General features: G+C 43.5%; 5 protein-coding genes across 5 annotated transcripts; all 5 read left to right on the top strand.

The window, feature by feature from the left end:
• Positions 1-3962: 3962 nt before the first annotated feature.
• Positions 3963-6679, top strand: LOC116944031 (chymotrypsinogen B-like). The gene is made up of 7 exons (XM_032957425.2): positions 3963-4067; positions 4389-4492; positions 4665-4744; positions 4862-4943; positions 5258-5438; positions 5653-5792; positions 6375-6679. Exons 1-7 carry the CDS (start codon positions 4016-4018, stop codon positions 6534-6536), a joined length of 801 nt encoding a protein of 266 aa, XP_032813316.1. The 5' UTR covers positions 3963-4015; the 3' UTR covers positions 6537-6679.
• Positions 6680-18632: 11953 nt separating this feature from the next.
• LOC142925391 (chymotrypsinogen B-like) lies at positions 18633-21653 on the top strand. The gene is made up of 7 exons (XM_076068333.1): positions 18633-18726; positions 19048-19151; positions 19324-19403; positions 19854-19935; positions 20374-20554; positions 20768-20907; positions 21349-21653. Exons 1-7 carry the CDS (start codon positions 18675-18677, stop codon positions 21508-21510), a joined length of 801 nt encoding a protein of 266 aa, XP_075924448.1. The 5' UTR covers positions 18633-18674; the 3' UTR covers positions 21511-21653.
• An 11825-nt stretch (positions 21654-33478) lies between these two features.
• On the top strand, positions 33479-36150 carry LOC116944032 (chymotrypsinogen B-like). The gene is made up of 7 exons (XM_032957426.2): positions 33479-33556; positions 33877-33980; positions 34153-34232; positions 34350-34431; positions 34870-35050; positions 35264-35403; positions 35846-36150. Exons 1-7 carry the CDS (start codon positions 33505-33507, stop codon positions 36005-36007), a joined length of 801 nt encoding a protein of 266 aa, XP_032813317.2. The 5' UTR covers positions 33479-33504; the 3' UTR covers positions 36008-36150.
• Positions 36151-44077: 7927 nt separating this feature from the next.
• On the top strand, positions 44078-46623 carry LOC142925390 (chymotrypsinogen B-like). Its single transcript, XM_076068332.1, has 7 exons — positions 44078-44184; positions 44503-44606; positions 44779-44858; positions 44976-45057; positions 45372-45552; positions 45738-45877; positions 46319-46623. The coding sequence occupies exons 1-7, from the start codon at positions 44133-44135 to the stop codon at positions 46478-46480; spliced, it is 801 nt and encodes a 266-aa protein (XP_075924447.1). The 5' UTR covers positions 44078-44132; the 3' UTR covers positions 46481-46623.
• Positions 46624-56415: 9792 nt separating this feature from the next.
• Positions 56416-59112, top strand: LOC116944033 (chymotrypsinogen B-like). The gene is made up of 7 exons (XM_032957427.2): positions 56416-56521; positions 56844-56947; positions 57120-57199; positions 57317-57398; positions 57714-57894; positions 58109-58248; positions 58830-59112. The coding sequence occupies exons 1-7, from the start codon at positions 56470-56472 to the stop codon at positions 58989-58991; spliced, it is 801 nt and encodes a 266-aa protein (XP_032813318.2). The 5' UTR covers positions 56416-56469; the 3' UTR covers positions 58992-59112.
• Positions 59113-63774: the final 4662 nt, after the last annotated feature.

Raw genomic sequence — 63774 nt, 5'->3', positions numbered from 1 at the left:
GTTGCAGTGAAAACAGACAAGCCCAGGTCTCGTCCTTTAAGCTATGTGGGAGGAAGCAAAACGCTTGACAAAGGAATTAGCATAAAAATGAGCATGATGTACGTAGGAGGTGCATGGGCCATGATGGACCAGGAGCGGGTCGGGATCATGACGGACCAGCAGCGGGGGGGGGGGGGGGGGGAGTAGAGTGAGTGAGTGGAGTGAGTGAGTGGAGTGAGTGAGTGGAGTGAGTGAGTGGAGTGAGTGAGTGGAGTGAGTGGAGTGAGTGAGTGGAGTGAGTGAGTGAGTGGAGTGAGTGGAGTGAGTGAGTGGAGAGAAATAAGCAGCTGTGAAAGTTTGGAATACCACTACTTGAACATTTTTTTACTGTACCATGGAAAATTTGTTCAATGTTTGGTTTGATTTAGAACATCTTTCCAATGATTGCTTAATTTGAAACCATCCTCTCGGTTGAAATTGTGTCTGTGTTTGTAAATCTGAATTGCCTCGTGGACAAATCTCTGATAAAAACCCGTGGGTTTGCAGAGAACCTTGGTATCGGAGAAAACTATATCATGATTACCCACAGCGTTGTAACAGTGGTCAGCTACAGCAGAAGAATTCGTTCTGCTGTGTTTCAAATCTGATTTGTGCTCGCGAATTCGGTCAGAGACATGTCGCATCGTCTCCCCGATATAGCAATCACTACAAGTGCAGCTCAATTTGTAAACCCAGGGATACTGTAAGTCAGGAACGACATCCTTCACGGATGGGATCAGGTCACGGATTTTGTGTACTGTATTGAACCGGACCAGGATCTTGTGTTTGTTTAGAATTTTGGAGATCTTTTTAGTAACGCCTGCTATATATGGTAGTGTGATGGTTTTGACCGGAGAATCAAGTGGTTGTTTCTGTATGGAGGGAGAAACAGCTTGGCGGATGGTACGGTCAGAGTATCCGTTTCTCTTGAGGGCCAGGTGTGGGTGGGCTTCCTGTAGACAATCTGAAAACAGTACTAGCTAGAGGGCTACATTTTGCTGTCACCCCGAAACATATTCCTGTAAATGATATCATCTCTCAGGTCGATGTGGCCCTAAAAGGTATAGGACACATCCAAGCAGACGTTACGAGAACTGAAATAGCCACTATTCTTAAGAATGCTAAGAAACCCCTTAGCAACATCAGCAAAAATGAACGCTCTGAACTCGCGAATTAAAAAAACAGAAGTGATATAGTCATTCTCTCAGCCGACAAAGGCAACGTGACTGTAATTATGGATAAAGATTCGTACAACAACAAAATCCAGAACCTACTCAACGATGGACGTTACTCAAAAATTAAAAATTACCCTACTAATAGCCTAACCATAAAAACTAACAAGATCATCACAAGTTCGACCTCCCTAATCGAGCCAACTAAACGTCCCTCCTTAAAACCTTCTGCTGAAAGACCCCCTAGATGCTATGGTATCCCCAAGATTCATAAAGAAGGCACTCCACTACGACCCATCGTATCCACGATCAACTCCCCAACCTATAAGCTAGCACCTTTTCTGTCAGATACCTTGCTACCTTTCACTGGCAAGACCTCCTCAGCAGAACTTAACTCAGCTCATTTGGTCTCTATGGTCAAAGACGTTGTATTGTCCCCTGACGATATCCTTGTCAGCTTCGATGTGGTCTCCCTGTTCACCAAGGTCCCGGTACCTGATACCATTGAAATTATTGAAAATTTGATACAACATGGACTAGACCCCGATACACCTGCGTTGATTAGACACTGCCTCACCAATACCTGCTTTACTTGGAATGGCACCTTCTACAAACAAAATGAGGGTACCCCCATGGGTTCTCCCTTATCACCAGTGATAGCCAATGTTTTCATGGAGAAATTTGAATCAGACGCCATCCAGACTTCCACCCTCAGACCTTCCCTGTGGAAGAGATATGTGGATGATACTTTCGTCATTTGGCCACATGGCCTCCCAGTTTTGAACCTTTTCCTACACCACATCAATTCTAGACATCCCGCCATCAAATTCACCATGGAAGTGGAGAAAGATGGCAAGCTATCATTCTTGGATGTTCTGTTTAAGAGGAGACCTGATGGCTCACTGGGGCATTCTGTCTACAGGAAACCCACCCACACAGATTCCTACTTGAAACCTGATTCCCACCACCACCCCGCTCAAAATAATTATCTCATCAAAACGTTATACCACAGGGGACATTGCACTTCGGACCAACACCACCTGACCAGTGAATTAAAACATGTACACCTGGCCCTCAAGAGAAACGGATACTCTGACCGTACCATCCGCCAAGCTGTTTCTCCCTCCATACAGAAACAACCACTTGATACTCCGGTCAAAACCATCACACTACCATATATAGCAGGCGTTACTAAAAAGATCTCCAAAATTCTAAACAAACACAAGATGCTGGTCCGGTTCACTACAGTACACAAAATCCGTGACCTGATCCCATCCGTGAAGGATGTCGTTCCTGACTTACAGTACCCCGGGGTTTACAAATTAAGCTGCACTTGTGGTGATTGCTATATCGGGGAGACGAAGTGACATGTCTCTGACCGAATTCGCGAGCACAAATCAGATTTGAAACACGGCAGAACGAATTCTTCTGCCGTAGCTGACCACTGTTACAACGCTGTGGGTGATCACGATATAGTTTTCTCTGATACCAAGGTTCTCTGCAAACCCACGGGTTTTTATCAAAGATTTGTCCACGAGGCAATTCAGATTTACAAACACAGAAACAATTTCAACCGAGAGAATGGTTTCAAATTAAGCAATCATTGGAAAGATGTTCTAAATCAAACCAAACATTAAACTTATTTTCTATGGTACAGTAAATTTTCTTTTCAAGTAGTGGTATCCCTAACTTTCACAGATGCTTATTTCTCTCCACTCACTCACTCACTCTACTCACTCCACTCACTCCACTCACTCCACTCACTCACTCCACTCACTCCACTCACTTATTCACTCCACTCACTTACTCCACTCACTCACTCCACTCACTCACTCACTCCACCGACTCACTCCACTCACTCACTCCACTCACTCCACTCACTCACTCCACTCACTCCACTCACTCACTCACTCCACTCACTCCACTCACTCACTCACTCCACTCACTCACTCACTCCACTCACTCATTCCACTCACTCACTCACTCCACTCACTCCACTCACTCACTCCACTCACTGCACTCACTCACTCACTCCACTCACTCACTCCACTCACTCACTCCACTCACTCCACTCACTCACACCACTTACTCACTCCACTCACTCACTCTACTTCCCCCCCCCCCCCCCCGCTGCTGGTCCGTCATGGTCCCTACCCGCTCCTGGTCCATCATGGCCCATGCACCTGCTACGTACATCGTGCTCATTTTTATGCTAATTCCTTTGTCAAGCGTTTTGCTTCTGCCCACACAGCTTAAAAGACGCGATCTGAGCTTGGCTGTCTTCACTCCAACGCTGTCCTCATGACAGCATGGTCCCTTCACCTGATGAAGGTCACTTGTGTTGTGGCCGAAACGTCGTGATTTTTGTTTTTTTTATTTTTTACCTACGTGACTTTACCGAATAAGCTTCAAAGCTAGAATAACAACTTCAGTTTGTTAGATCTTAATATGTTTGTTTTCAGGGCCCTCAATATAATACTTTTGCGACATTTGCACTTTATTTTATTGCAATGAAAGTAATAATTTTGTTCGAAAATCATGAGAATATTCATTCAAAAAAATGGCCAAGCTTTGTATTTCAAACGTTATAGTCAACGTCACCTCAATATATTACTCAAAACTTAAAATGTTAAAACTTGAGCTTACGTCACCTCTCTGCATGAGAACGTATCGACTCACCTCATATGGCACAAGACATGTACCAGCCATCTAAGGGCAAAGGCTGCAATCGATTTTTTAGTTGAAACTCGCTGCTACGCAGCAGATTTTCTGTATAAAAGGGGCTGCCCAACGGCAGGAAGCCAGCACCGTCTACCACAGTCGCAATGTCTCTCTTCTGGCTCGTCTCCTGCTTCGCCTTCATCGGCGCTACCTTCGGTGAGTGTCTATTATAGTCATTGGTGTTTCAGATGCAGCATTTTAGTTTTTATAAAAGATGTTCACAGGGTTATTGGCCAAAACGTATTAGCCCCTTCAGCCGTGCATCTATTTAAGTTGATATAAATGTGCGATTTTTTATGGAATTTTAAGTGACCTATTCCTCCCAGGTCACTTCAATGAGGAAACCACTTTGTGGGAATTCAAGAGATGCCATATGGAGAATTTTCAACAATGGCTCATGACCACCTACATTGATAAGCAAGGTCCACAATTCATTGAGAACAGAGATGCTTTAACTTGGTGTTTGATGTATTATAGGGTGCGGTGTCCCAGCCATCAAGCCGGTCATCACCGGCTACTCCCGCATCGTCAACGGCGAGGATGCAGTGTCGGGCTCCTGGCCCTGGCAGGTGTCCCTGCAGGTGAGTCCTCAATGTTAGCGTATCGTGAGTCCACATCAACATGAACCATATCGCGGTGTTCCCAACAGACATGACAGTCAGCCCATACGAAGTGCTGTTTGGTATGTGAGGTGTGCTGCGCGTGTCCCAGAGTGCGACACAACACCAATTCTGTCGTGTCTTGCCACTACAGGATTCCACCACGTGGCACTATTGCGGTGGCTCCCTCATCGACCCCTCATGGGTGGTGACCGCTGCCCACTGCGAGTTCAAGTAAGCGCATGCAAGAGTCACTGCGCCAGCGTAGCACCGCTCATTGTTAACGATTTAAAAGGAGCCAGAACATCTTTCTCAATTAGTAAATGTTCGGTTTCTTAAATGCGTTCGCAGCCCGTCCATTGACCGCGTCGTCCTGGGCGAGCACGACAGGAACTCCAACGCCGAGAACATCCAGTCTCTTGTCGTCTCTAAGGTAAACTTACGAGCTATGAAATTATCTCATGAACAATCCCCTCAACTTGTTAGACATTGAAATGGATGAAGTTCAACAGAGACCAAGTGTTTTTGATTTAAAGCTTTCGTGACTGTAGGGATTCATATTCTTGGTTCTTTCGGTTTTATAAAGCAATTTTGTTAATATTTTTAATATTTTATTATTTCTCTTCTACGTGACTTTACCGAAAGAACCAAGAATATAGAGACCAAGTGTATTGATCAAGTACCCTGAATTAAACAAACATAGATCGTTTAAGGTATTCTAACATCTCGTTCTGTTTGCACACACAGGCCATCACTCACCAGCAGTGGGACTCCTACAACATCAACAACGACATCATGTTGCTGAAGCTGGCTCAGCCCGCTCAGATCGTGGACCGTGTCTCTCCCGTCTGCCTGCCTGCCGCCTCGGATGTCTTTGCTGATAACATGATGTGTGTCACCTCCGGCTGGGGCAAGGTCCGCTCTTCCGGTGAGCATCGATGACCAATAATTAACACAATTTACTTTGTGCATGGTATTCATGTGGACTTCCTAAAGCTAGATGGACTTGAAAACTTTGAGATTAATTCGTGCCAAATAGAGTTATTAATAAACATGATCAACGATATAATCTGTTACCTCAAAAGAGATGATCTAACCATTATTCTATGTTATTTGGCATTCTTCTATGTGTGCGTTCACAGCCTTCAACACGCCTCCCATCCTGCAGCAGACCGCTCTGCCCATTGTGCCTACCGCCACCTGCCAGCAGAAGTGGGGCACCGTGAACGTCATCACCAGCGTCATGATCTGCGCTGGTGGTGCTGGAGCTAGCTCCTGCATGGTAAACGTTAACGGTATTTCTTTACGTAGCTAAAGTTACATTTTGATTTAAAGCTTTCGTGACTACAGTAATTCATATTCTTAGCTCTCTCGGTAAAGTCACGTTTTATATTTTATTATTTTATTGTTTCCCTTCAATGTGACTTAACCGAAAGAGCTAAGATTATGTAGCTAAAGTTGTTATATCTGAAGTAAGTGTTTCATATCTACATCTGAAGGTTTAAGGATGGTGGGGTTTATGGGCCTATCTTGTAAAATGTAACGTATTTGAAAATAAACCCTTGATGAAAGTATTTGCCACGATAATAGGGTTGACATGCTTAATTTTTAGTGGGAATATCATTTTTTTTAAATCAACAAATATAAATTAGTGACAGCTCATTATTACCATGCACAATGCACATACAATACTTTAAAAAATGTGGAATGATTGCAGACTTTCACCACCATCTACGTGAAGTGTATCTCAACACAACTCAGTTGTCATCAAAGATGGGTAGGCAGATTTTAGTTTATTCTGTCTCGACATCGAAGGTCGTTTTCATACTCTTGTCGCTATGCACCTTGCGTGTCTTCTCCATAGGGTGACTCCGGCGGCCCCCTGGTGTGCGAGAAGAACGGCGTGTGGAACCTCGTGGGGATCGTGTCGTGGGGCAGCAGCTCGTGCTCCACCAGCATGCCGGCCGTGTACGCGCGCGTCACTGCCCTGCGCAGCTGGATTGACCAGACCATGGCTGCCAACTAGACACACCGATGGGCAACGATTCAGTAATTGCTTTCAATTGGTCGCATTGGATTCGTGATTGTGAACACCTTGGATTAGATATGATTCCATTGCTTGTGTTGATGATATGTTGTATCGTTAATAAACAAAGTGCTGACGAATAATTTTTCTCAATAATCTTTGGTTCTTTCGGCAAAGTCAGGTAGGTAGAAAAATAAATAATAAATCACGACGTTTTGTTTGCAACACAAGCAATCGTCATCAGGTGGAAAGTTACAGCAGTAGAACTGCTGAACAGGAAAGGGCTGCTGCAACAAGAGGTTATATATAGTTTTGAGGAGGGTGTCACTCAAGGGTAAGTAGGCGGGGTCAGAGATAGAAAGGAGTCCCGTCGCCGCATGCACGCACAACAGCTGCGTTAAAGGGAGAGATTGGCGTGTTAATGTAAACGAGTATGATGGAAAATGAGCCCCGTCGTCGCACACGAGCGCCGTCGCCGCACACACGCACAGCAGCTGCATTAAACGGAGAGATTGCCATGTTAATGTAAACGAATATAATGGAAAAATTCAGCCCCGTCTTCGCACACGAGCACCGTCGCCGCACTCACGCACAGCAGCTGTGTTAATGAGGGAGATTGGCATGTCAATGTAAACGATTTTAATGGGAAGATGGCATGTCTGTGTCAGAGGACCGGGCATAGCGCCACCTCATGGGCAACACAAGCTGCGGCATTGGTTGCTGCACAGTGAGAGGACAGCGCATCAACGCAAGAGAACCACCGTAACGGTGGCCGTGCCAGTGAGACATACAGCCTATTAAACAGCGAGAGCTACCGTTACATCGAGGTGGTTATGTTAGTGAGACCTTAGTCTGTTACTGTAAAGACATTTAAAAAGGTGATGTAATTCAGAGAGTCGGAAATAACTGCTAAACGGCAGGAAGGATTGAAATATCACAGCAAGTTATGAGTTTACCTGGTTAATAACATCCTTCCAATGTAAAGTTTTTGGGTTAGATTACGTTATTTATAAATGTGCCGTAACCCTCCACCACCCGACACGGACAATCAGTAAAAAAAGTGTCACGTTGACAAAAGACAAATAGTTCACTACTTTAGCCCACCTGTGTGTTGAAGAGTGAATCCACAACATTTACATTTTTTTTAGTACAACGTTTTGCTGGTAATTACATCCAGCATCATCGGGCAATTTGCCAGAATGGTGAAGCCCTCACTTGCTCCGGGTCTTAAATAGAGCAGCAAAAGCCTTAAAAAGAGCTCCAATTAAATAAAGATATTCAAATCCTGGTAGCTAATAAAGGCCGCACTACTGTGGTGATGTCACGAGCCGATTGTGATAATAAAATTAAAGATTTACTAGAGGCAAAGTACGTACATTAAAATCTAACGAGATCCAACTCATACTTGAGAACGTAAGACTATTGCAATCATTCAAAATTCATTAATCCCTATGAATGAGCAATACCAAATTAAGCCAAGGCCTCAAAACCACCTAGACTATATCGGCTACCAAATATTCGTAAAATTGGAATCCCATTACGACCCATAGTCAGTACAATTGGCTCTGCCACATTTAAATAAGCAAAATATATAACTAAACAAATACAGCCCTACATCGACAGTACATCTTAATTCATAAGAAATTCAGAACATCTTGTGAATGTGATTAAAGATATTAAACTTAACTCTAATGATATTCTGGTGAGTTTTTACGTGATTCTCTATCCACTAAGGTTCCAATTCTTTACACTAGTAAAGAATACAGGTTTACCAAAATATATTCTGAAACTCGCTGACCATTGTTTGAATAACACCTACTTCTTATGGAGAGGTGATTTCCTTAAACAAAAGGAAGGAGCAGCAATGGGCTCTCCTTTATCTCCTGCTATAGCAAATCTGTACGTGGAATACTTTGAAAGAAGAGCAATTGCCTCGAGTACATTAAACCCATGATTTTGGTTTAGATATGTGGATGAGACTTTTGTTGTCTGGCCACATTGTAAAGATACACTTAATGATTTTCTAAATCATCTCAATGCACAAAACCCGGCCATCCAGTTCACCATGGAAATGGAGGTAAATAATACTCCCGTTCCTAGATATTTTGCTTGGACATGGCATAAATGGTAAAATAACACAGCGTTTACAGAAAGCGAACGCACACTGATGCCTATCTGAATGCAAATTCACATTATCACCCAGCTCAGAAATCCTCTCTTATCAAGACGCTCATACATCGGGCTAAAACAGTGTCAGAAGGTGAAAGTCTAGTGAGAGAGATGAAATATGTTAAAGAAGCACTACGACAGAATGGCTACAATAATGCTCAAATTAACAAGAGAATGCAAGCAAATCACGATCGCAAAGCAACACTGCTGAAATCGATCAGATTGTTAAAACATTAAAATACCATATATTTCAGGAGTAACTGACAAATTAGCCTATGTTTTGCAAAAGCAAAACATTAAAGTAAGATTTGGTACAGTACACAAAATTCAAAAACTAGTATCTTGCACGAAAGACGAATTACCTAAATTATCAACAGAAGGGTGTATATCGGATTAATTGTTTATGTGGCAGATGCTACATTGGACAGACGGAATATAACATCAGCGTTAGACTAAAAGAACACCAAAGAAATATTAAATTATCTCAAACACAACTGTCGGCAGTGACAGAACATGCTTGCCAACAAGGACACGTATTATTACTGGCAAAGACTAATTAGAGAATCCATTGAAATTGAGAGAAATAGAAATAACTTTAATTGCTCTGACAGTTACAGACTTAGTGCAGCCTTGAAGCATATTTTTAAATAATACGTATTTCATTTCCTTATAGGGGAAACACATGATAATTAACGGATTACATACGTAGCATATAGTTACAATAACACACATTACAACTAATTACCAATCTACAACTTATTACTAATTATAATAATTTACTGATACTAATCTATTATATAATTACAATACCCCCCCCCTCGCCTCAAATCACTGCCACCTGAATGAGTTAAATGATGACGTCACCCTGCTGCTCTATTTAAGACCGGGAGCAAGTGAGGGCTTCACCATACTGGCAAATTGCCCGATGATGTGGATGTAATTACCAGCGAAAACGTCGTACAATTTTTTTAAAATGCTGTGGATTCACTCTTCAACACACAGTGGGCTAAAGTAGTGAACTATTTGTCCTTTGTCAACGTGACACTTTTTTACTGATTGTCCGTGTCGGGTGGTGGAGGGTTTCGGCACATTTATAAATAACACGATCTAACCCAAATACTTGTATTATGAATAATATTTGTCGCGACAGCCTATGTGTTAAACTGATCCTTCCAATGATTGCTCAGTTTGTAACCATCTTCTCGGTTGAAATTGTGTTTAAATATCTGGATGGCTTCATGGACAAAGCTGGTGGTTCTCTTGCGTTGATACGCTGCGACGGTTACTTCTGCGACCTATTGTCTATCCATCCGTACACATTAATTTCTGACTCATCATGGCTAATCTGGACGGATGTATAGGCTGGCGAATACACACCCAGCTTGTGTGTATTTGGTCTGGGGACGGGGGAGGTCGTGGCACTGCGATCCCCTGACCTCATGTCGTGCATGACTCATTGCGGCTGGCCTGATGAACCTTGTTTTGCGCCCAACTCATCAGGGGCACCGCGATGTGACCTGTCCTGCGAGGGTCGGTCAATCTTCTTGCACCGGGAAACTGTGGGACTTTCCTCCAAGGGACCCCTCAGATTAAAACCCGTTGTGCCAGGCAATCCCCCGCCAGGACACTACGTTTGTGCGCTGCGTGTGTGTGATTAGTTTGGGGGCCAGGGGGGAGTTACGGCACTTGCGGAGTTGCTCCATGGCGCCACAGAACACTTGAAATAAAGTTTTGCCGTTTCACAAACCTCTAGTGCTCAGCTTTGTGGAGTCGCCCACTTCTCCAGAGGACAGAGCACAACACGGAGTATCTGCTCATCGTTTCTGAACTTTGTTATTTTATTGTATATTTGACCTCGTTAGGATCCACAGGAGGAGAAGGACAGGGCGGACCGACAACTCGGTGCCGTGACTCGGATTTTTAAAATGCTAGTTCTCAATGCACAGATCAACTTAAATATCAGTCCCAAAGCCAATATATCTACGATGCAAATTCAAAGTATGGCACAAAATCATAATTACTTAATGAAAAAATAACAACTTCATACTCTTTGGTTCTATTCGGTAAAGTCACGTCGAAAAAAAATAAAAAAAACAAAAATCACGACATTTCGGCCACAACACAAGTGGCCTTCATCAGGTGAAGGGAGCGTGCTGTCATGAGGACAGCGTTGGAGTGAAAACAGTCAAGCCCAGGTCGCGTCCTTTAAGCTGTGTGGGAGGAAGCAAAACGCTTGACAAAGGAATTTGCATGAAAATGAGCACGATGTACGTAGGAGGTCAATGGGCCACGATGGACCAGGAGCGGGTGGGGACCATGACGGACCAGCAGCGGCGGGGGGGGACACTAGAGGGAGTGAGTGGAGTGAGTGAGTGGAGTGAGTGGGAGTGAGTGAGTGAATAGATGAGTGAGTGAGTGTGAGTGAGTGAGTGAGTGGAGTGAGTGAGTGAGTGGAGTAAGTGAGTGGAGTGAGTGAATAGGAGTGGAGTGAGTGAGTGGAGTGAGTGAGTGGAGTGAGTGAGTGGATGTGAGTGAGTGAGTGAGTGGAGTGAGTGAGTGAGTGAGTGGAGTGAGTGGAGTTGGAGTGATGAGTGAGTGGAGTGAGTGAGTGGAGTGAGTGTGGAGTGAGTGAGTGAGTGAGTGAGTGGAGTGAGTGGAGTGGTGAGTGAGTGGAGTAAGTGGAGTGAGTGAGTGTAGTGAGTGGAGTGAGTGAGTGGAGTGAGTGGAGTGAGTGAGTGAGTGGAGTGAGTGAGTGGCGTGAGTGAGTGGAGTGAGTGAGTGGAGTGAATGAGTGAATGGAGTGATTGAGTGGAGTAAGTGGAGTGAGTGGGTGGATTCAGTGAGGTGGAGTGAGTGAAGTGAGTGAGTGGTGTGAGTGAGTGGAGTGAGTGGAGTGAGTGAGTGGAGAGAAATATGGCGCTGTGAAAGTTTGGGATACCACTACTTGAATTTTTTTTTACTGTACCATAGAAATTAGTTAATGTTTGGTTTGATTTAGAACATCTTTCCAGTGATTGCTTAATTTGAAACATCCTTCTCGGTTGAAATTGTGTCTGTGTTTTGTAAATCTGAATTGCCTCGTGGACGAATCTCTGATAAAAAACCCGTGGGTTTGCAGAGAACCTTGGTATCGGAGAAAACTATATCATGATCACCACAGCTTTGTAACAGTGGTCAGCTATGGCAGAAGAATTCGTTCTGCCGTGTTTTGAATCTGATTTGTGCTCGCGAATTCGGTCAGAGACATGTCGCTTCGTATCCCCGATATAGCAATCACCACAAGTGCAGCTCATTTGTGAACCCCGGGGTACTGTAAGTCAGAACGACATCGTTCACGGATGGGATCAGGTCAGGATTTTGTGTACTGTATTGAACTGGACCAAGATTTTGTGTTTGTTTAGAATTTTGGAGATCTTTTTACTAACGCCTGCTATATATGGTAGTTGTGATGGTTTTGACCGGAGTATCAAGTGGTTGTTTCTGTATGGAGGTAGAAACAGCTTTTGAATGGTTCGGTCAGAGTATCCGTTTCTCTTGAGGGCCAGGTGTGCATGTTTTAATTCACTGGTTAGGTGGTGTTGGTCCGAAATGCAATGTGCCCTGTGGTATAACGTTTGATGAGAGATTCTTTTGAGCTGGGTGGTGGTGGGAATCAGGTTTCAAGTAGGAATCTGTGTGGGTGGGTTTACTGTAGACAGAATGCCCCAGTGAGCATCAGGACTCCTCTCAAACAGAACATCCAAGAATGGTAGCTTGCCATCTTTCTCCACTTCCATGGTGAATTTGATGGCGGAATGTTCTAGAATTGATGTGGTGTAGGAAAAGGTTCAAAGCTGGAAGGGCATGTGGCCCATATGACGAAAGTATTATCCACATATCTCTTCCACAGGGAAGGTCTGAGGGATGAAGTCTGGATGGCGTCTGATTCAAATTTCTCCATGAAAACATTGGCTATCACTGGTGATAAGGGAGAACCCATGGGGTACCCTCATTTTATTTTGTAGAAGGTGCCATTCCAAGTAAAGTAGGTATTGTTGAGGCAGTGTCTAATCAGCGCAGGTGTATCGGGGTCTAGTCCATGTTGTACCAAATTTTCAACTATTTGACCATAGAGACCAAATGAGTTGAGTTAAGTACTGCTGAGGAGGTCTTGCCAGTGAAAGGTAGCAAGGTATCTGACAGAAAACATGCTAGCTTATAGGTAGGGGAGTTGATCGTGGATACGATGGGTCGTCGTGGAGTGCCTTCTTTATGAATCTTGGGGAGACCATAGAATCTAGGGGGGTCTTGCACCAGAAGGTTTAAAGGAGGAACGTTTAGTTGGTCCGATTAGGGAGGTCGAACTTGTGATGATATTGTTGGTTTTTATGGTTAGGCTAATAGTATGGTTATTTTTTTAATTTTTTGAGTAACTTCCATCGTTGAGTAGGTCTGGATTTTGTTGTTGTACGAATCTTTATCCATATTTACAGTAGCGTTTGGCTTTGTCGGCTGAGAGGATGACTTTATCACTTCTGTTTTTTTAAATTCGCGAGTTCAGTGCGATCTTTTTGCTGATGTGTGCTAATGGGTTTCTTAGCATTCTTAAGAATAGTGGCTATTTCAGCTCTCGTAACGTCTGCTTGGATGTGTCCTATGCTTTTAAGGGCCACATCGACCTGAGAGATGATATCATCTACAGGAATATATTTCGGGGGTGACAGCAAAATTTAGCCCCCTAGCCAGTACTGTTTCAGATTGTGGCGAAAATCGGGGTTGACAGCAAAATTTAGCCCCCTAGCCAGTACTGTTTTCAGATTGTGCGAAATCGGGGTGCAACTCTGATTAATGACGATTTTGTTAACGTCTAGTTTTGTTATATGTGGGCCTGGGTTCTTCTTCGATATGTGGTTGAATTTAGAAATCACGTTAGCTTTGTATTTGACTGAAAGTGAATCGGCAGAATAAGCAGGCATGTTGTCTACGTGTTTCCAATCAGAAGGTGACATTTTTGTGTTAGCGTTAAATGAACTTGTAGGAGAGTCCTATCTAAAGTATCGAGTTCAAATCGGAGTAGTCTTATCCTCTCTGAGATTAAAGATAGGCTTGCCTTAAACAGAATGTGTTTAGAATTCGGTGATGATACAGCAGTAGATGTGAGTGTGAAAGCGATGGGTATTACCTTGTTGTCGCGGCATATTTTGAGGAAGGTCAACGTCTCGATGAACTTTGACTTCTTGTCCCGTTGTCTTTTGAAAGCTCGAACAGATAGGTAAAAGCCCTCACCGTAGAAGTTATCAATTATAGATTTGAAGCTTTCGTGACTGCAAGGATCCATACTCTTTGGTTCTATTCGGTGAAGTCACGTAGGTAAAACATAAAATAATAAAAATCACGACGTTTCGGCCACAACACAAGTGGCCTTCATCAGGTGAAGTGACCGTGCTATCATGAGGACAGCGTTGGACTGAAAATAGCCAAGCCCAGGTTGCGTCCTTTAAGCTGTGTGGGAGGAAGCAAAACGCTTGACAAAGGAATTAGCATAAAAATGAGCACGATATACGTAGGAGGTGCATGGGCCATGATGGACCAGGAGCGGGTGGGGACCATGACGGACCAGGCGGGGAGGGGGGGAGTAGAGTGAGTGAGTAGAGTGAGTGAGTGAGTGGAGTGAGTGGAGTGAGTGAGTGGAGTGAGTGGAGTGAGTGAGTGGAGTGAGTGGAGTGAGTGGAGTGAGTGAGTGGAGTGAGTGGAGTGAGTGAGTGGAGTGAGTGAGTGGAGTGGGTGAGTGAGTTAGTGGAGTGAGTGGAATGAATGAGTGACTGGAGTGAGTGAGTGAGTGGAATGAATGAGTGGAGTAAGTGGAGTGAGTGGGTGGATTGAGTGAGTGGAGTGAGTGAGTGGAGTGAGTGAGTGGTGTGAGTGAGTGGAGTGAGTGAGTGGAGTGAGTGAGTGGAGAAAAATAAGCAGCTGTGAAAGTTTGGGATACCACTACTTGAATTTTTTTTTACTGTACCATGGAAAATTAGTTAAATGTTTGGTTTAATTTTTAACATCTTTCCAATGATTGCTTAATTTGAAACCATCCTCTCAGTTGAAATTGTGTCTGTGTTTGTAAATCTGAATTGCCTCGTGGACAAATCTCTGATAAAAAAAACCCCATGGGTTTGCAGAGAACCTTGGTATCGGACAAAACTATATGGTGATCACCCACAGCTTTGTAACAGTGGTCAGCTATGGCAGAAGAATTCGTTCTGCCGTGTTTTGATTATTCTGATTTGTGCTCGCGATTTCGGTCAGAGACATGTCGCTTCGTCTCCCCGATATAGCAATCACCACAAGTGCAGCTCAATTTGTAAACCCCGGGGTACTGTAAGTCAGGAACGACATTCTTCACGGATGGGATCAGGTCACGGATTTTGTGTACTGTATTGAACTGGACCAAGACCTTGTGTTTGTTTAGAATTTTGGAGATCTTTTTAGTAACGCCTGCTATATATGGTAGTGTGATGGTTTTGACCGGAGTATCAAGTGGTTGTTTCTGTATGGAGGTAGAAACAGCTTTTCAGATGGTTCGGTCAGAGTACCCGTTTCTCTTGAGGGGCAGGTGTACATGTTTTAATTCACTGGTCAGGTGGTGTTGGTCCGAAATGCAATGTGGCCTGTGGTATAACGTTTTGATGAGATCATTATTTTGAGCTGGGTGGTGGTGGGAATCAGGTTTCAAGTAGGAATCTGTGTGGGTGGGTTTCCTGTAGACAATCTGAAAACAGTACTGGCTAGAGGGCTACATTTTGCTGTCACCCCGAAACATATTCCTGTAGATGACATCATCTCTCAGGTCGATGTGTTGCCCTTAAAGGCATAGGACACATCCAAGCAGACGTTACGAGAGCTGAAATAGCCACTATTCTTAAGAATGCTAAGAAACCCATTAACATCAGCAAAAATGAACGCTCTGAACTCGCGAATTTAAAAAAAACAGAAGTGATATAGTCATTTTCTCAGCCGACAAAGGCAACGCTACTGTAATTATGGATAACGATTCGTACAACAACAAAATCCAGAACCTACTCAATGATGGAAGTTACTTAAAAATTAAAAATGACCCTACTAATAGCCTAACTATAAAAATCAACAAGATCATTACAAGTTAGACCTCCCTAATCGAACCAACTAAACGTCCCTCCTTAAAACCTTCTGCTACAAGACCCATAAGATTCTATGGTATCCCCAAGATTCATAAAGAAGGCACTCCACTACGACCCATCGTATCCACGATCAACTCCCCTGCCTATAAGCTACCACGTTTTCTGTCAGATACCTTGCTACCTTTCACTGGCAAGACCTCCTCAGCAGTACTTAACTCAGCTCATTTGGTCTCTATGGTCAAAGACGTTGTACTGTCCCCTGACGATATCCTTGTCAGCTTCGATGTGGTCTCCCTGTTCACCAAGGTCCCGGTACCTGATACCATTGAAATAATTGAAAATTTGGTACAACATGGACTAGACCCCGATACAATTGCGCTGATTACACACTGCCTCACCAATAATTGCTTTACTTGGAATGACACCTTCTACAAACAGAATGAGGGTACCCCATGGGTTCTCCCTTATCACCAGTGATAGCCAATGTTTTCATGGAGAAATTTGAATCAGGCGCCATCCAGACTTCCACCCTCAGACCTTCCCTGTGGAAGAGATATGTGGATGGTACTTTCGTCATTTGGCCACATGGCCTCCCAGCTTTGAACCTTTTCCTACACCACATCAATTCTAGACATCCTGCCATCAAATTCACCATGGAAATGGAGAAAGATGGCAAGCTACCATTCTTGGATGTTCTGTTTGAGAGGAGACCTGATGGCTCACTGGGGCATTCTGTCTGCAGGAAACCCACCCACACATATTCTTACTTGAAACCTAATTCCCACCACCACCTAGCTCAAAATAATTCTCTCATCAAAACGCTATACCACAGGGCACATTGCATTTCGGACCAACACCACCTGACCAGTGAATTAAAACATGTACACCTGGCCCTCAAGAGAAACGGATACTCTGACGGAACCATCCAAAAAGGTGTTTCTACCTCCATACAGAAACAACCACTTGATACTCCGGTCAAAACCATCACACTACCATATATAGCAGGCGTTACTAAAAAGATCTCCAAAATTCTAAACAAACACAAGATGCTGGTCCGGTTCACTACAGTAAACAAAATCCGTGACCTGATCCCATCCGTGAAGGATGTCGTTCCTGACTTACAGTACCCCAAGGTTTACAAATTGAGCTGCACTTGTGGTGATTTCTATATCGGGGAGACGAAGCGACATGTCTCTGACCGAATTCGCGAGCACAAATCAGATTTGAAACACGGCAGAACGAATTCTTCTGCCGTAGCTGACCACTCTTACAACGCTGTAGGTGATCACGATATAGTTTTCTCCGATACCAAGGTTCTCTGCAAAGCCACAGGTTTTTATCAGAGATTTGTCCACGAGGCAATTCAGATTTACAAACACAGATACAATTTCAACTGAGAGGATGGTTTCAAATTAAGCAATCATTGGAAAGATGTTCTAAATCAAACCAAACATTAAACTAATTTTCTATGGTACAATAAATTTTCTTTTCAAGTAGTGGTATCCCAAACTGTCACAGCTGCTTATTTCTCTCCACTCACTGCACTCACTCACTCCACTCACTCACAAACTCCACTCACTCACTCACTCCACTCACTCACTCCACTCACTCCACTCACTCCACTCACTCACTCACTCCACTCACTCACTCCACTCACTCACTCACTCCACCGACTCACTCCACTCACTCACTCCACTCACTCCACTCACTCACTCCACTCACTCACTCCACTCACTCCACTCACTCACTCCACTCACTCCACTCACTCACTCCACTCACTCCACTCACTCACTCACTCCACTCGCTCACTCCACTCACTCACTCCACTCACTCACTCCACTCACTCACTCACTCCACCGACTCACTCCACTCACTCACTCCACTCACTCCACTCACTCACTCCACTCACTCACTCCACTCACTCCACTCACTCACTCACTCCACTCACTCACTCACTCCACTCACTCACTCACTCCACCGACTCACTCCACTCACTCACTCCACTCACTCCACTCACTCACTCCACTCACTCCACTCACTCACTCCACTCACTCACTCCACTCACTCACTCCACTCACTCACTTCACTCACTCACTCCACTCACTCACTCCACTCACTCACTCTACTCCCCCCCCTACCCGCTCCTGGTCCATCATGGCCCATGCGCCTGCTACGTACATCGTGCTCATTTTTATGCTAATTCCTTTGTCAAGCGTTTTGCTTCTGCCCACACAGCTTAAAAGACGCGATCTGAGCTTGGCTGTCTTCACTCCAACGCTGTCCTCATGACAGCACGGTCCCTTCAACTGATGAAGGCCACTTGTGTTGTGGCCGAAACGTCGTGATTTTTGTTATTTTATATTTACCTACGTGACTTTACCGAATAGAACCAAAGAGTATGGATCTTTGCAGTCACGAAAGCTTCAAATCTAGAATAACAACTTCAGTTTGTTAGATCTTAATATGTTTGTTTTCAGGGCCCTCAATATAATACTGTTGCGACATTTGCACTTCATTTTATTGCAATGAAAGTAATAATTTGTTCGAAAATCATGAGAATATTCATTCAAAAAAATGGCAAAGCTTTACATTTTAAACGTTATAGTCAACATCACCTCAAAATATTACTCAAAACTTAAAATGTTAAAACTTCAGCTTACGTCACCTCTCTGCATGAGAACGTATCGACTCACCTCATATGGCACAAGACATGTACCAGCCATCTAAGGGCAAAGGTTGCAATCGATTTTATAGTTGAAACTCGCTGCTACGCAGCAGATTTTCTGTATAAAAGGGGCTGCCCAACGGCAGGAAGCCAGCACCGTCTACCACAGTCGCAATGTCTCTCTTCTGGCTCGTCTCCTGCTTCGCCTTCATCGGCGCCACCTTCGGTGAGTGTCTATGATAGTCATTGGTATTTCAAATGCAGAATTTGAGTTTTTTAAAAAATGTTCACTGTGTTATTGGCCAGAACGTATTAGCCCCTTCGGCCGTGCATATATTTAAGTTGATATAAATGTGCGATTTTTTATGGAAGTTTTAAGTGACCTATTCCTCCCAGGTCACTTCAATGAGGAAACCACTTTGTGGGAATTTAAGAGTTGCCATATGGAGAATTTTCAACAATGGCTCATGACCACCTGCAATGATAAGCAAGGTCCACAATTCATTGAGAACGGAGATGCTTTAACTTGGTGTTTGATGTATTATAGGGTGCGGTGTCCCTGCCATCAAGCCGGTCATCACCGGCTACTCCCGCATCGTCAATGGCGAGGATGCAGTGTCGGGCTCCTGGCCCTGGCAGGTGTCCCTGCAGGTGAGTCCTCAATGTTAGCGTATCGTGAGTCCACATCAACATGAACCATATCGCGGTGTTCCCAACAGACATGACAGTCAGCCCATACGAAGTGCTGTTTGGTATGTGAGGTGTGCTGCGCATGTCCCAGAGTGCGACACAACACCAATTCTGTCGCGTCTTGCCACTACAGGATTCCACCACGTGGCACTATTGCGGTGGCTCCCTCATCGACCCCTCATGGGTGGTGACCGCTGCCCACTGCGAGTTCAAGTAAGCGCATGCAAGAGTCACTGCGCCAGCGTAGCACCGCTCATTGTTAACGATTTAAAAGGAGGCAGAATATAAATTTCGATTTAAAGCTTTCGTGACTGCAATGATTCATCTTCTTTGGTTCTTTCGGTAAAGTCACGTAGAATGAGAATAAAATAATAAATTGATCAAATAAAATAACACAATAATATTCTCAGAACGTTTCGGCCACAACACAAGCGGCCTTCATCAGGTGAAGGGAGCGCTGTCCTACCAGACAGTCTCGCTCCCTTCACCTGATGAAGGCCGCTTGTGTTGTGGCCGAAACGTCGTGAGAATATTATTGTGTTATTTTATTTGATCAATTTATTATTTTATTCTCATTCTACGTGACTTTACCGAAAGAACCAAAGAAGAGGCAGAATATCTTTCTCAAACAGTAAATGTTCGGTTTCTTAAATGCCTTCGCAGCCCGTCCATTGACCGCGTCGTCCTGGGCGAGCACGACAGGAACTCCAACGCCGAGAACATCCAGTCTCTTGTCGTTTCTAAGGTAAACTTGCGAGTTATGACATTACCTCATGAACAATCCCCTCAACTTGTTAGACATTGAAATGGATGAAGTTCAACAGAGACCAAGTGTTTTTGATTCAAAGCTTTCGTTACTGCAGGGATTCATTTTCTTGGATCTTTCGGTTTTATAAAACAATATTGTTACATATTTTATTATTATTTTATTGTTTCCGTTCTACGTGACTTTACCGAAAAAACTAAGAAATAGAGACCAAGTGTATTGAACAAGTACCCTGAATTAAACAAACTTAGTTCGATTTAAAGCTTTCGTGACTGCAGTAATTCATATTCTTAGTTTTTTCGGTAAAGTCACGTTGAAGAGAAACAACAAAATAACGTGACTTTACCGAAAAAACTAAGAATATAAAACTTAGTTCGTTTAAGGTATTCTAACATCTCGTTCTGTTTGCACACACAGGCCATCACTCACCAGCAGTGGGACTCCTACAACATCAACAACGACATCATGTTGCTGAAGCTGGCTCAGCCCGCTCAGATCGTGGACCGTGTCTCTCCCGTCTGCCTGCCTGCCGCCTCGGATGTCTTTGCTGATAACATGATGTGTGTCACCTCCGGCTGGGGCAAGGTCCGCTCTTCCGGTGAGCATCGATGACCAATAATTAACACAATTTACTTTGTGCATGGTATTCATGTGGACTTCCTACAACTAGATGGACTTGACAAATTTGAGATTAATTCGTGCAAATAGAGTTATCAATAAACATGATCAACTATATGATCTGTTACCTCAAAAGAGATGATCTAACCATTATTCTATGTTATTTGGTATTCTTCTATGTGTGCGTTCACAGCCTTCAACACGCCGCCCATCCTGCAGCAGACTGCTCTGCCCATTGTGCCTACCGCCACCTGCCAGCAGAAGTGGGGCACCGTGAACGTCATCACCAGCGTCATGATCTGCGCTGGTGGTGCTGGAGCTAGCTCCTGCATGGTAAACGTTAACGGTATTTCTTTACGTAGCTAAAGTTGTTATATTTGAAGTATGTGTTTCATATCTACATCTGAAGGTTTAAGGATGGTGGGGTTTATGGGCCTATCTTGTAAAATGTAACGTATTTGAAAATAAACCCTTGATGAAAGTATTTGCCACGATAATAGGGTTGACATGCTTAATTTTTAGTGGGAATATCATTTTTTTTAAATCAACAAATATAAATTAGTGACAGCTCATTATTACCATGCACAATGCACATACAATACTTTAAAAAATGTGGAATGATTGCAGACTTTCACCACCATCTACGTGAAGTGTATCTCAACACAACTCAGTTGTCATCAAAGATGGGTAGGCAGATTTTAGTTTATTCTGTCTCGACATCGAAGGTCGTTTTCATACTCTTGTCGCTATGCACCTTGCGTGTCTTCTCCATAGGGTGACTCCGGCGGCCCCCTGGTGTGCGAGAAGAACGGCGTGTGGAACCTCGTGGGGATCGTGTCGTGGGGCAGCAGCTCGTGCTCCACCAGCATGCCGGCCGTGTACGCGCGCGTCACTGCCCTGCGCAGCTGGATTGACCAGACCATGGCTGCCAACTAGACACACCGATGGGCAACGATTCAGTAATTGCTTTCAATTGGTCGCATTGGATTCGTGATTGTGAACACCTTGGATTAGATATGATTCCATTGCTTGTGTTGATGATATGTTGTATCGTTAATAAACAAAGTGCTGACGAATAATTTTTCTCAATAATCTTTGGTTCTTTCGGCAAAGTCAGGTAGGTAGAAAAATAAATAATAAATCACGACGTTTTGTTTGCAACACAAGCAATCGTCATCAGGTGGAAAGTTACAGCAGTAGAACTGCTGAACAGGAAAGGGCTGCTGCAACAAGAGGTTATATATAGTTTTGAGGAGGGTGTCACTCAAGGGTAAGTAGGCGGGGTCAGAGATAGAAAGGAGTCCCGTCGCCGCATGCACGCACAACAGCTGCGTTAAAGGGAGAGATTGGCGTGTTAATGTAAACGAGTATGATGGAAAATGAGCCCCGTCGTCGCACACGAGCGCCGTCGCCGCACACACGCACAGCAGCTGCATTAAACGGAGAGATTGCCATGTTATTGTAAACGAATATAATGGAAAAATTGAGCCCCGTCTTCGCACACGAGCACCGTCGCCGCACTCACGCACAGCAGCTGTGTTAATGAGGGAGATTGGCATGTCAATGTAAACGATTTTAATGGGAAGATGGCATGTCTGTGTCAGAGGACCGGGCATAGCGCCACCTCATGGGCAACACAAGCTGCGGCATTGGTTGCTGCACAGTGAGAGGACAGCGCATCAACGCAAGAGAACCACCGTAACGGCGGCCGTGCCAGTGAGACATACAGCCTATTAAACAGCGAGAGCTACCGTTACATCGAGGTGGTTATGTTAGTGAGACCTTAGTCTGTTACTGTAAAGACATTTAAAAAGGTGATGTAATTCAGAGAGTCGGAAATAACTGCTAAACGGCAGGAAGGATTGAAATATCACAGCAAGTTATGAGTTTACCTGGTTAATAACATCCTTCCAATGTAAAGTTTTTGGGTTAGATCACGTTATTTATAAATGTGCCGTAACCCTCCACCACCCGACACGGACAATCAGTAAAAAAAGTGTCACGTTGACAAAAGACAAATAGTTCACTACTTTAGCCCACCTGTGTGTTGAAGAGTGAATCCACAACATTTACATTTTTTTTAGTACAACGTTTTGCTGGTAATTACATCCAGCATCATCGGGCAATTTGCCAGAATGGTGAAGCCCTCACTTGCTCCGGGTCTTAAATAGAGCAGCAAAAGCCTTAAAAAGAGCTCCAATTAAATAAAGATATTCAAATCCTGGTAGCTAATAAAGGCCGCACTACTGTGGTGATGTCACGAGCCGATTGTGATAATAAAATTAAAGATTTACTAGAGGCAAAGTACGTACATTAAAATCTAACGAGATCCAACTCATACTTGAGAACGTAAGACTATTGCAATCATTCAAAATTCATTAATCCCTATGAATGAGCAATACCAAATTAAGCCAAGGCCTCAAAACCACCTAGACTATATCGGCTACCAAATATTCGTAAAATTGGAATCCCATTACGACCCATAGTCAGTACAATTGGCTCTGCCACATTTAAATAAGCAAAATATATAACTAAACAAATACAGCCCTACATCGACAGTACATCTTAATTGATAAGAAATTCAGAACATCTTGTGAATGTGATTAAAGATATTAAACTTAACCCTAATGATATTCTGGTGAGTTTTTACGTGATTCTCTATCCACTAAGGTTCCAATTCTTTACACTAGTAAAGAATACAAGTTTACCAAAAGATATTCTGAAACTCGCTGACCATTGTTTGAATAACACCTACTTCTTATGGAGAGGTGATTTCCTTAAACAAAAGGAAGGAGCAGCAATGGGCTCTCCTTTATCTCCTGCTATAGCAAATCTGTACGTGGAATACTTTGAAAGAAGAGCAATTGCCTCGAGTACATTAAACCCATGATTTTGGTTTAGATATGTGGATGACACTTTTGTTGTCTGGCCACATTGTAAAGATACACTTAATGATTTTCTAAATCATCTCAATGCACAAAACCCGGCCATCCAGTTCACCATGGAAATGGAGGTAAATAATACTCCCGTTCCTAGATATTTTGCTTGGACATGGCATAAATGGTAAAATAACACAGCGTTTACAGAAAGCGAACGAAAACTGATGCCTATCTGAATGCAAATTCACATTATCACCCAGCTCAGAAATCCTCTCTTATCAAGACGCTCATACATCGGGCTAAAATAGTGTCAGAAGGTGAAAGTCTAGTGAGAGAGATGAAATATGTTAAAGAAGCACTACGACAGAATGGCTACAATAATGCTCAAATTAACAGAGCACTGAATGCCAAATCACGATCGCAAAGCAACACTGCTGAAAGCGATCAGATTGTTAAAACAATTAAAATACCATATATTTCAGGAGTAACTGACAAAGTAGCCTATGTTTTGCAAAAGCAAAACATTAAAGTAAGATTTGGTACAGTACACAAAATTCAAAAACTAGTATCTTGCACGAAAGACGAATTACCTAAATTATCAACAGAAGGTGTATATCGGATTAATTGTTTATGTGGCAGATGCTACATTGGACAGACGGAACATAACATCAGCGTTAGACTAAAAGAACACCAAAGAAATATTAAATTATCTCAAACACAACTGTCGGCAGTGACAGAACATGCTTGCCAACAAGGACACGTATTATTACTGGCAAAGACTAATTAGAGAATCCATTGAAATTGAGAGAAATAGAAATAACTTTAATTGCTCTGACAGTTACAGACTTAGTACAGCCTTGACGCATATTTTTAAATAATACGTATTACATTTCCTTATAGGGGAAACACATGATAATTAACGGATTACATACGTAGCATATAGTTACAATAACACACATTACAACTAATTACCAATCTACAACTTATTACTAATTATAATAATTTACTGATTACTAATCTATTATATAATTACAATACCCCCCCCCTCGCCTCAAATCACTGCACCTGAATGAGTTAAATGATGACGTCACCCTGCTGCTCTATTTAAGACCGGGAGCAAGTGAGGGCTTCACCATACTGGCAAATTGCCCGATGATGTTGGATGTAATTACCAGCGAAACGTCGTACAATTTTTTTTAAATGCTGTGGATTCACTCTTCAACACACCAGTGGGCTAAAGTAGTGAACTATTTGTCCTTTGTCAACGTGACACTTTTTTTACTGATTGTCCGTGTCGGGTGGTGGAGGGTTTCGGCACATTTTTAAATAACACGATCTAACCCAAATACTTGTATTATGAATAATATTTGTCGCGACAGCCTATGTGTTAAACTGATCCTTCCAATGATTGCTCAGTTTGTAACCATCTTCTCGGTTGAAATTGTGTTTAAATATCTGGATGGCTTCATGGACAAAGCTGGTGGTTCTCTTGCGTTGATACGCTGCGACGGTTACTTCTGCGACCTATTGTCTATCCATCCGTACACATTAATTTCTGACTCATCATGGCTAATCTGGACGGATGTATAGGCTGGCGAATACACACCCAGCTTGTGTGTATTTGGTCTGGGGACGGGGGAGGTCGTGGCACTGCGATCCCCTGACCTCATGTCGTGCATGACTCATTGCGGCTGGCCTGATGAACCTTGTTTTGCGCCCAACTCATCAGGGGCACCGCGATGTGACCTGTCCTGCGAGGGTCGGTCAATCTTCTTGCACCGGGAAACTGTGGGACTTTCCTCCAAGGGACCCCTCAGATTAAAACCCGTTGTGCCAGGCAATCCCCCGCCAGGACACTACGTTTGTGCGCTGCGTGTGTGTGATTAGTTTGGGGGCCAGGGGGGAGTTACGGCACTTGCGGAGTTGCTCCATGGCGCCACAGAACACTTGAAATAAAGTTTTGCCGTTTCACAAACCTCTAGTGCTCAGCTTTGCGGAGTCGCCCACTTCTCCAGAGGACAGAGCACAACACGGAGTATCTGCTCATCGTTTCTGAACTTTGTTATTTTTATTGTATATTTGACCTCGTTAGGATCCACAGGAGGAGAAGGACAGGGCGGACCGACAACTCGGTGCCGTGACTTGGATTTTTAAAATGCTAGTTCTCAATGCACAGATCAACTTAAATATCACTCCCAAAGCCAATATATCTACGATGCAAATTCAAAGTATGGCACAAAATCATAATTACTTAATGAAAAAATAACAACTTCATACTCTTTGGTTCTATTCGGTAAAGTCACGTCGATAAAAAATAAAAAAACAAAAATCACGTCATTTCGGCCACAACACAAGTGGCTTTCATCAGGTGAAGCGACCGTGTTGTCATGAGGACAGCGTTGGAGTGAAAACAGCCAAGCCCAGGTCGCGTCCTTTAAGCTGTGTGGGAGGAAGCAAAACGCTTGACAAAGGAATTTGCATGAAAATGAGCACGATGTACGTAGGAGGTGCATGGGCCACGATGGACCAGGAGCGGGTGGGGACCATGACGGACCAGCAGCGGGGGGGGGGGGGGGGCGGGGGGGGACACTAGAGGGAGTGAGTGGAGTGAGTGAGTGGAGTGAGTGGAGTGAGTGAGTGAATAGAGTGAGTGAGCGGAGTGAGTGAGTGGAGTGAGTGAGTGGAGTAAGTGAGTGGAGTGAGTGAGTGGAGTGAGTGAGTGGCGTGAGTGAGTGGAGTGAGTGGAGTGAGTGAGTGGAGTGAGTGAGTGGAGTGGGCAAGTTAGTGGAGTGAGTGAGTGGAGTGAGTGGAGTGAGTGAGTGAGTGGAGTGAGTGAGTGGAGTGAGTGGAGTGAGTGGAGTGAGTGAGTGGAGTGAGTGGAGTGAGTGAGTGAGTGGAGTGAGTGAGTGGCGTGAGTGAGTGGAGTGAGTGAGTGGAGTGAATGAGTGAATGGAGTGATTGAGTGGAGTAAGTGGAGTGAGTGGGTGGATTGAGTGAGTGGAGTGAGTGAAGTGAGTGAGTGGTGTGAGTGAGTGGAGTGAGTGGAGTGAGTGAGTGGAGAGAAATAAGCAGCTGTGAAAGTTTGGGATACCACTACTTGAATTTTTTTTTACTGTACCATAGAAAATTAGTTTAATGTTTGGTTTGATTTAGAACATCTTTCCAGTGATTGCTTAATTTGAAACCATCCTCTCGGTTGAAATTGTGTCTGTGTTTGTAAATCTGAATTGCCTCGTGGACGAATCTCTGATAAAAAAACCCGTGGGTTTGCAGAGAACCTTGGTATCGGAGAAAACTATATCATGATCACCCACAGCTTTGTAACAGTGGTCAGCTATGGCAGAAGAATTCGTTCTGCCGTGTTTTGAATCTGATTTGTGCTCGCGATTTCGGTCAGAGACATGTCGCTTCGTATCCCCGATATAGCAATCACCACAAGTGCAGCTCAATTTGTGAACCCCGGGGTACTGTAAGTCAGGAACGACATCGTTCACGGATGGGATCAGGTCACGGATTTTGTGTACTGTATTGAACTGGACCAAGATTTTGTGTTTGTTTAGAATTTTGGAGATCTTTTTACTAACGCCTGCTATATATGGTAGTGTGATGGTTTTGACCGGAGTATCAAGTGGTTGTTTCTGTATGGAGGTAGAAACAGCTTTTCGGATGGTTCGGTCAGAGTATCCGTTTCTCTTGAGGGCCAGGTGTGCATGTTTTAATTCACTGGTTAGATGGTGTTGGTCCGAAATGCAATGTGCCCTGTGGTATAACGTTTTGATGAGAGAATTCTTTTGAGCTGGGTGGTGGTGGGAATCAGGTTTCAAGTAGGAATCTGTGTGGGTGGGTTTACTGTAGACAGAATGCCCCAGTGAGCCATCAGGTCTCCTCTCAAACAGAACATCCAAGAATGGTAGCTTGCCATCTTTCTCCACTTCCATGGTGAATTTGATGGCGGAATGTCTAGAATTGATGTGGTGTAGGAAAAGGTTCAAAGCTGGAAGGGCATGTGGCCATATGACGAAAGTATTATCCACATATCTCTTCCACAGGGAAGGTCTGAGGGATGAAGTCTGGATGGCGTCTGATTCAAATTTCTCCATGAAAACATTGGCTATCACTGGTGATAAGGGAGAACCCATGGGGGTACCCTCATTTTATTTTGTAGAAGGTGCCATTCCAAGTAAAGTAGGTATTGTTGAGGCAGTGTCTAATCAGCGCAGGTGTATCGGGGTCTAGTCCATGTTGTACCAAATTTTCAACTATTTGACCATAGAGACCAAATGAGTTAAGTACTGCTGAGGAGGTCTTGCCAGTGAAAGGTAGCAAGGTATCTGACAGAAAACATGCTAGCTTATAGGTAGGGGAGTTGATCGTGGATACGATGGGTCGTCGTGGAGTGCCTTCTTTATGAATCTTGGGGAGACCATAGAATCTAGGGGGTCTTGCACCAGAAGGTCTAAAGGAGGAACGTTTAGTTGGTTCGATTAGGGAGGTCGAACTTGTGATGATATTGTTGGTTTTTATGGTTAGGCTAATAGTATGGTCATTTTTTAATTTTTGAGTAACTTCCATCGTTGAGTAGGTTCTGGATTTTGTTGTTGTACGAATCTTTATCCATATTTACAGTAGCGTTGCCTTTGTCGGCTGAGAGGATGACTTTATCACTTCTGTTTTTTTTAAATTCCCGAGTTCAGTGCGATCTTTTTGCTGATGTTGCTAATGGGTTTCTTAGCATTCTTAAGAATAGTGGCTATTTCAGCTCTCGTAACGTCTGCTTGGATGTGTCCTATGCTTTTAAGGGCCACATCGACCTGAGAGATGATATCATCTACAGGAATATATTTCGGGGTGACAGCAAAATTTAGCCCCCTAGCCAGTACTGTTTTCAGATTGTGCGAAATCGGGGTGCAACTCTGATTAATGACGATTTTGTTAACGTCTAGTTTTGTTATATGTGGGCCTGGGTTCTTCTTCGATATGTAGTTGAATTTAGAAATCACGTTAGCTTTGTATTTGACTGAAAGTGAATCGGCAGAATAAGCAGGCATGTTGTCTACGTGTTTCCAATCAGAAGGTGACATTTTTGTGTTAGCGTTAAATGAACTTGTAGGAGAGTCCTATCTAAAGTATCGAGTTCAAATCGGAGTAGTCTTATCCTCTCTGAGATTAAAGATAGGCTTGCCTTAAACAGAATGTGTTTAGAATTCGGTGATGATACAGCAGTAGATGCGAGTGTGAAAGCGATGGGTATTACCTTGTTGTCGCGGCATATTTTGAGGAAGGTCAGCGTCTCGATGAACTTTGACTTCTTGTCCCGTTGTCTTTTGAAAGCTCGAACAGATAGGTAAAAGCCCTCACCGTAGAAGTTATCAATTATAGATTTGAAGCTTTCGTGACTGCAAGGATCCATACTCTTTGGTTCTATTCGGTGAAGTCACGTAGGTAAAACATAAAATAATAAAAATCACGACGTTTCGGCCACAACACAAGTGGCCTTCATCAGATGAAGTGACCGTGCTATCATGAGGACAGCGTTGGACTGAAAATAGCCAAGCCCAGGTTGCGTCCTTTAAGCTGTGTGGGAGGAAGCAAAACGCTTGACAAAGGAATTAGCATAAAAATGAGCACGATATACGTAGGAGGTGCATGGGCCATGATGGACCAGGAGCGGGTGGGGACCATGACGGACCAGGCGGGGAGGGGGGGAGTAGAGTGAGTGAGTAGAGTGAGTGAGTGAGTGGAGTGAGTGAGTGGAGTGAGTGGAGTGAGTGAGTGGAGTGAGTGGAGTGAGTGAGTGGAGTGAGTGGAGTGAGTGGAGTGAGTGAGTGGAGTGAGTGGAGTGAGTGAGTGAGTGGAGTGAGTGAGTGGAGTGGGTGAGTGAGTTAGTGGAGTGAGTGGAATGAGTGAGTGACTGGAGTGAGTGAGTGAGTGGAATGAATGAGTGGAGTAAGTGGAGTGAGTGGGTGGATTGAGTGAGTGGAGTGAGTGAGTGGAGTGAGTGAGTGGTGTGAGTGAGTGGAGTGAGTGAGTGGAGTGAGTGAGTGGAGAAAAATAAGCAGCTGTGAAAGTTTGGGATACCACTACTTGAATTTTTTTTTACTGTACCATGGAAAATTAGTTAAATGTTTGGTTTAATTTTTAACATCTTTCCAATGATTGTTTAATTTGAAACCATCCTCTCAGTTGAAATTGTGTCTGTGTTTGTAAATCTGAATTGCCTCGTGGACAAATCTCTGATCAAAAAACCCATGGGTTTGCAGAGAACCTTGGTATCGGACAAAACTATATCGTGATCACCCACAGCTTTGTAACAGTGGTCAGCTATGGCAGAAGAATTCGTTCTGCCGTGTTTTGATTATTCTGATTTGTGCTCGCGATTTCGGTCAGAGACATGTCGCTTCGTCTCCCCGATATAGCAATCACCACAAGTGCAGCTCAATTTGTAAACCCCGGGGTACTGTAAGTCAGGAACGACATTCTTCACGGATGGGATCAGGTCACGGATTTTGTGTACTGTATTGAACTGGACCAAGACCTTGTGTTTGTTTAGAATTTTGGAGATCTTTTTAGTAACGCCTGCTATATATGGTAGTGTGATGGTTTTGACCGGAGTATCAAGTGGTTGTTTCTGTATGGAGGTAGAAACAGCTTTTCAGATGGTTCGGTCAGAGTACCCGTTTCTCTTGAGGGGCAGGTGTACATGTTTTAATTCACTGGTCAGGTGGTGTTGGTCCGAAATGCAATGTGGCCTGTGGTATAACGTTTTGATGAGATAATTATTTTGAGCTGGGTGGTGGTGGGAATCAGGTTTCAAGTAGGAATCTGTGTGGGTGGGTTTCCTGTAGACAATCTGAAAACAGTACTGGCTAGAGGGCTACATTTTGCTGTCACCCCGAAACATATTCCTGTAGATGACATCATCTCTCAGGTCGATGTGTTGCCCTTAAAGGCATCGGACACATCCAAGCAGACGTTACGAGAGCTGAAATAGCCACTATTCTTAAGAATGCTAAGAAACCCATTAACATCAGCAAAAATGAACGCTCTGAACTCGCGAATTTAAAAAAACAGAAGTGATATAGTCATTTTCTCAGCCGACAAAGGCAACGCTACTGTAATTATGGATAACGATTCGTACAACAACAAAATCCAGAACCTACTCAATGATGGAAGTTACTTAAAAATTAAAAATGACCCTACTAATAGCCTAACTATAAAAATCAACAAGATCATTACAAGTTAGACCTCCCTAATCGAACCAACTAAACGTCCCTCCTTAAAACCTTCTGCTACAAGACCCATAAGATTCTATGGTCTCCCCAAGATTCATAAAGAAGGCACTCCACTACGACCCATCGTATCCACGATCAACTCCACTGCCTATAAGCTACCACGTTTTCTGTCAGATACCTTGCTACCTTTCACTGGCAAGACCTCCTCAGTAGTACTTAACTCAGCTCATTTGGTCTCTATGGTCAAAGACGTTGTACTGTCCCCTGACGATATCCTTGTCAGCTTCGATGTGGTCTCCCTGTTCACCAAGGTCCCGGTACCTGATACCATTGAAATAATTGAAAATTTTGTACAACATGGACTAGACCCCGATACAATTGCGCTGATTACACACTGCCTCACCAATAATTGCTTTACTTGGAATGACACCTTCTACAAACAGAATGAGGGTACCCCATGGGTTCTCCCTTATCACCAGTGATAGCCAATGTTTTCATGGAGAAATTTGAATCAGGCGCCATCCAGACTTCCACCCTCAGACCTTCCCTGTGGAAGAGATATGTGGATGGTATTTTCGTCATTTGGCCACATGGCCTCCCAGCTTTGAACCTTTTCCTACACCACATCAATTCTAGACATCCTGCCATCAAATTCACCATGGAAGTGGAGAAAGATGGCAAGCTACCATTCTTGGATGTTCTGTTTGAGAGGAGACCTGATGGCTCACTGGGGCATTCTGTCTGCAGGAAACCCACCCACACATATTCGTACTTGAAACATAATTCCCACCACCACCTAGCTCAAAATAATTCTCTCATCAAAACGCTATACCACAGGGCACATTGCATTTCGGACCAACACCACCTGACCAGTGAATTAAAACATGTACACCTGGCCCTCAAGAGAAACGGATACTCTGACTGAACCATCCAAAAAGGTGTTTCTACCTCCATACAGAAACAACCACTTGATACTCCGGTCAAAACCATCACACTACCATATATAGCAGGCGTTACTAAAAAGATCTCCAAAATTCTAAACAAACACAAGATGCTGGTCCGGTTCACTACAGTAAACAAAATCCGTGACCTGATCCGATCCGTGAAGGATGTCGTTCCTGACTTACAGTACCCCAAGGTTTACAAATTGAGCTGCACTTGTGGTGATTTCTATATCGGGGAGACGAAGCGACATGTCTCTGACCGAATTCGCGAGCACAAATAAGATTTGAAACACGGCAGAACGAATTCTTCTGCCGTAGCTGACCACTCTTACAACGCTGTAGGTGATCACGATATAGTTTTCTCCGATACCAAGGTTCTCTGCAAAGCCACAGGTTTTTATCAGAGATTTGTCCACGAGGCAATTCAGATTTACAAACACAGATACAATTTCAACTGAGAGGATGGTTTCAAATTAAGCAATCATTGGAAAGATGTTCTAAATCAAACCAAACATTAAACTAATTTTCTATGGTACAATAAATTTTCTTTTCAAGTAGTGGTATCCCAAACTGTCGCAGCTGCTTATTTCTCTCCACTCACTAAACTCACTCACTCCACTCACTCACTCCACTCACTCACTCACTCCACTCACTCACTCCACTCACTCCACTCACTCCACTCACTCACTCCACTCACTCACTGCACTCACTCACTCCACTCACTCACTCACTCCACCGACTCACTCCACTCACTCACTCCACTCACTCCACTCACTCACTCCACTCACTCACTCCACTCACTCCACTCACTCACTCCACTCACTCCACTCACTCACTCCACTCACTCCACTCACTCACTCACTCCACTCGCTCACTCCACTCACTCTCTCCACTCACTCACTCCACTCACTCACTCACTCCACCGACTCACTCCACTCACTCACTCCACTCACTCCACTCACTCACTCCACTCACTCACTCCACTCACTCCACTCACTCACTCACTCAACTCACTCACTCACTCCACTCACTCCACTCCACTCACTCACTCACTCCACTCACTCACTCCACTCACTGCACTCACTCACTCACTCCACTCACTCACTCCACTCACTCACTTCACTCACTCACTCCACTCACTCACTCCACTCACTCACTCTACTCCCCCCCCTACCCGCTCCTGGTCCATCATGGCCCATGCGCCTGCTACGTACATCGTGCTCATTTTTATGCTAATTCCTTTGTCAAGCGTTTTGCTTCTGCCCACACAGCTTAAAAGACGCCATCTGAGCTTGGCTGTCTTCACTCCAACGCTGTCCTCATGACAGCACGGTCCCTTCAACTGATGAAGGCCACTTGTGTTGTGGCCGAAACGTCGTGATTTTTGTTATTTTATATTTACCTACGTGACTTTACCGAATAGAACCAAAGAGTATGGATCTTTGCAGTCACGAAAGCTTCAAATCTAGAATAACAACTTCAGTTTGTTAGATCTTAATATGTTTGTTTTCAGGGCCCTCAATATAATACTGTTGCGACATTTGCACTTCATTTTATTGCAATGAAAGTAATAATTTGTTCGAAAATCATGAGAATATTCATTCAAAAAAATGGCAAAGCTTTACATTTTAAACGTTATAGTCAACATCACCTCAAAATATTACTCAAAACTTAAAATGTTAAAACTTCAGCTTACGTCACCTTTCTGCATGAGAACGTATCGACTCACCTCATATGGCACAAGACATGTACCAGCCATCTAAGGGCAAAGGTTGCAATCGATTTTATAGTTGAAACTCGCTGCTACGCAGCAGATTTTCTGTATAAAAGGGGCTTCCCAACGGCAAGAAGCCAGCACCGTCTACCACAGTCGCAATGTCTCTCTTCTGGCTCGTCTCCTGCTTCGCCTTCATCGGCGCCACCTTCGGTGAGTGTCTATGATAGTCATTGGTATTTCAAATGCAGAATTTGAGTTTTTAAAAAAAGTTCACTGTGTTATTGGCCAAAACGTATTAGCCCCTTCGGCCGTGCATATATTTAAGTTGATATAAATGTGCGATTTTTTATGGAAGTTTTAAGTGACCTATTCCTCCCAGGTCACTTCAATGAGGAAACCACTTTGTGGGAATTTAAGAGTTGCCATATGGAGAATTTTCAACAATGGCTCATGACCACCTGCAATGATAAGCAAGATCCACAATTCATTGAGAACGGAGATGCTTTAACTTGGTGTTTGATGTATTATAGGGTGCGGTGTCCCTGCCATCAAGCCGGTCATCACCGGCTACTCCCGCATCGTCAATGGCGAGGATGCAGTGTCGGGCTCCTGGCCCTGGCAGGTGTCCCTGCAGGTGAGTCCTCAATGTTAGCGTATCGTGAGTCCACATCAACATGAACCATATCGCGGTGTTCCCAACAGACATGACAGTCAGCCCATACGAAGTGCTGTTTGGTATGTGAGGTGTGCTGCGCATGGCCCAGAGTGCGACACAACACCAATTCTGTCGCGTCTTGCCACTACAGGATTCCACCACGTGGCACTATTGCGGTGGCTCCCTCATCGACCCCTCATGGGTGGTGACCGCTGCCCACTGCGAGTTCAAGTAAGCGCATGCAAGAGTCACTGCGCCAGCGTAGCACCGCTCATTGTTAACGATTTAAAAGGAGGCAGAATATCTTTCTCAATCAGTAAATGTTCGGTTTCTTAAATGCCTTCGCAGCCCGTCCATTGACCGCGTCGTCCTGGGCGAGCACGACAGGAACTCCAACGCCGAGAACATCCAGTCTCTTGTCGTTTCTAAGGTAAACTTGCGAGTTATGACATTACCTCATGAACAATCCCCTCAACTTGTTAGACATTGAAATGGATGAAGTTCAACAGAGACCAAGTGTTTTTGATTCAAAGCTTTCGTTACTGCAGGGATTCATTTTCTTGGATCTTTCGGTTTTATAAAACAATATTGTTACATATTTTATTATTATTTTATTGTTTCCGTTCTACGTGACTTTACCGAAAAAACTAAGAAATAGAGACCAAGTGTATTGAACAAGTACCCTGAATTAAACAAACTTAGTTCGATTTAAAGCTTTCGTGACTGCAGTAATTCATATTCTTAGTTTTTTCGGTAAAGTCACGTTGTAGAGAAACAACAAAATAACGTGACTTTACCGAAAAAACTAAGAATATAAAACTTAGTTCGTTTAAGGTATTCTAACATCTCGTTCTGTTTGCACACACAGGCCATCACTCACCAGCAGTGGGACTCCTACAACATCAACAACGACATCATGTTGCTGAAGCTGGCTCAGCCCGCTCAGATCGTGGACCGTGTCTCTCCCGTCTGCCTGCCTGCCGCCTCGGATGTCTTTGCTGATAACATGATGTGTGTCACCTCCGGCTGGGGCAAGGTCCGCTCTTCCGGTGAGCATCGATGACCAATAATTAACACAATTTACTTTGTGCATGGTATTCATGTGGACTTCCTACAACTAGATGGACTTGACAAATTTGAGATTAATTCGTGCAAATAGAGTTATCAATAAACATGATCAACTATATGATCTGTTACCTCAAAAGAGATGATCTAACCATTATTCTATGTTATTTGGTATTCTTCTATGTGTGCGTTCACAGCCTTCAACACGCCGCCCATCCTGCAGCAGACCGCTCTGCCCATTGTGCCTACCGCCACCTGCCAGCAGAAGTGGGGCACCGTGAACGTCATCACCAGCGTCATGATCTGCGCTGGTGGTGCTGGAGCTAGCTCCTGCATGGTAAACGTTAACGGTATTTCTTTACGTAGCTAAAGTTGTTATATTTGAAGTATGTGTTTCATATCTACATCTGAAGGTTTAAGGATGGTGGGGTTTATGGGCCTATCTTGTAAAATGTAACGTATTTGAAAATAAACCCTCGATGAAAGTATTTGCCACGATAATAGGGTTGACATGCTTAATTTTAAGTGGGAATATCATTTTTTTTTAAATCAACAAATATAAATTAGTGACAGCTCATTATTACCATGCACAATGCACATACAATACTTTAAAAAATGTGGAATGATTGCAGACCTTCACCACCATCTACGTGAAGTGTATCTCAACACAACTCAGTTGTCATCAAAGATGGGTAGGCAGATTTTAGTTTATTCTGTCTCGACATCGAAGGTCGTTTTCATACTCTTGTCGCTATGCCCCTTGCGTGTCTTCTCCATAGGGTGACTCCGGCGGCCCCCTGGTGTGCGAGAAGAACGGCGTGTGGAACCTCGTGGGGATCGTGTCGTGGGGCAGCAGCTCGTGCTCCACCAGCATGCCGGCCGTGTACGCGCGCGTCACCGCCCTGCGCAGCTGGATGGACCAGACCATGGCTGCCAACTAGACACACCGATGGGCAACTATTCAGTAATTGCTTTCAATTGGTCGCATTGGATTCGTGATTGTGAACACCTTGGATTATATATTATTCAATTGCTTGTGTTGATGATATGTTGTATCATTAATAATAAAGTTGCTGACCAATAATTTTTCTCCATAATCTTTGGTTCTTTTGGTAAAGTCAGGTAGGTAGAAAAATGAATCACGACGTTGTGTTTGCAACACAAGTAATCGTCATCAGGTGGAAAGTTACAGCAGTAGAACTGTTGAACAGGAAAGGGCTGCTGCAACAATAGGTTATATATAGGTTTGAAAAGGGTGTCACTCAAGGGTAAGTAGGCGGGGTCAAAGATAGAAAGGAGTCCCGTCGCCGCATGCACGCACAACAGCTGCATTAAAGGGAGAGTTTGGCATGCCAATGTAAACGAGTATAATGGGAAATGAGCCCCGTCATCGCACACGAGCGCGGTCGCCGCACTCACACACAGCAGCTATGTTAATGAGGGAGATTGGCATGTCAATGTAAATATTTTAATGGGAAGATAGCATGTCTGTGTCAGAGGACCGGGCATAGCGCCACCTCATGGGCAACACAAGCTGCGGCATTGGCTGCTGCACAGTGAGAGGCCAGCGCATCAACGCAAGAGAACCACCGTAACGGCGGCCGTGCCAGTGAGACATACAGCCTATTAAACAGCGAGAGCTACCGTTACATCGTGGTGGTTATGTTAGTGAGACCGTAGTCTGTTACTGTAAATACATTTAAAAAGGTAATGTAATTCAGATAATCGGAAATAACTGCTAAACGGCATGAAGGATTGAAACATCACAGAAGTTATGAGTTTACCTAGTTAATAACATCCTTCCAATGTAAAGTTTTAGGGTTAGATCGCGTTATTTATAAATGTGCCATAACCCTCCACCACCTGACACGGCCAATCAGTAAAAAAGTGTCACGTTGACAAAATACAAATAGTTCACTACTTTAGCCCACCATTGTGTTGAAGAGTCAATCCACAACATTTACATTTTTTTAGTACGACGTTTCGCTGGTAATTACATCCAGCATCATCGGGCAATTTGCCAGAATGGAGAAGCCCTCACTTGCTCCCCGTCTTAAAAAGAGCAGCAAACACCTTAAGAGAGCTCTAATTTAATTAAGCTATTCAAATCCTGGCAGCTGATAAAGGCCACACTACTGTGGTGATGTCACGAGCTGTTTGTGATAATACAATTAAAGATTTACTAGAGGCAAAGTACCTACATTAAAATTAAACGAGATCCAACTCATACTTTAGAACGTAAGACTATTGCAATCATTGGAAAATAATTAATCCCTAAGAATGAGCAATACCAAATTAAGCTAAGGTCCTCAAAACCACCTAGACTATATGGGCTATCAAAGATTCGTAAAATTGGAATCCAATTACGACCCATAGTCAGTACAATTGTCTCTGCCACATATAAATGAACAAAATATATAACTAAACAAATACAGCTCTACATCGGCAGGACATCTTAATTCATAAGAAATTCAGAACATCTTGTGAATGCGATTAAAGATATTAAACGTAACCCTAATGATATTCTGGTGAGTTTTAACGTGATTTCTCTATTTATTAAGGTTCCACTGAACGAGTCGCTTAAATAACTTGATACACTAGTAAAGAATACAGGTTTACCAAAAGATATTCCGAAACTCGCTGGCCATTGTTTAAATAACACCTACTTCTTATGAAGAGGTGATTTCTTTAAACAAAATAAAGGTGCAGCAATGGGCTCTCCTTTATCTCCTGCTATAGTAAATCTGTACATAGAAAACTTTGAACGAAGACCACTTGCCTCGAGTACATTAAACCCATTATTTTTGTTTAGATATGTGGATGACACTTTGGTTGTATGGCCACATGGTAAAGATACATTTAATGATTTTCTAAATCATCTCAATGCACAAAACCTGGCCATCCAGTTCTCCATGGAAATGGAGGTAAATAACACTCCAGCTCAGAAATCCTCTCTTATCAAGACGCTCATACATCGGGCTAAAACAGTGTCAGATGGTGAAAGTCTAGTGAGAGAGATGAAACATGTTAAAGAAGCACTACGACAGAATGGCTACAATAATGCTCAAATTAACAGAGCACTGAATGCCAAATCACGATCGCAAAGCAACACTGCTGAAAGCAATCAGATTGTTAACAAAATTAAAATACCATATATCTCAGGAGTAACTGACAAATTAGCCCGTGTTTTGCAAAATAAAAACATCAAAGAAAGATTTGGTACAGTACACAAAATTGAAAAAACTAGAATCTTGCACTAAAGACGAATTGCCTAAATTATCAAGAGAAGGTGTATATCGGATTAATTGTTTTTGTGGCAGATGCTATATTGGACAGACGGGACGTAACATCAGCGTTAGACTTAAAGAACACCAAATAAATATTAAATTATCTCAAACACAACTGTCGGCAGTGGCAGAACATGCTTGCCAACAAGGACACTTATTGTTACTGGCAAAGACTAATTAGAGAATGCATTGAAATTGAGAGAAATAGAAATAACTTTCATCGCTCTGACAGTTACAGGCTTAGTGCAGCCTGGAAGCGTATTATTAAATAATACATATTACATTTGCGTATAGGGGAAACATAATAATTAACGGATTACTAACGTAGCATGTAATTACAATAACACACATTACAACTAATTACTAATCTATAACTTATTACTCTTTATAATAATTAACTGATTACTAATCTATTATATAATTGCAATACCCCCCCCCCGCCTCAAATCACTGCACCTGAATGAGTTAAATGATGACGTCACCCTGCTGCTCTATTTAAGACCGGGAGCAAGTGAGGGCTTCATCGTTCTGGCAAATTGCCCGATGATGCTGGATGTAATTACAAGAGAAACGTCGTATAATTTTTTTTAAATGTTGTGGATTCACTCTTCAACACACCGGTGGGCTAAAGTAGTGAACTATTTGTCCTTTGTCAACGTGACACTTTTTTACTGATTGGCCGTGTCGGGTGGTGGAGGGCTATGGCACATTTATAAATAACACGATCTAACCCAAAAACGTTTATTATGAATAATATTTGTCACGACAGCCTACGTGTTGAACTGATCCTTCCAATGATTGCTCAGTTTGTAACCATCTTCTCGGTTGAAATTGTGGCTGTGTTTATATATCTGGATGGCTTCATGGACAAAGCTGGTGGTTCTCTTGCGTTGATACGCTGCGACGGTTACTTCTGCGACCTATTGTCTATCCATCCGTACACATTAATTTCTGACTCATCATGGCTAATCTGGACGGATGTACGGTTGGCGAATACACACCCAGCTTGTGTGTATTTGGTCTGGGGCCGGGGGAGGTCGTGGCGCTGCGATCCCCTGACCTCATGTCGTGCATGACTCATTGCGGCTGGCCCGGTGAACCTAGTTTTGCGCCCAACTCAGGGGCACCGCAATGTGACCTGTCCTGCGAGGGTTGGTCAATCACCTTGCACCGGGAAACTGTGGGACTTTCCTCCTAGGGACCCCTCAGATTAAAACCCGTTGTTCCAGGCAATCCCCCGCCAGGACACTACGTTTGTGCGCTGCGTGTGTGTGATTAGTTTGGGGGCCAGGGGGGAGTTATGGCACTTTCGGAGTTGCTATGTGGCACCACAGAACACTTGAAATAAAGTTCTGCCGTTTCACAAACCTCTGGTGCTCAGCTTTTGTGGAGTCGCCCATTTCTCCAGAGGACAGAGCACAACACGGAGTATCTGCTCATTGTTTCTGAACTTTGTTATTTTTATTGTATATTTAGCCTCGTTAGGATCCACAGGTGGAGAGGGACAGGGCGGACCGACTACACGGTGCCGTGACTCGGATTTTTAAAATGCTTGTTCTCATGGCACAGATCAACTTAAATATCACTCCCAAAGCGAATTTATCTACGATGCAAATTCAAAGTATGGCACAAAATCATAATTACTTAACGAAAAAATAACAACTTCATACTCTTTGGTTCTTTTCGGTAAAGTCACGTCGGTAAAAAAGTAAAATAACAAAAATCACGACGTTTTGGCCACAACACAAGTGGCCTTCATCAGGTGAACGGACAGTGCTGTCATGAGGATAGCGTTGCAGTGAAGACAGCCAAGCCCAGGTCTCGTCCTTTAAGCTGTGTGGGAGGAAGCAAAACGCTTGACAAAGGAATTAGCATAAAAATGAGCATGATGTACGTAGGAGGTGCATGGGCCATGATGGACCAGGAGCGGGTCAGGACCATGACGGACCAGCAGCGGGGGGGGGGGGGGGGGGGGGAGTAGAGTGAGTGAGTGGAGTGAGTGAGTGGAGTGAGTGAGTGGAGTGAGTGAGTGGAGTGAGTGAGTGGAGTGAGTGGAGTGAGTGGAGTGAGTGGAGTGAGTGAGTGGAGTGAGTGGGGTAAATGAGCGGAGTTAGTGATTGGAGTGAATGAGTGGAGTGAGTGAGTAGAGTGAGTGAGTGGGGTGAGTGAGTGGAGTGAGTGAGTGGAGTGAGTGGAGTGAGTGAGTTGAGTGAGTGAGTACTGTACCATGGAAAATCTTTAATGTTTGGTTTGATTTAGAACATCTTTCCAATGATTGCTTAATTTGAAACCATCCTCTCGGTTGAAATTGTGTCTGTGTTTGTAAATCTGAATTGCCTCGTGGACAAATCTCTGATAAAAACCTGTGGGTTTGCAGAGAACCTTGGTATTGGAGAAAACTATATCATGATCACCCACAGCGTTGTAACAGTGGTCAGCTACGGCAGAAGAATTCGTTCTGCCGTGTCTCAAATCTGATTTGTGCTCGCGAATTCGGTCAGAGACATGTCGCATCGTCTCCCCGATATAGCAATCACCACAAGTGCAGCTCAATTTGTAAACCCCGGGGTACTGTAAGTCAGGAACGACATCCTTCACGGATGGGATCAGGTCACGGATTTTGTGTACTGTATTGAACCGGACCAGGATCTTGTGTTTGTTTAGAATTTTGGAGATCTCTTTAGTAACGCAAGCTATATATGGTAGTGTGATGGTTTTGACCGGAGTATCAAGTGGTTGTTTCTGTATGGAGGGAGAAACAGCTTGGCGGATGGTACGGTCAGAGTATCCGTTTCTCTTGAGGGCCAGTTGTGGGTGGGTTTCCTGTAGACAATCTGAAAACAGTACTAGCTAGAGGGCTACATTTTGCTGTCACCCCGAAACATATTCCTGTAAATGATATCATCTCTCAGGTCGATGTGGCCCTAAAAGGCATAGGACACATCCAAGCAGACGTTACGAGAGCTGAAATAGCCACTATTCTTAAGAATGCTAAGAAACCCCTTAGCAACATCAGCAAAATGAACGCTCTGAACTCGCGAATTCAAAACACAGAAGTGATATAGTCATTCTCTCAGCCGACAAAGGCAACGTGACTGTAATTATGGATAAAGATTCGTACAACAACAAAATCCAGAACCTACTCAACGATGGACGTTACTCAAAAATTAAAAATGACCCTACTAATAGCCTAACTATAAAAACTAACAAGATCATCACAAGTTCGACCTCCCTAATCGAACCAACTAAACGTCCCTCCTTAAAACCTTTTGCTGCAAGACCCCCTAGATGCTATGGTCTCCCCAAGATTCATAAAGAAGGCAATCCACTACGACCCATCGTATCCACGATCAACTCCCCTAACTATAAGCTAGCACGTTTTCTGTCAGATACCTTGCTACCTTTCACTGGCAAGACCTCCTCAACTGTACTTAACTCAGCTCATTTGGTCTCTATGGTCAAAGACGTTGTATTGTCCCCTGACGATATCCTTGTTAGCTTCGATGTGGTCTCCCTGTTCACTAAGGTCCCGGTACCTGATACCATTGAAATAATTGAAAATTTGGTACACATGGACTAGACCCCGATACACCTGCCCTGATTAGACACTGCCTCACCAATTCCTACTTTACTTGGAATGGCATCTTCTACAAACAAAATGAGGGTACCCCCATGGGTTCTCCCTTATCACCAGTGATAGCAAATGTTTTCATGGAGAAATTTGAATCAGACGCCATCCACCCTCAGACCTTCCCTGTGGAAGAGATATGTGGATGATACTTTCGTCATTTGGCCACATGGCCTCCCAGCTTTGAAACTTTTCCTACACCACATCATTTCTAGACATGCCGCCATCAAATTCACCATGGAAGTGGAGAAAGATGGCAAGCTACCATTCTTGGATGTTCTGTTTGAGAGGAGACCTGATGGCTAACTGGGGCATTTTGTCTACAGGAAACCCACCCACTCAGATTCCTACTTGAAACCTGATTCCCACCACCACCCAACTCAAAATAATTATCTCATCAAAACGTTATAGCACAGGGCACATTGCATTTCGGACCAACACCACATGACCAGTGAATTAAAACATGTACACCTGGCCATCAAGAGAAACGGATACTCTGACCGTACCATCTGCCAAGCTGTTTCTCCCTCCATACAGAAACAACCACTTGATACTCCGGTCAAAACCATCACACTACCATATATAGCAGGCGTTACTAAAAAGATCTCCAAAATTCTAAACAAACACAAGATCCTGGTCCGGTTCAATACAGTACACAAAATTCGTGACCTGATCCCATCCGTGAAGGATGTCGTTCCTGACTTACAGTACCCCGGGGTTTACAAATTGAGCTGCACTTGTGGTGATTGCTATATAAGGGAGATGAAGCGACATGTCTCTGACCGAATTCGCGAGCACAAATCAGATTTGAAACACGGCAGAACGAATTCTTCTGCCGTAGCTGACCACTGTTACAACGCTGTGGGTGATCACGATATAGTTTTCTCCGATACCAAGGTTCTCTGAAAACCCACCGGTTTTTATCAGAGATTTGTCCACGAGACAATTCAGATTTTCAAAAACAGACACAATTTCAACCGAGAGGTTGGTTTCAAATTAAGCAATCATTGGAAAGATGTTCTAAATCAAACCAAACATTAAACTAATTCTCCATGGTACAGTAAATTTTTTTTCAAGTAGTTGTATCCCAAACTTTCACAGCTGCTTATTTCTATCCACTCACTCACTCCACTCACTCACTCCACTCACTCCACTCACTCACTCCACTCACCCCACTCACTCCACTCACTCACTCACTCCACTCACTCACTCCACTCATTCACTCCACTCACTCACTCACTCTACCCACTCACTCCACTCACTCACTCCACTCACTCCACTCACTCCACTCACTCCACTCACTCTACTCACTCACTCACTCCACTCACTCCACTCACTCACTCACTCCACTCACTCACTCAACTCACTCCACTCACTCACTCCACCCATTCACTCCACTCACTCACTCTACCCCCCCCCCCCGCTGCTGGTCCGTCATGGTCCCCACCCGCTCCTGGTCCATCATTGCCCATGCACCTGCTACGTACATCGTGTCTTATTTTTATGCTAATTCCTTTGTCAAGCGTTTTGCTTCCTCCCACACAGCTTAAAGGACACTACCTGGGCTTGGCTGTCTTCACTCTAACGCTGTCCTTATGACAGCACGGTCCCTTCACCTGATGAAGGCCACTTGTGTTGTGGCCGAAATGTCGTGATTTTTGTTATTTTATTTTTTACCTACGTGACTTTACCGAACAGAACAAAAAAGTATGGATCTTTGCAGTCACGAAAGCTTCAAATCTAGAATAACAACTTCAGTTTGTTAGATCTTAATATGTTTGTTTTCAGGGCCCTCAATATAATACTTTTGCGACATTTGCACTAAATGTCATTGCAATGAAAGTAATAATTTTGTTCGATAATCATGAGAATATTCATTAAAAAAATGGCCATAGCTTTGCATTTCAAACGTTATAGTCAACGTCACCTCAATATATTACTCAAAACTTAAAATGTTAAAACTTCAGCTGACGTCACCTCTCTGCATGAGAACGTATCGACTCACCTCACATGGCACAAGACATGTACCAGCCATCTAAGGGCAAAGGCTGCAATCGATTTAATAGTTGAAATTCGCTGCTACGCAGCAAATTTTCTGTATAAAAGGGGCTGCCTAACGGCAGGAGGCCAGCACCGTCTACCACAGTCGCAATGTCTCTCTTCTGGCTCGTCTCCTGCTTCGCCTTCATCGGCGCCACCTTCGGTGAGTGTCTATGATAGTCACTGGTATTTCAGAAGCAGCATTTCAGTTTTTTAAAAAGACGTTCACTGGGTTATTGGCCAAAACGTATTAGCCCCTTCAGCCGTGCATCAATTTAAGTTGATATAAATGTGCGATTTTTTATGGAAGTTTTAAGTGACCTATTCCCCCCAGGTCACTTCAATGAGGAAACCACTTTGTGGGAATTCAAGAGTTACCATATGGAGAATTTTCAACAATGGCTCATGACCACCTGCAATGATAAGCAAGGTCCACAATTCATTGAGAACGGAGATGCTTTAACTTGGTATTTGATTATAGGGTGCGGTGTCCCGGCCATCAAGCCGGTCATCACCGGCTACTCCCGCATCGTCAACGGGGAGGATGCAGTGTCGGGCTCCTGGCCCTGGCAGGTGTCCCTGCAGGTGAGTCCTCAATGTTAGCGTATTGTGAGTCCACATCAACATGAACCATATCGCGGTGTACCCAACAGACATGACAGTCAGCCCATACGAAGTGCTGTTTGGTATGTGAGGTGTGCTGCGTGTGTCCCAGAGTGCGACACAACACCAATTCTGTCGCGTCTTGCCACTACAGGATTCCACCACGTGGCACTATTGCGGTGGCTCCCTCATCGACCCCTCATGGGTGGTGACCGCTGCCCACTGCGAGTTCAAGTAAGCGCATGCAAAAGTCACTGCGACAGCGTAGCACCGCTCATTGTTAACGATTTAGAAGAAAGCAGAATATCTTTCTCAATTAGTAAATGTTCGGTTTCTTAAATGCGTTCGCAGCCCGTCCATTGACCGCGTCGTCCTGGGCGAGCACGACAGGAACTCCAACGCCGAGAACATCCAGTCTCTTGTCGTCTCTAAGGTAAACTTGTGAGCTATGAAATTACCTCATGAACAATCCCCGCAACTTGTTAGACATTTAAATGGATGAAGTTCAACAGAGACCAAGTGTTTTTGATTTAAAGCTTTCGTGACTGCAGAGATTCATATTCTTGGTTCTTTCGGTTTCATAAAACAATATTGTTTCATATTTTTACTATTTATTGTTTCCCCTCTACGTGACTTTACCGAAAGAACCAAGAATATAGAGACCAAGTGTATTGATCAAGTACCCTGAATAAAACAAACGTAGTTCCTTTAAGGTATTCTAACATCTCGTTCTGTTTGCACACACAGGCCATCACTCACCAGCAGTGGGATTCGTACAACATCAACAACGACATCATGTTGCTGAAGCTGGCTCAGCCTGCTCAGATCGTGGACCGTGTCTCTCCCGTCTGCCTGCCTGCAGCCTCGGATGTCTTTGCTGATAACATGATGTGTGTCACCTCCGGCTGGGGCAAGGTCCGCTCTTCCGGTGAGCATCGATGACCAATAATTAACACAATTTATTTTGTGCAGGGTATTCATGTGGACTTCCTACAGATAGATGGACTTGACAACTTTGAGATTAATTCGTGCCAAATAGATATGTTACCTCAAAATAGATGATCTAACCATTATTCTATGTTATTTGGCATTCTTCTATGTGTGCGTTCACAGCCTTCAACACGCCTCCCATCCTTCAGCAGACCGCTCTGCCCATTGTGCCTACCGCCACCTGCCAGCAGAAGTGGGGCACCGTGAACGTCATCACCAGCGTCATGATCTGCGCTGGTGGTGCTGGAGCTAGCTCCTGCATGGTAAACGTTAACGGTATTTTTTTAAGTAGCTAAAGTTGTTATATCTGAAGTAAGTGATTTATATCTACATCTGGAGGTTTAAGGATGGTGGGGTTTATGGGCCTATCTTGTAAAATGTAACGTATTTGAAAATAAACCCTCGATGAAAGTATTTGCCACTTTAATAGGGTTGACATGCTTAATTTTAAGTGGGAATATCATTTTTTTTAAATCAACAAATATAAATTAGTGACAGCTCATTATTACCATGCACAATGCACATACAATACTTTAAAAAATGTGGAATGATTGCAGGCCTTCACCACCATTTACGTGAAGTGTATCTCAACACAAATCAGTTGTCATCAAAGATGGTTAGGCAGATTTTAGTTTATTCTGTCTCGACATCGAAGGTCGTTTTCATACTCTTGTCGCTATGCACCTTGCGTGTCTTCTCCATAGGGTGACTCCGGCGGCCCCCTGGTGTGCGAGAAGAACGGCGTGTGGAACCTTGTGGGGATCGTGTCGTGGGGCAGCAGCTCGTGCTCCACCAGCATGCCAGCCGTGTACGCGCGCGTCACCGCCCTGCGCAGCTGGATGGACCAGACCATGGCTGCCAACTAGACACACCGATGGGCAACGATTCAGTAATTGCTTTCAATTGGTCGCATTGGATTCGTGATTGTGAACACCTTGGATTAGATATGATTCAATTGCTTGTGTTGATGATATGTTGTATCATTAATAATAAAGTTGCTGACCAATAATTTTTCTCCATAATCTTTGGTTCTTTCGGTAAAGTCAGGTAGGTAGAAAAATAAATCACGACGTTGTGTTTGCAACACAAGCGATGGTCATCAGGTGGAAAGTTACAGCAGTAGAACTGTTGAACAGGAAAGGGATGCTGCAACAAGAGGTTATATATAGGTTTGAGGAGGGTGTCACTCAAATCTAAGTAGGCGGGTTCAGAGATAGAAAGGAGTCCCGTCGCCGCATGCACGCACAACAGCTGCATTAAAGGGAGAGATTGGCACGTCAATGTAAAAAAAGTATATTGGGAAATTAGCCCCGTCATCGCACACGAGCACCGTCGCTGCACGCACACACAGCAGCTGCGTTAAAGGGAGAGATTGGCGTGTTAATGTAAACGAGTATGATGAAAAATGAGCCCCGTCGTCGCACACGAGCACCGTCGCCGCACACACGCACAGCAGCTGTGTTAATGAGGGAGATTGGCATGTCAATGTAAACGATTTTAATAGGAAGATAGCATGTTTGTCAGAGGACCGGGCATAGCGCCACCTCATGGGCAACACAAGCTGCGGCATTAGCTGGTGCACAGTGAGAGGCCAGCGCATCAACGCAAGAGAACCACCGTAGCGGCGGCCATGCCAGTGAGACATACAGCCTATTAAACAGCGAGAGCTACCGTTACATCGAGGTGGTTATGTTAGTGAGACCTTAGTCTGTTACTGTAAAGACATTTAAAAAGGTGATGTAATTCAGAGATTCGGAAATAACTGCTTAACGGCAGGAAGGATTGAAAGATCACAGCAAGTTATGAGTTTACCTGGTTAATAACATCCTTCCAATGAAAAGTTTTTAGGTTAGATCGCGTTATTTATAAATGTGCCGTAACCCTCCACCACCAGACACGGTCAATCTGTAAAAAAAGTGTCACGTTGACAAAAGACAAATAGTTCACTACTTTAGCTCACCGGTGTGTTGAAGAGTGAATCCACAACATTTACATTTTTTTAGTACAACGTTTTGCTGGTAATTACATCCAGCATCATCGGGAAATTTGCCAGAATGGTGAAGCTCTCACTTGCTCCGGGTCTTAAATAGAGCAGCAAAGCCTTATGAGAGCTCCAATTAAATAAAGATATTCAAATCCTGGCAGCTAATAAAGGCAGCACTACTGTGGTGATGTCACGAGCCGATTGTGATAATAAAATTAAATATTTACTAGAGGCAAAGTACCTACATTAAAATCTAACGAGATCCAACTCATACTTTAGAACGTAAGACTATTGCAATCATTGAAAATTCATTAATCCCTATGAATGAGCAATATCAAATTAAGCCAAGGCCTCAAAACCACCTAGACTTATATGGGCTACCAAAGATTCATAAAATTGGAATCACATTACGACCCATAGTCAGTACAATTGGCTCTGCCACATATAAATGACTAAACAAATACAGCCCTACATCGACAGGACATCTTAATTCATAAGAAATTCAGAACATATTGTGAATGTGATTAAAGATATTAAACTTAACACTAATGATATTCTGGTGAGTTTTTACGTGATTTCTCTATCCACTAAGGTTCCAGTGAATGAATCGCTTAAATTACTTGATACACTAGTAAAGAATACAGGTTTACCAAAAGATATTATAAAACTCGCTGACCATTGTTTAAATAACACCTACTTGTTATGGAGAGGTGATTTCCTTAAACAAAAGGAAGGAGCAGCAATGGGCTCTCCTTTATCTCCTGCTTTAGCAAATCTGTACATAGAAAACTTTGAAAGAAGAGCACTTGCCTCGAGTACATTAAACCCATTATTTTGGTTTAGATATGTGGATGACACTTTTCTTGTCTGGCCACATGGTAAAGATACACTTAATGATTTTCTAAATCATCTCAATGCACAAAACCCGGTCATCCAGTTCACCATGGAAATGGAGGTGAATAACACTCCCGTTCCTAGATATTTTGCTTGGACATGGCATAAATGGTAAAATAACACAGCGTTTACAGAAAGAGAACGCACACTGATGCCTATCTGAATGCAGATTCACATCATCACCCAGCTCAGAAATCCTCTCTTATCAAGACGCTCATACATCGGGCTAAAACAGTGTCAGATGGTGAAAGTCTAGTGAGAGAGATGAAACATGTTAAAGAAGCAACACGACAGAATGGCTACAATAATGCTCAAATGAACAGAGCACTGAATGCCAAATCACGATCGCAAAGCAACACTGCTGAAAGCGATCAGATTGTTAAAACAATTAAAATGCCATATATCTCAGGAGTAACTGACAAATTAGCCCATGTTTTGCAAAAGCAAAACATTAAAGTAAGATTTGGTATAGTACACAAAATAAAAAAAACTAGTATCTTGCACGAAAGATGAATTACCTAAATTATCAACAGAAGGTGTATATCGGATTAATTGTTTATGTGGCAGATGCTACATTGGACAGACGGAATGTAACATCAGCGTTAGACTAAAAGAACACCAAAGAAAGGAGGAAGCAAAACGCTTGACAAAGGAATTTGCATAAAAATGAGCACGATGTACGTAGGAGGTGCATGGGCCATGATGGACCAGGAGCGGGTGGGGACCATGACGGACCAGCAGCGGGGGGGACTAAAGTGAGTGAGTGGAGTGAGTGGAGTGAGTGAGTGGAGTGAGCGAGTGGAGTGAGTGAGTGGAGTGAGTGGAGTGAGTGGAGTGAGTGGAGTGAGTGGAGTGAGTGAGTGGAGTGAGTGAGTGGAGTGAGTGAGTGAGTGGAGTGGGTGCAGTGAGTGGAGTGAGTGGAGTGAGTGGAGTGAGTGAGTGGAGTGAGTGGAGTGAGTGGAGTGAGTGAGTGGAGTGAGTGAGTGGAGTGAGTGAGTGAGTGGAGTGAGTGAGTGAGTGGAGTGAGTGAGTGAGTGGAGTGAGTGAGTGAGTGGAGTGAGTGAGTGGAGAGAAATAAGCAGCTGTGAAAGTTTGGGATACCACTACTTGAATTTTTTTTTACTGTACCATGGAAAATTAGTTTAATGTTTGGTTTAATTTTGAACATCTTTCCAATGATTGCTTAATTTGAAAGCATCCTCTCGGTTGAAATTGTGTCTGTGTTTGTAAATCTGAATAGCCTCGTGGACAAATCTCTGATTAAACAAAACCCGTGGGTTTGCAGAGAACCTTGGTAATGGAGAAAACTATATCGTGATCACCCACAGCTTTGTAACAGTGGTCAGCTATGGCAGAAGAATTCGTTCTGCCGTGTTTTGAATCTGATTTGTGCTCGCAATTTCGGTCAGAGACATGTCGCTTCGTCTCCCCGATATAGCAATCACCACAAGTGCACCTCAATTTGTAAACCAAGGGGTACTGTAAGTCAGGAACGACATCCTTCACGGATGGGATCAGGTCACGGATTTTGTGTACTGTATTGAACTGGACCAAGATCTTGTGTTTGTTTAGAATTTTGGAGATCTTTTTGTAACGCCTGCTTTATATGGTAGTGTGATGGTTTTGACCGGAGTATCAAGTGGTTGTTTCTGTATGGAGGTAGAAACAGCTTTTCGGATGGTTCGGTCAGAGTATCCGTTTCTCTTGAGGGCCAGGTGTACATGTTTTAATTCACTGGTCAGGTGGTGTTTGTCCGAAATGCAATGTGCCTTGTGGTACAACGTTTTGATGAGATAATTATTTTGAGCTGGGTGGTGGTGGGAATCAGGTTTCAAGTAGGAATCTGTGTGGGTGGGTTTCCTGTAGACAGAATGCCCCAGTGAGCCATCAGGTCTCCTCTCAAACAGAACATCCGAGAATGGTAGCTTGCCATCTTTCTCCACTTCCATGGTGAATTTGATGGCGGCATGTCTAGAATTGATGTGGTGTAGGAAAAGGTTCAAAGCTGGAAGGCCATGTGGCCAAATGACGAAAGTATCATTCACATATCTGTACAAGAGGGAAGGTCTGAGGGATGAAGTCTGGATGGCGTCTGATTCAAAGTTCTCCATGAAAACATTGGCTATCACTGGTGATAAGGGAGAACCCATGGGGGTACCCTCATTTTGTTTGTAGAAGGTGCCATTCCAAGTAAAGTAGGTATTGGTGAGGCAGTGTCTAATCAGTGCAGGTATATCGGGGTCTAGTCCATGTTGTACCAAATTTTCAACTATTTAAATGGTATCAGGTACCGGGACCTTGGTGAACAAGGAGACCACATCGAAGCTGACAAGGATATCGTCAGGGGACAGTACAACGTCTTTGACCATAGAGACCAAATGAGCTGAGTTAAGTACTGCTGAGGAGGTCTTGCCAGTGAAAGGTAGCAAGGTATCTGACAGAAAACGTGCTAGCTTATAGGTAGGGGAGTTGATCGTGGATACGATGGGTCGTAGTTGAGTGCCTTCTTTATGAATCTTGCAGAGACCATAGAATGTAGGGGTTCTTGCAGCAGAAGATTTTAAGGAGGAACGTTTAGTTGGTTCGATTAGGGAGGTCGAACTTGTGATGATATTGTTGGTTTTTATAGTTAGGCTAATAGTAGGGTCATTTTTTTATTTTTGAGTAACTTCCATCGTTGAGTAGGTTCTGGATTTTGTTGTTCTACGAATCTTTATCTATAATTACAGTAGCGTTGCCTTTTGTCGGCTGAGAGGATGCCTATATCACTTCTGTTTTTTTTTTAATTCGCAAGTTCAGAGCGATCATATTTGCTGATGTTGCTAATGGGTTTCTTAGCATTCTTAAGAATAGTGGCTAGTTCAGCTCTCGTAACGTCTGCTTGGATGTGTCCTAAGACTTTAAGGGCCACATCGACCTGAGAGATGATATCATCTACAGGAATATGTTTCGGGGTGACAGCAAAATTTAGCCCCCTAGCCAGTACTGTTTTCAGATTGTGCGAAATCGGGGTGCTACTCTGATTAATGACGATTTTGTTAACGTCTAGTTATGTTATATGTGGGACTGGGTTCTTCTTCTATAGGTGGTTGAATTTAGAAATCAGGTTAGCTTTGTATTTGACTGAAAGTGAATCGGCAGAAGAAGCAGTCATGTTGTCTACGTGGTTCCAATCAGAAGGTGACATTTTTTGTGTTAGCGTTAAATGAGCTTGTAGGAAAGTCCTATCTAAAGTATCGAGTTCAAATCGGAGTAGTCTTATCCTCTCTGAGATTAAAGATAGGCTGGCCTTAAACAGAATCTGTTTAGAATTCGGTGATGATACAGCAGCAGATGTGAGTGTGAAAGCGATGGGTATTACCTTGTTGTCGCGACATCTTTTGAGGAAGGTCAGCGTATCGATTAACTTTGACTTCTTGTCCCGTTGTCTGTTGAAAGCTCGAACAGATAGGTAAAAGCCCTCCCCGTAGAAGTTATCAATTCTAGATTTGAAGCTTTCGTGACTGCAAGGATCCATACTCTTTGGTTCTATTCGGTAAAGTCACGTAGGTAAAACATAAAATAATAAAAATCACGAAGTTTCGGCCACAACACAAGTGGCCTTCATCAGGTGAAGGGACCGTGCTGTCATGAGGACAGCGTTGGAGTGAAAACAGCCAAGCCCAGGTCGCGGTCCTTTAAGCTGTGTGGGCGGAAGCACAACGCTTGACAAAGGAATTAGCATAAAAATGAGCACGATATACATAGGAGGTGCATGGGCCATGATGGACCAGGAGTGGGTGGGGACCATGACGGACCAGCAGCGGGGGGGCGGGGGGGGGGGAGTAGAGTGAGTGAGTGGAGTGAGTGAGTGGAGTGAGCGAGTGAAGTGAGTGGAGTGAGTGGAGTGAGTGATTGGAGTCAGTGGGTGGAGTGAGTGAGTGAGTGGAGTGAGTGAGTGGAGAGAAATAAGCAGCTGTGAAAGTTTGGGATACTACTTGAATTTTCTTTTTACTGTACCATGGAAAATTAGTTTAATGTTTAGTTTGATTTAGAACATCTTATCAATGATGGCTTAATTTGAAACCATCCTCTCGGTTGAAATTGTGTCTGTGTTTGTAAATCTGAATTGCCTCGTGGACAAATCTCTGATTAAAAAAACCCGTGGGTTTGCAGAGAACCTTGGTATCGGAGAAAACTATATCGTGATCACCCACAGCGTTGTAACAGTGGTCAGCTACGGCAGAAGAATTCGTTCTGCCGTGTTTCAAATCTGATTTGTGCTCGCGAATTCGGTCACGGACATGTCGCTTCTTCTCCCCGATATCGCAATCACCACAAGTGCAGCTCAATTTGTAAACCCTGGGGTACTGTAAGTCAGGAACGAAATCCTTTTCGGATGGGATCAGGTCACGGATTTTGTGTACTGTATTGAATGGGACCAGAATCTTGTGTTTGTTTAGAATTTTGGAGTTCTTTTTAGTAACGCCTGCTATATATGGTAGTGTGATGGTTTTGACCGGAGTATCAAGTGGTTGTTTCTGTATGGAGGGAGAAACAGCTTGGCGGATGGTACGGTCAGAGTATCCGTTTCTCTTGAGGGCCAGGTGCACATGTTTTAATTCACTGGTTAGGTGGTGTTTGTCCGAAATGCCATTTGCCCTGTGGTATAACGTTTTGATGAGAGAATTATTTTGAGCTGGGTGGTGGTGGGAATCAGGTTTCAAGTAGGAATCTGTGTGGGTGGGTTTCCTGTAGACAATCTGAAAACAGTACTGGCTAGAGGGCTACATTTTGCTGTCACCCCGAAACATATTCCTGTAGATGATATCATCTCTCAGGTCGATGTGTTGCCCTTAAAGGCATAGGACACATCCAAGCAGACGTTACAAGAGCTGAAACAGCCACTATTCTTAAGAATGCTAAGAAACCCATTAACAACATCAGCAAAAATGAACGCTCTGAACTCGCGAATTTAAAAAACAGAAGTGATATAGTAATTCTCTCAGCCGACAAAGGCAACGCTACTGTAATTATGGATAAAGATTCGTACAACAACAAAATCCAGAACCTACTCAATGATGGAAGTTACTCAAAAATGAAAGATGACCCTACTAATAGCCAAACTTAAAAAAACGAACAAGATCATTACAAGTTAGACATCCCTAATCGAACCATCTAAACGTCCCTCCTTAAAACCTTCTGCTGCAAGACCCCATAGATTCTATGGTCTCCCATAGATTCATAAAGAAGGCACGCCACTACGACCCATCGTATCCACGATCAACTCCCCTACCTATAAGCTAGCACCTTTTCTATCAGATACCTTCCTACCTTTCAGTGGCAAGACCTCCTCAGCAGTACTTAACTCAGCTCATTTGGTCTCTATGGTCAAAGACGTTGTACTGTCCCCTGACGATATCCTTGTCAGCTTCGATGTGGTCTCCCTGTTCAACAAGTTCCCGGTACCTGATACTATTGAAGTAATTGAAAATTTGGTACAACATGGACTAGACCCCGATACAATTGCCCTGATTAGACACTGCCTCACCAATACCTGCATTGCTTGGAATGGCACCTTCTACAAACAAAATGAGGGTACCCCCATGGGTTCTCCCTTATCACCAGTGATAGCCAATGTTTTCATGGAGAAATTTGAATCAGACGCCATCCAGACATCCACCCTCAGACCTTCCCTGTGGAAGAGATATGTGGATGATACTTTCGTCATTTGGCCACATGGCCTCCCAGCTTTGAACCTTTTCCTACACCACATCAATTCTAGACATCCTGCCATCAAATTCACCATGGAAGTGGAGAAAGATGGCAAGCTACCATTCTTGGATGTTCTGTTTGAGAGGAGACCTGATGACTCACTGGCGCATTCTGTCTACAGGAAACCCACCCACACAGATTCCTACTTGAAATCTGATTCCCACCACCACCCAACTCAAAAGAATTATCTCATCAAAACGTTATACCACAGGGCACATTGCATTTCGGACCAACACCACCTGACCAGTGAATTAAAACATGTACACCTGGCCCTCAAGAGAAACGGATACTCTGACCGTACCATCCGCCAAGCTGTTTCACCCTCCATACAGGAACAACCTCTTGATACTCCGGTCAAAACCATCACACTACCATATATAGCAGGCGTTACTAAAAAGATCTCCAAAATTCTAAACAAACACAAGATCCTGGTCCGGTTCACTACAGTTCACAAAATCCGTGACCTGATCCCATCCGTGAAGGATGTCATTCCTGACTTACAGAACCCCGGGGTTTACAAATTGAGCTGCACTTGTGGTGATTGCTATATCGGGGAGACGAAGCGACATGTCTCTGACCGAATTCGCGAGCACAAATCAGATTTGAAACACGGCAGAACGAATTCTTCTGTCGTAGCTGACCACTGTTTCAACGCTGTGGGTGATCACGATATATTTGTCTCCGATAGCAAGGTTCTCTGCAAACCCACGGGTTTTTATCAGATATTTGTCCACGAGGCAATTCAGATTTACAAACACAGACACAATTTCAACCGAGAGGATGGTTTCAAATTAAGCATTCATTGGATAGATGTTCTAAATCAAACCAAATATTAAACTAATTTTCTATGGTAGAGTAACATCTTTTTTTCAAGTAGTGGTATCCCAAACTTTCACAGCTGCTTATTTCTCTCCACTCACTCGCTCACTCCACTCACTCACTCCACTCACTCGCTCCACTCACTCCACTCACTCACTCACTCCACTCACTCACTCCACTCACTCACTCCACTCACTCACTCCACCGACTCACTCCACTCACTCACTCCAATCACTCCCTCCACTCACTCCACTCACTCAGTCCACTCACTCCACTCATTCCACTCACTCACTCACTCCACTCACTCACTCCACTCACTCACTCACTCCACTCACTCCACTGACTCCACTCACTGCACTCACTCACTCCACTCACTGACTCACTCCACTCTCTCACTTCACTCACTCACTCCACTCACTCCACTCACTCCACTCACTCACTCCACTCACTCCACTCACTCCACTCACTCCACTCACTCACTCACTCCACTCACTCCACTCACTCACTCCACTCACTCACTCACTCCACTCACTCACTCATTCCACTCACTGCACTCACTCCACTCACTGCACTCACTCACTCCACTCACTCACTCCACTCACTCACTCCATTCACTCCACTCCCTCACTCCACTCACTCACTCCTCTCATTCACTCTACTCCCCCCCCCCCCCCCCCGCTGCTGGTCCGTCCTGGTCCCTACCCGCTCCTGGTCCATCATGGCCCATGCACCTGCTAAGTACATCGTGCTAATTTTTATGCTAATTCCTTTGTCAAGCGTTTTGATTCTGCCCACAGCTTAAAGGACGCGATCTGAGCTTGGCTGTCTTCACTCCAACGCTGTCCTCATGACAGCACAGTCCCTTCACCTGATGAAGGCCACTTGTGTTGTGGCCGAAACGTCGTGATTTTTGTTATTTTATTTTTTACCTACGTGACTTTACCGAATAGAACCAAAGAGTATGGATCTTTGCAGTCACGAAAGCTTCAAATCTAGAATAACAACTTCAGTTTGTTAGATCTTAATATGTTTGTTTTCAGGGCCCTCAATATAATACTTTTGCGACATTTGCACTTCATTTTATTGCAATGAAAGTCATAATTTTGTTCGAAAATCATTAGAATATTCATTCAAAAAAATGGCCATAGCTTTGCATTTCAAACGTTATAGTCAATGTCACCTCAATATATTACTCAAAACTTAAAATGTTAAAACTTGAGCTTACGTCACCTCTCTGCATGAGAATGTATCGACTCACCTCATATGGCACAAGACATGTACCAGCCATCTAAGGGCAAAGGCTACAATCGATTTTATAGTTGAAACTCGCTGCTACGCAGCAGATTTTCTGTATAAAAGGGGCTTCCCAACGGCAGGAGGCCAGCACCGTCTACCACAGTCGCAATGTCTCTCTTCTGGCTCGTCTCCTGCTTCGCCTTCATCGGCGCCACCTTCGGTGAGTGTCTATGATAGTCATTGGTATTTCAGATGCAGCACTTTAGTTTTTTTAAAAGACGTTCACTGGGTTATTGGCCAAAACGTATTAGCCCCTTCAGCCGTGCATCTATTTAAGTTGATATAAATGTGCGATTTTTTATGGAAGTTTTAAGTGACCTATTCCTCCCAGGTCACTTCAATGAGGAAACCACTTTGTGGGAATTCAAGAGTTGCCATATGGAGAATTTTCAACAATGGCTCATGACCACCTGCAATGATAAGCAAGGTCCACAATTCATTGAGAACAGAGATGCTTTAACTTGGTGTTTGATGTATTATAGGGTGCGGTGTCCCGGCCATCAAACCGGTCATCACCGGCTACTCCCGCATCGTCAACGGCGAGGATGCAGTGTCGGGCTCCTGGCCCTGGCAGGTGTCCCTGCAGGTGAGTCCTCAATGTTAGCGTATCGTGAGTCCACATCAACATTAACCATATCGCGGTGTTCCCAACAGACATGACAGTCAGCCCATATGAAGTGCTGTTTGGTATGTGAGGTGTGCTGCGTGTGTCCAAGAGTGCGACACAACACCAATTCTGTCGCGTCTTGCCACTACAGGATTCCACCACGTGGCACTATTGCGGTGGCTCCCTCATCGACCCCTCATGGGTGGTGACCGCTGCCCACTGCGAGTTCAAGTAAGCGCATGCAAGAGTCACTGCGCCAGCGTAGCACCGCTCATTGTTAACGATTTAATAGGAGGCAGAATATCTTTCTCAATTAGTAAATGTTCGGTTTCTTAAATGCCTTCGCAGCCCGTCCATTGACCGCATCGTCCTGGGCGAGCACGACAGGAACTCCAACGCCGAGAACATCCAGTCTCTTGTCGTCTCTAAGGTAAACTTGCGAGCTATGAAATTACCTCATGAACAATCCCCGCAACTTGTTAGACATTGAAATGGATGGAGTTCAACAGAGACCAAGTGTTTTTGATTTAAAGCTTTCGTGACTGCAGGGATTCATATTCTTGGTTCTTTCGGTTTTATAAAACAATATTGTTTTATATTTTTACTATTTTATTATTTCCCTTCTATGTGACTTTACCGAAAGAACAAAGAAAATAGAAACCAAGTGTATTGATCAAGTACCCTGAATTAAACAAACGTAGTTCGTTTAAGGTATTCTAACATCTCGTTCTGTTTGCACACACAGGCCATCACTCACCAGCAGTGGGACTCCTACAACATCAACAACGACATCATGTTGCTGAAGCTGGCTCAGCCCGCTCAGATCGTGGACCGTGTCTCTCCCGTCTGCCTGCCTGCCGCCTCGGACGTCTTTGCTGATAACATGATGTGTGTCACCTCCGGCTGGGGCAAGGTCCGCTCTTCCGGTGAGCATCGATGACCAATAATTAATACAATTTACTTTGTGCAGGGTATTCATGTGGACTTCCTAAAGCTAGATGGACTTGACAACTTTGAGATTAATTCGTGCCAAATAGAGTTATTAATAAACATGATCAACTATATGATTTGTTACCTCAAAAGAAAAGATCTAACCATTATTCTATGTTATTTGGTATTCTTCTATGTGTGCCTTCACAGCCTCCAACACGCCTCCCATCCTGCAGCAGACCGCTCTGCCCATTGTGCCTACCGCCACCTGCCAGCAGAAGTGGGGCACCGTGAACGTCATCACCAGCGTCATGATCTGCGCTGGTGGTGCTGGAGCTAGCTCCTGCATGGTAAACGTTAACGGAATTTCTTTATGTAGCTAAAGTTACATTTTGATTTAAAGCTTTCGTGACTGCTGTAATTCATATTCTTAGCTCTTTCGGTAAAGTCACGTTTTATATTTTATTATTTTATTGTTTCCCTTCAATGTGACTTTACCGAAAGAGCTAAGAATATGTAGCTAAAGTTGTTATATCTGAAGTAAGTGTTTCATATCTACATCTGAAGGTTTAAGGATGGTGGGGTTTATGGGCCTATCTTGTAAAATGTAACGTATTTGAAAATAAACCCTCGATGAAAGTACATGCCACTTTAATAGGGTTGACATGCTTAATTTTAAGTGGGAATATAATTTTTTTAAATCAACAAATATTAAATAGTGAAAGCTCATTTTTACCATGCACAATGCACATACAATACTTTAAAAAATGTGTAATGATTGCAGACCTACACCACCATATACCTGAAGTGTATCTCAACACAACTCAATTGTCATCAAAGATGGGTAGGCAGACTTGAGTTTATTCTGTCTCGACATCGAAGGTCGTTTTCATACTCTTGTCGCTATGCACCTTGCGTGTCTTCTCCATAGGGTGACTCCGGCGGCCCCCTGGTGTGCGAGAAGAACGGCGTGTGGAACCTTGTGGGGATCGTGTCGTGGGGCAGCAGCTCGTGCTCCACCAGCATGCCGGCCGTGTACGCGCGCGTCACCGCCCTGCGCAGCTGGATGGACCAGACCATGGCTGCCAACTAGACACACCGATGGGCAACGATTCAGTAATTTCTTTCAATTGGTCGCATTGGATTCGTGATTGATTCAATTGCTTGTGTTGATGATATGTTGTATCGTTAATAATAAAATTGCTGACAAATAATTTTTCTCCATAATCTTTGGTTCTTTCGGTATAGCCACGTAGGTTGAAAACTAATTAATTAATCGCGACGTTTCGATTGCAACAAGAGCAATTGTCAGCAGGTGGAAAGATACAGCAGTAGAACTGCTGAACAAGAAAGGGCTGCTGCAACAAGAGGTTATATATAGGTTTGAGGAGGGTGTCACTCAAGTGTAAGTAGGTGGGGTCAGAGATAGAAAGGAGTCCCGTCACCGCATGCACGCACAACAGCTGCATTAAAGGGAGAGATTGGCGTGTTAATGTAAACGAGTATGATGGAAAATGAGCCCCGTCGTCGCACACAAGCACCGTTGCCGCACTCACGCACAGCAGCTGTGTTAATGAGGGAGATTGGCATGTCAATGTAAACGATTTTAATGGGAAGATAGCATGTCTGTGTCAGAGGACCAGGCATAGCGTCACCTCGTGGGCAACACATGCTGCGGCATTGGCTGCTGCACAGTGAGAGGCCAGCGCATCAACGCAAGAGAACCACCGTAACGGCGGCCGTGCCATTGAGACATACAGCCTATTAAACAGCGAGAGCTACCGTTACATCGAGGTGGTTATGTTAGTGAGACCTTAGTCTGTTACTGTAAAGACATTTAAAAAGGTGATGTAATTCAGAGTCGGAAATAACTGCTCAAAACCAGGAAGGATTGAAACATCAAAGCAAGTTATGAGTTTACCTGGTTAATAACATCCTTCCAATGTAAAGTTTTTGGGTTAGATCGCGTTATTTATAAATGTGCCGTAACCTTCCACCACCCGACACGACCAATCAGTAAAAAAAGTGTCACGTTGACAAAAGACAAATAGTTCACTACTTTAGCCCACCGGTGTGTTGAAGAGTGAATCCACAACATCTACATTTTTTTAGTACGACGTTTCGCTGGTAATTACATCCAGCATCATCGGGCAATTTGCCAGAATGGTGAAGCCCTCACTTGCTCCCGGTCTTAAATAGAGCAGCAAAAGCCTTAAGAGAGCTCCAATTAAATAAAGATATTCAAATCCTGGGAGCTAATAAAGGCAACACTACTGTGGTGATGTCACGAGCCGATTGTGATAATAAAATAAAAGATTTACTAGAGGCAAAGTACCTACATTAAAATTAAACGAGATCCAACTCATACTTTAGAACGTAAGACTATTGCAATCATTGAAAATTCATTAATCCCTAAGAATGAGCAATACCAAATTAAGCTAAGGTCCTCAAAACCACCTAGACTATATGGGCTACCAAAGATTCGTAAAATTGGAATCCCTTTACGACCAATAGTCAGTACAATTGGCTCTGCCACATATAAATGAGCAAAATATATAACTAAACAAATACAGACCTACATTGACAGGACATCTTAATTCATATGAAATTCAGAAAATCTTGTGAATGTGATTAAAGATATTAAACTTAACCCTAATGATATTCTGGTGAGTTTTTTACATGATTTCTCTATCCACTAAGGTTCCAGTGAACGAGTCGCTTAAATTACTTGATACACTCGTAAAGAATACAGGTTTACCAAAAATATTCCGAAACTTGCTGACCATTGTTTAAATAACACCTACTTCTTATGGAGAGGTGATTTCTTTAAACAAAAGGAAGGAGCAGCAATGGGCTCTCCTTTTTCTCCTGCTATAGCAAATCTGTACATGGAAAACTTTGAAAGAAGAGCACTTGCCTCCAGTACATTAAACTCATTATTTAGGTTTAGATATGTGGATGACACTTTGGTTGTCTGGCCACATGGTAAAGATACACTTAATGATTTTCTAAATCATCTCAATGCGCAAAACCCGGCCATCCAGTTCACCATGGAAATGGAGGTGAATAACACACTCCCGTTCCTAGATATTTTGCTTGGACATGGCATAAATGGTAAAATAACACACAGCGTTTACAGAAAGCGAACGCACACTGATGCCTATCTGAATGCAGACCCACATCATCACCCAGCTCAGAAATCCTCTCTTATCAAGACGCTCATACATCGGGCTAAAGCAGTGTCAGATGGTGAAAGTCTAGTGAGAGAGATGAAACATGTTAAAGAAGCACTACGACAGAATGGCTACAATAATGCTCAAATTAACAGAGCACTGAATGCCAAATCACGATCGCAAAGCAGCACTGCTGAAAGTGATCAGATTGTTAAAACAATTAAAATACCATATATCTCAGGAGTAACTGACAAATTAGCTCGTGTTTTGCAAAAGCAAAACATTAAAGTAAGATTTGGTACAGTACATAAAATTCAAAAACTAGTATCTTGCACTAAAGACAAATTACCTAAATTATCAACAGAAGGTGTATATCGGATTAATTGTTTATGTGGCAGATGCTATATTGGACAGACGGGACTCTAACATCAGCGTAAGACTAAAAGAACACCAAAGAAATATTAAATTATCTCAAACACAACTGTCGGCAGTGACAGAACATGCTTGCCAACAAGGACACTTATTATTACTGGCAAAGACTAATTAGAGAATCCATTGAAATTGAGAGAAAAAGAAATAACTTTAATCGCTCTGACAGTTACAGGCTTAGTGCAGCCTGGAAGCATATTATTAAATAATACATATTACATTTCCTTATAGGGGAAACACATGCTAATCAACGGATTACATACGTAGCATTTAATTACAATAACACACATTACAACTAATTACTATTACTAATCTTTTATATAATTGCCTCAAATCACTGCACCTGAGTGAGTTAAATGACGACGTCACCCTGCTGCTCTATTTAAGACCGGGAGCAAGTGAGGACTTCACCATTCTGGCAAATTGCCCGATGTTGCTGGATTTTATTACCAGCGAAACGTCGTACAATTTTTTTAACTGTTGTGGATTTACTCTTCAACACACCGGTGGGCTAAAGTAGTGAACTATTTGTCTTTTATATTGTTAGCTCTTTCGGTAAAGTCACGTTGAAGGGAAACAATAAAATAATAAAATATATATCTTCTTTGGTTCTTTCGGTAAAGTCACGTAGAATGAGAATAAAATAATAAATTGATAAAATAAAATAACACAATAATATTCTCAAGACGTTTCGGCCACAACACAAGCGGCCTTCATCAGGTGAAGGGGCGAGACAGTCACGAAAGCTTTAAATCGAAAAATATATATAGTTTTTCACACCTGATGATGACCGTTTGTGTTATGGTCGAAACGTCGTGATAATTTTTATTGTTTTATATATATTTTATTGTTTCCTTTCAACGTGACTTTACCGAAAGAGCTAAGAATATGAATTACTGCAGTCACGAAAGCTTTAAATAAAAATGCATTTGTCTTTTGTCAACGTGACACTTTTTTTTACTGATTGGCCGTGTCGGGTGGTGGAGGGTTACGGCCCATTTATAAATAACACGATCTAACCCAAAAAGTTTATTATGATTAATATTTGTCGCGAAAGCCTACGTGTTAACCAATGATTGCTCAGTTTGTACCCATCTTCTCGGTTGAAATTGTGTCTGTGTTTATATATCTGGATGGCTTCGTCGGTTACTTCTGCGAACTATTGTCTATCCATCTGTACACATTAATTTCTGATTCATCCTGGCTAATCTAGACGGATGTACGGCTGGCCAATACATACCCAGCTTGTGTGTATTTGGTCTGGGGCCGGGGGAGGTCATGGTGCTGCGATCCCCTGACCTCATGTCGTGCATGACTCATTGCGGCTGGCCCGGTGAACCTTAATTTGTGCCCAACTCAGGGGCACCGCAATGTGACCTGTCCTGCGAGGGTCGGCCAATCTCCTTACGCCGGGAAACTGTGGGACTTTCCTCCTAGGGACCCCTCGGATTAAAACCCGTGGTGAGAGGCAATCCCCCGCCAGGACACTACGTTTTTGCGCGTCGTGTGTGTTATTAGTGTGGGGGCCAGGGGGGAGTTGCGGCACTTGCGGAGTTGCTCCGTGGCACCACAGAACACTTGAAATAAAGTTTTGCCGTTTCACAAACCTCTGGTGCTCAGTTTTGTGAAGTAGCCCACTTCTCCATGGGACAGAGCACAACACGGAGTATCTATCTTCTTTGGTTCTTTCGGTAAAGTCATGTAGAATGAGAATAAAATAATAAATTAATAAAATAAAATAACACAATAATATTCTCACAACGTTTCGGCCACAACACAAGCGGCCTTCATCAGGTGAAGGGACGAGACTGTCTGGAGGACAGCGCTGGAGTGAAAAAGCCACGCTCAGATCACGACCTTTAAGCTGTGTGAGAAGAAACAAAGCGCCTTGACAAAGGAATTAGCATAATTTAGCATTGGAATGGCTGAGTGATTAGCTTGTGACTGGTCACAGAAATGGCTATGTTAAAGTTAAAGCATACACATCCGCAAAGGCACCCCTTGACAAAGGAATTAGCATATAATTTCGGCATTGAAATAGCTAAGTTAAAGTATACACATCCGCAGAGGCACCCCTTGACAAAGGAATTAGCATAGAATTTAGCATTGAAATAGCTGAATGATTAGCTTATAACTGGTCACAGAAATAGCTATGTTAAAGTCAGAGCATATACATTCACCGAGGCACCTAGTACAAATCAAACAGGAGAATTTAGCATTGAAATAACTAGGCGAATTTAGCATTGAAATAACTGAGTGATTAGCTTGTGACTG

The sequence above is a fragment of the Petromyzon marinus genome, chromosome 20 (genome assembly GCF_048934315.1).
Source record: "Petromyzon marinus isolate PM22_M1 ecotype Great Lakes invasive population chromosome 20, UKy_Petmar_22M1.pri1.0, whole genome shotgun sequence".
NCBI classification, from domain to species: domain Eukaryota; kingdom Metazoa; phylum Chordata; class Hyperoartia; order Petromyzontiformes; family Petromyzontidae; genus Petromyzon; species Petromyzon marinus.
This window is presented reverse-complemented; position numbering and strand designations above follow the sequence as displayed.

What these genes read in the sequence shown, in the direction of transcription:
- LOC116944033 (XM_032957427.2), top strand. Translation starts at nt 56,470, where the DNA reads ATGTCTCTCTTCTGGCTCGTCTCCTGCTTCGCCTTCATCGGCGCCACC. An exon ending in CTTCATCGGCGCCACCTTCG is followed by an intron (nt 56,522 to 56,843) that starts GTGAGTGTCTAT and finishes GATGTATTATAG; the next exon opens with GGTGCGGTGTCCCGGCCATC. An exon ending in CCTGGCAGGTGTCCCTGCAG is followed by an intron (nt 56,948 to 57,119) that starts GTGAGTCCTCAA and finishes TTGCCACTACAG; the next exon opens with GATTCCACCACGTGGCACTA.
- LOC116944031 (XM_032957425.2), top strand. Translation starts at nt 4,016, where the DNA reads ATGTCTCTCTTCTGGCTCGTCTCCTGCTTCGCCTTCATCGGCGCTACC. An exon ending in CCTGGCAGGTGTCCCTGCAG is followed by an intron (nt 4,493 to 4,664) that starts GTGAGTCCTCAA and finishes TTGCCACTACAG; the next exon opens with GATTCCACCACGTGGCACTA. An exon ending in GCTGCCCACTGCGAGTTCAA is followed by an intron (nt 4,745 to 4,861) that starts GTAAGCGCATGC and finishes ATGCGTTCGCAG; the next exon opens with CCCGTCCATTGACCGCGTCG.
- LOC142925391 (XM_076068333.1), top strand. Translation starts at nt 18,675, where the DNA reads ATGTCTCTCTTCTGGCTCGTCTCCTGCTTCGCCTTCATCGGCGCCACC. An exon ending in CTTCATCGGCGCCACCTTCG is followed by an intron (nt 18,727 to 19,047) that starts GTGAGTGTCTAT and finishes GATGTATTATAG; the next exon opens with GGTGCGGTGTCCCTGCCATC. An exon ending in CTGGAGCTAGCTCCTGCATG is followed by an intron (nt 20,908 to 21,348) that starts GTAAACGTTAAC and finishes TCTTCTCCATAG; the next exon opens with GGTGACTCCGGCGGCCCCCT.
- LOC142925390 (XM_076068332.1), top strand. Translation starts at nt 44,133, where the DNA reads ATGTCTCTCTTCTGGCTCGTCTCCTGCTTCGCCTTCATCGGCGCCACC. An exon ending in GCTGCCCACTGCGAGTTCAA is followed by an intron (nt 44,859 to 44,975) that starts GTAAGCGCATGC and finishes ATGCGTTCGCAG; the next exon opens with CCCGTCCATTGACCGCGTCG. An exon ending in CTGGAGCTAGCTCCTGCATG is followed by an intron (nt 45,878 to 46,318) that starts GTAAACGTTAAC and finishes TCTTCTCCATAG; the next exon opens with GGTGACTCCGGCGGCCCCCT.
- LOC116944032 (XM_032957426.2), top strand. Translation starts at nt 33,505, where the DNA reads ATGTCTCTCTTCTGGCTCGTCTCCTGCTTCGCCTTCATCGGCGCCACC. An exon ending in GGGCAAGGTCCGCTCTTCCG is followed by an intron (nt 35,051 to 35,263) that starts GTGAGCATCGAT and finishes GTGCGTTCACAG; the next exon opens with CCTTCAACACGCCGCCCATC. An exon ending in CTGGAGCTAGCTCCTGCATG is followed by an intron (nt 35,404 to 35,845) that starts GTAAACGTTAAC and finishes TCTTCTCCATAG; the next exon opens with GGTGACTCCGGCGGCCCCCT.